We start from the raw sequence: 58535 nt of genomic DNA on the forward strand, positions 1-58535 counted from the left end.
CTGTTAATAATGCTCACAAGACAGAGGGTGTGAACAGCACCCTGATTTGTCAGTGATGCCATGAGGCTCACGAAGGAGCAGTCACCTACCCAGGACACAGGAAGGAAGAGGCAGAGCTGGGATCCGTGCCCCCGTCTGCCTCGCCCCAGAGCGCCTGCTGATCCACTGACTGACAGTCCTCAATCACCTGCCACAGGTCGAGCTTCGTGACATAGCGTGAACAAGTCACTGCCCTCTTCTTTCAAAAAAAAATATGTTTTATGTTTTAAAAAGGCAGAATTACAGAGAGAGAGAGAGAGAGAATCCTCCATCTGTTGATTCACCCCCAAATGCTCCCAACAGCTGGGGCTGGGTCAGGCTGAAACCAGGACCCTGGAACTCCATCCAGGTCTCCCACATGGGTGGCAGGAGTCCAAGCACTTGGGCCATCGTCCGCTGCTTACCCAGGAGCATTAGCAGGGAGCTGGATCGGATGGAAGTGGAGCAGCCAGGACTGGAACCAGCGTTCATACAGCATCATAGGTGGCAGCTTTACCTGCTGCGCCAAAGCGCCGGCCCCAAGTCCTGATGCAACTCCTTTGAAGGAACAGAGCTGTGCCCTTTGGTCTCCCCTCCCTCCTCCGACACCTAGAGCCGGGTTCCCAGCGTGGGCTGGCGCTGTCCAGGTACCAGGTTCTGAAAAAGGCGCTTGCTGAGTGTTCCGAGAAGCCTGGGGCCCTGAGGAGTCCCTTCTATGGGTGGTGGGAGGCGAGGTGAGGTCGGAGCCAGGACCCATCTTCCCAAAGTGTGGCTGCTGCTGCTTGGCCGCCAGCCTTGTGTGCTCAGAAAGCGCGTCCAGGAAAATCGGCTCATTCGTCTATGCAGCGAGGGTACATGAAGCAAACCGCCAGCAGGCCCAGCACTGCACCTGTTGTCAGGGCTGCAGCCTTCTCGCGGCGGTGCTCGCCAAAGGCAGAAGCGTTTCCTGTCCCGGTTGCCCCTCTTCCAGGCCAGCTCTCTGCTGTGGCCAGGGAGTGCAGTGGAGGATGGCCCAGGTGCTTGGGCCCTGCACCCCATGGGAGACCAGGAGAAGCACCTGGCTCCTGCCATCGGATCAGCACGGTGCGCCGGCTGCGGCGGCCATTGGAGGGTGAACCAACAGAAAAAGGAAGACCTTTCTCTCTGTCTCTCTCTCTCACTGTCCACTCTGCCTGTCAAAAAAAAAAAAAAAAAAAAAAAAAAAAAAAAAGCTTTTCCTGTGCAAACCGCCATTTAGTCCCGCTCTCCACCCGGTGCTTCTGCCCCGCTCGGCCATCGCTCCCTCCCACCCTGGACCCTATGATTCGTCCCCCCACCACGCCTCTCCGGCAGCAGGAAATCCTGCAGGCAGACCACAGGAAGGACAAGCCCTCTGGAAAGTTCTGTGCTTACTGGACAGGCTACCGTCTGCCATTTCTTGGGTCAGCAAACACGTTCCAGGGAACAGCAACGAGGTGGGGTGCCTGTGAGTCCACGCGCTTCAGCCCCCAGTGCCGCACTGGCAGGGCTGCTGGCGGGTTCTGTCCAAATCCACAGAACGGGGGGCAGCGGTTCCGATGGTGAGTACCTGGGTCCAGTTTCCAGCTCCTGACTCCAGCTTCCCATGGATGCAGACCCTGGGAGGCAGCAGGGGACGCCTCAGATGGTTGAATCCCTACCCCTCACACCATGACCCGGACTGACTTCCTGGCTTCCAGCTTCACCCTGGCCCAGTTTTGGCATTTGGGGGGAGTGAACCAGTAGGAGGGAGTGGTCTCTCTCTCTCTTTCTCTCTCCTCCTCCTTCTCCTCCTCCTCCTCCTCCTCTCCCTTCCTCTTCTTGTCTCTGTTTCTGCCTCTGCCTCTCAAATAAATTTTTTTTTCAAAAAACGCAAAGAAGGGTTAGTGTTTGACACAGCACTTAAGACACCACTTGGGATGCCCGCACTCTACATCGGAGGCCTGGGTTCAAGACCCTGCTCTGCTTCCAGCCCAGCCTCCTGCTAAGGCTCATCCTGGGAGGCAGCAGGTGATGCCTCAAGTGCTTTGGTCCTTGACACCCGTGTGGGAGACCCCGAATGAGTTCCAGGCTCCCGGACTCAGCCTGGCCCAGCCCCAGCCCCAGCTGTTACATGCATTTGGAGGTGAACCAGCAGATGGAAGATAGCTTGCTCGCTCTCTACCTCACTTTTTTTTAAAAAATATTTTTATTTATTTATTTGAAAGTCAAAGTTACACAGAGAGAGAGAGAGAGAGAAGTCTTCCATCCGTTGGTTCACTCCCTAATTGGCCCCAGTGGCTGGAGCTGGGCCAATTCTAAGCCAGGAGCCAGGAGCTTCCTCCAGGTCTTCCCACGTGGGTGCAGGGGCCCAAGGACTTGGACCATCTTCTACTGCTTTCTCAGGCCATAGCAGAGAGCTAGATTGGAGGCAGAGCAGCCGGGACTCGAACCAGTGCCCATATGGGACGCCGGTACTGCAGGCGGCGACTTTACTCTCTACCCCACAGCACTGGCCCTTCTCACTTTCAAATGAGGAAATAAATAAAACTTTTTAAAGAAACAAGCCCCCAAACTGAATGTTACTGCATGTAATTTTTTAAAATGCACCTGGTATGGGGGAACCCAAAAGTGAACATGAATTGTGACAACTGAACCTGTGCCACCAATGTAGTCACACTGAAAAGCATGGGGTGACAGGAGCTGACTGAAGTGACTTTGGAAACAATTTGATGTGCTTGTGTATCTAAAGACCAAAAGAGGGAGCCGGTGCTGTGGCACCATAGACTAAGTCTCCACCTGCAGTGCCAGCATCCCATATGGGTGCTTGTTCGAGTCCTGGCTGCTTCAGTTCTGATCCAGCTCTCTGCCTATGGCCTGGGAAAGCAGAAGAAGATGGCCTAAGTGTTTTGGGACCCTGCCCTCATGTGGGAGACCCGGAAGAAGCTCTTGGCTCCTGGCTTTGGATCGACCCAGCTCCAGCCACTGCAGCCATCTGGGGAGTGAACCATCAGTTGAAAGACCTCTCTCTCTCTCTCTCTCTGTCTCTCCCTCTCTCTTTCTGTAATTCTACTTCTCAAATAAATAAATAAAATTTAAAAAAAGACTAAAGGGGCCAGCACTTTGACATAGCGAGTAAAGCCACTGCCTGCAGTACCAGCATCACATATGAGCGCCAGTTCGAGTCCCAGCTGCTCCACTTCTTTTTTTTTTTTTTTTTTTTTGACAGGCAGAGTGGACAGTGAGAGAGAGAGAGAGACAGAGAGAAAGGTCTTCCTTTGCCGTTGGTTCACCCTCCAATGGCCGCCGCGGCTGGCGCGCTACAGCCGGCACACCGCGCTGATCCGATGACAGGAGCCAGGAGCCAGGTGCTTTTCCTGGTCTCCCATGGGGTGCAGGGCCCAAGCACCTGGGCCATCCTCCACTGCACTCCCGGGCCACAGCAGAGAGCTGGCCTGGAAGAGGGGCAACCGGGACAGAATCCGGCGCCCCGACCGGGACTAGAACCCGGTGTGCCGGCGCCGCTAGGCGGAGGATTAGCCTAGTGAGCCGCGGCGCCGGCCCAGCTGCTCCACTTCTGACCCAGCTCTCTGCTATGGCCTGGGAAAGCAGTAGAAGATGGTCCAAGTGCTTGGGCCCCAGCACCCGCGTGGGAGACCCGGAAGAAGCTCCTGGTCCTGGCTTTGGTTGTCCTGGCCCAGCCCCAATCATTGTGGCTATCTGGGGAGTGAACCAGAGGATAGAAGACCTCTCTGCCTCTGCCTCTCTGTAGCTCTGCCTCTCAGATAAATAAATAAATAAATAAAGACTAAAATAATGACAAAAACATGGCACTCTTTTTAATAAGATTTATTTCTCAGAAGGATGTGGTTACCAATGCTGAAACTATCCTATGTATATGTACTAGACTTGAACACATCAATAAATATGTTGTGCATAATGAGAGCCAAGTTCTTACTACCAGAGAAAGAATTTACAAGTAAGGAAAGAGGGGAGGTTAGAAGAGCCCCAGTGTGGTAGACTGAAGTCAGAGACGTTCGCATGAGCTCATGGTTTGTGACAGACAGACTTGTGATAAAGACAGTTCCACACCACTTCACATCGGGGAGATGGCCCCAGAAGTATGCTGTTGGGTACTTGCCTTGTCGTGTATCTACACAACCTGACACGGCTACAGCATCAACAGGTGACAGAATCTCAGCAGCTCACTGCTATATGTGAGGTATTGTTACACTGCACAAGACTGAGGGTAGATGATAGATGTAGGTGGTGATGCTGACAGAGACAGCGGATGATTGATAGGTAGATGTTAGAATGGGTGGACGATGGGCGGGTGGGTGGATAGGTAGACAGTGGATAGACAGATAGAATAGAGATAACTTGTAGATAGTTTAGTATATATTCCCAAGCCCTGTCAGCTGAGAGGGGAAAGAAACAAAAATATCCCAGTACTAATCGGCACATCTAACACCCAGATGTTGGTTCCTAAAAACCATTCTCCCAAAAATAGGAATCACAACTCCTTAAAGAAGTGGTTGGTTCCAGGGTAGGGGAAAAAATCAAGATGACCCAGGAACACCTGTGGTTCAAGAAAGAAACGAAGTGATTAAAAACTGGGGGTGGCGGGGCTGGTGATGTGGCGTAGTAGGTAAAACCACCACCTGCAGTGGTGGCCAGCATTAGGTGCCGGTTCTGTCCCGGCTGATCTACTTGTGATCCAGCTCCCTGCTAATGCGCCTGGGAAAGCAGTGGGAGGTGGCCCAAGTGCTTAGGCCCCTGCATCCACATGGGAGACCTGGAAGAAACTCCTGGCTCCTGGCTTGGGCTCAACCCAGCTCCAGCCATTATGGCCATCTAGGGAGTGAACCAGCAGATGGAAGACCTCTCTCTCTCTCTCTCTCTCTCTCTCTCTCTCTGTCTCTCCCTCTCTATCTGTAACTCTGACTTTCAAATAAATAAATATTTTTTTTTTGACAGGCAGAGTGGACAGTGAGAGAGAGACAGAGAGAAAGGTCTTCCTTTTTGCCGTTGGCTTACCCTCTAATGGCCGCCGCGGCCGGCGCGCTGCGGCTGGCGCATCGTGCTGATCCGAAGGCAGGAGCCAGGTGCTTCTCCTGGTCTCCCATGGGGTGCAGGGCCCAAGCACCTGGGCCATCCTCCACTACACTCCCTGGCCACAGCAGAGAGCTGGCCTGGAAGAGGGGCAACCGGGACAGAATCTGGCGCCCCGACTGAGACTAGAACCCGGTGTGCCAGCGCCGCAAGGCGGAGGATTAGCCTATTGAGCCGCAGTGCCGGCCATAAATAAATAAATATTTTTTAAATGGGGGTGGAGGTGGCACAGTGGTTAAGATGCCACAGGGGGTGGGGGGGCTGGCTCTGTGGCATGGTAGGCTGAGCCTCTGCCTGTGTCCCCAGTAGGTGTCCAGTAGCTCCAGGGTGCTAAGCTCTGTCCTGGGCTTTCCACAGAGCGGTATAGACCTCGGCTTCCGTGGGTGAACTGCAAAGTCCTTGGGCACTGCCCCTGGCTCCATCTAGCAAGCCCAGCTCGGGGGGGCGGGGGAAGGGGCAGGGCTGCTCTTGGTGGGATGGGGGATGGGGTGCTGATCGGCTGACTCTGCACCTCTGGGAGGCCTGCTGACACGCAGGAGGGGGAAGCCCTCCAGAGCTTGGTCTCTGCAGCTTCAGTGAACGCCCAGCATGGCTCGGAGGCCTTGAGCTTTGAAGTGGCCACAGGGAGGAACGTGGTCCCACAAAACCGAGGGCTCTAATTTTCTTAGCTTCTCTTATTAAAAAAAAAAAATGACAGATAAAGTTACACAGATGGATAGAGGTAGAGATATACAGATAGGTAGATGATAGCTAGATAGTTGACAGAGATCTTCCATCCACTGGTCCACTCCCCAAATGGCCACAACAGCTGCCAGGAGCCAAGAGCTCCATCTGTGTCTCCCACGTGGGTGCAGGGCCCAGGTGTTGGGCCATCCTCCTCCGCCTTCCCAGGCGCATTCACAGGGAGCTGGATGAGAAGCAGAGCAGCCAGGGTTCAAACTAGCTCTAGGAGATGGGATGCTGGTGTCGGTGGGCAGGAGGCAGCTTAACCCGCTTGTGCCACAACGCCGGCCCTGGCTCCAGACAGGCCAGCTTTGTGCCGGGGGAGGCAGTGACTGTTGGGAAGCTAACCGACGTCCTTTGTGGACAAACAGTGGGGGCTAACTGACCACGTGGGGAGTGACTCCCGGTGGTCTGTGCTGAAGCCGTCCGTGGTGTTGGGGGTGAGGTTTGTGGTGGAAGCTCTTCGAGAAAGCCTTTTAGGATTCTGAGTTTAGGTGGTAACCTGCACCACACTTGCTGCTGTGTAGGTGTGGAGCACCAGGAACGCCGCCCTTTCCTGAGGGCTCAGGGACCCGCTGGGCGAGGCGGGAAATGTGAGGCTGTAGGAGCTGTTTGGGGGTGGGGGCTGCAGGCTCCCCCAGGGGCCCCAGTGTTTTCCCTGTGTCCTGATGGAAAATCACAGACAGCCTTGACCACCCTGAGGCTCAGCCGGCGTGTGCTTGCCCTACGGGCCTGGCCCCAAACCAGAGCCTAGAACGTTCCCAGGCACTGATAAGGGTATCTGGGCTGTTGCCCAAAACCCCGAGAGAAACCAGACCTGGCCCTGAGCCGGATTCCTTGAGCCCACATGGAGACTGCGTCCCGGAAGCCAGTCGCTTTGGACGTGGATGGGTAGAACGCGGCTCCGCCTTGCTGCCCACCCAGGGGGTCCCTAATAAGCATTTTGGGCAGATCAGCATGAGCTGAGTGCTTCTCTCTTTGAACCCCAGCTGGCCCCGTGCTGCGATGATTTGGAGTACTCTCCTGAGGAGCTCCCCAGCCCCCACTTTTGGGGTGACTCCAGTGGCGGGTGTTGCCAAGAGGAGACATAGGCCAAACAGCTCAAAATGGATGACCAATTCCCAGTCCCTGGAGAGCAGCCCAAGAACACCACGCCCTCTGTACTGTTCACTCCCCAAATGCCAGGAGCCAGGAACTCCACCCAGGTCTCCTCCATGGATGGAAGGGACCCAAGTACCTGAACCATCACCTGTTGCCTCCCAGGCTGGGACAGAGAGCAGCCTGTGTCCACAGGTGTGACAGTGGCTGGCGCTGGGCAGCTGGAAGGCACCCCGGCCACCTGGTGTTCTTTACTTACCCGGATTTGCACAGAGATCTCAACTTCCGCCAGGAATGGCTCAGTCCCCCGCCCCTCCTCCCCAGGGAGTGCCCCCCCTCCCTGTGGCTGCTCAGGGCAGAAGACCACATGCTCAGCTGTGGGATGGGCCAGGCCAAGAAGTTGCTCCCCGTGGATGTCTGGTGGGGGATGACGCAACAGCTCAAACCAACAGAGAGATGTTTTATTAGGAACACATTGGCGGGCGGGGGGGGGGTGTTCCTGGCACTCTTGTGGAATAAAACTCCCCTTAACCCTCCCCACACCGCCACAGTCCTCTCGGTGGCCATGGGGACAATCCCAGAATGTAGACCTCTGTCCCCGGGAGTGGGAAGAGCTGTAGACCCCACAGGGCTGGGGGCTGAGGGCTGGGAGGAAGCTGCTGTGTTGTATGCGGCACTGCCCACCATTGCTGCGTGCCTCCCATGTCCCAGGTGCCTCTGCGGGCCTTCACCAATGAGGAAGGTGGGAGTGGTGCCTCAGGGGCAGGGGGGCTGCAGTCCAGCCTGGTGGCACTCGTCACCTCCAGACGCCCTCTCAGGGATCCTGACCCAGGCAGTACCGGGCAAAAGGACCACAGACCAGGGCATCCCATGTAAAACTGAGGCCCAGGCTTGAGGCAGTGTCTTTTCCACACCCGCACGGATGGTGCCCGGCTCTTGATGTCCACCAGACCCTTGTAAGCTGACTCTCCTCCACCATGGGGACCTCCATCAAGGCACAGACAGCTTGCATTAGAACGCCAGCCACCTGCGACGCTGGCGTCCCAGATGGGCACCAGTTCGAGTCCCGGCTGCTCCACTTCTGATCCAGCTCCCTGCTAATGACCTGGGAAAGCAGTGGAAGATGGCCCGAGTCCTCAGGCCCCTGCACCCACGCAGGAGACCTGGATGAAACTCCTGGCTCCTGGCTTTGGTTGGCCTGGCCCAGCCCTGATTGTTGTGGCTATTTGGGGAGTAAACCAGCAGAAGGAAGATTGATCTCTCTCTCTCTCTCTCTGTACCTCTGCCTTTCAAAGAAAAATTTTTTAAAAGAAAAAAAAAAGACACAATCAGGGTGGGCGTTGTGATGCAGCCAGTAAAGCCACGTCCCAACCCTGGCCAACACCAGCACCTTTTGAACCCCAGCCATTCCACTTCCGGTCCAGTTTCCTGCTAATGCACCTGGGAGGCAGTAGATGATGACCCAAGTGCTTGTGTTCCTGCCACTCATGTGGGAAGCCTGGACGGAGCTCCTGGCTCCTGGCTTCAGCCTGGCTGAGCCCTGGCTGTTGAGGGCATTTGATGAGTGAACCAGCAGATGGAAGATCTGTGTGTGTGTGTATGTGTGTGTGTGTGTCCCTCTCTGTCATTCTGCCTTTCCAAATAAATAAACAAACAGACGCACCCACACCGCAGCTTTTCAGTGAGGGGAATCCTTTCGGGAGCTCAGTTCCGCCCGGTAAGATGTAAATCCTGCTCCCCTGTAGCAGAGCCGGTGCACTTGCCATATGATGCCTTCCTTTCTTGCCCAGCATGGGATTAGGGAGGCTGTGAAATACGTTCCTCGATCAGCTGCAAGGTTCTTCAGGCACCACATGAAGGTATTCCAATAAGTCTGTGGGAAAAAAAAATTGAATTGAAAGATAAGTTTAAGCTGGCGCCGCGGCTCAAAAGGTTAATCCTCCACCTAGCGGCGCCGGCACACCGGGTTCTAGTCCCGGTCGGGGCGCCGGATTCTGTCCCGGTTGCCCCTCTTCCAGGCCAGCTCTCTGCTGTGGCCCGGGAGTGCAGTGGAGGATGGCCCAAGTGCTTGGGCCCTGCACCTGCATGGGAGACCAGGAGAAGCACCTGGCTCCTGCCATCAGATCAACGCAGTGCGCCAGGCGGTTGGCGGCCATTGGAGGGTGAACCAACGGCAAAGGAAGACCTTTCTCTCACTGTCCACTCTGCCTGTCAAAAAAAAAAAAAAAAGATAAGTTTAAAATGTTGCAAAAGATTCTGAAATCTGGAGCCAGTGCTGTGGTGTAGTAGGCTAAGCCTCCCCCTGCGGCGCCAGCATCCCATATGGGTGCTAGCTAGTTCACATCTGGCTGCTCCCCTTCCGATCCAGCTTATGGCCTGGGAAAGCAGTGGAAGACGGCCCGAGGGCTTGGGCCCCTGCACCTACGTGAGAGACCCAGAAGAAGCTCCTGGCTCCTGGCTTGAGATCAGCCCAGCTCTGACCGTTGTCTGGCCATTTGGGCAGTGAACCAGCGGATGGAAGAACTTTCCATCCCTCCCTCTCTCTGCCTGTAACTCTCTTTGCCTCTCAAATAAATAAATATTAAAAGAAAAGATTGTGAAATCCATGCATTTGGAAGGGATCTTCAAAAAGTGCATGGAGGAGCCAGTGCTGTGGCGTAGCAGGTAAAGCTGCTGCCTGCAGTGCCGGCATCCCATATGGGCACTGGTTCAAGTCCCGGCTGCTCCACTTCTGATCCAGCTCTCGGCTATGGCCTGGGAAAGCAGTGGAGTATGATCTAAGTGCTTGGGCCCCTGCACCCGCGTGGAAGCCTGGAAGAAGTTCCTGGCTCCTGGCTTCGGGTCAGCCCAGCTGTGGCCGTTGTGGCCAATTGGAGTGTGAACCAGCAAATGAAAGACCTCTCTGTCTCTCTCTGTCTCCCCTTCTCATCTGTGTAACTCTGACTTTCAAATAAATAAATAAATAAATATTTTTAAAATTGCATGGAAAATACAGGTGATGAAAAAACTATGCATGGATTTCAAATAATTTTGCACCAAAATAGACTCATCTTTTAGTTCCATTTGTCAGGGCCAGTGTTGTGGCACAGTATATTAAGCTGCCACCTGCAATCACATGTAGGCACTGGTTCAAGTCCCTGCTGCTCCACTTCTGATCCAGCTGTCTAACGTTCCTGGGAAAGCAGAAGAAGATGGCCCAAGTGCTTGGGCCCCTGCACCTACATGGGAGACCTGGATGGAGTTCCAGGCTACCGGCTTCAGCCTGGCCCAGTCCCAGCCATTGCAGCCATTTGGGGAGTGAACCAGCAGATGGAAGATCTCCCTGTAACTGTCTTTCAAATAAATAAGTAATATGTTTTAAAAAGTAATAATTCTGTTTGCCCATAAACCCTTTTCTTATGGGTTCATATTTATTTCACAAAAGACAGGCAGACTGAGGAATCAAATATGCCTCTTATATATAAGGCTTATTTTCAAGTATGAGGATTTTTTTGATGCAATGAGAAATCAAAATCCTTGATAAACAATGTGTTAGTAAGTACACAGCAGAAATCCATGAAAGGTTCATTATCCTTTTATTTTTATTTTTTTTTTTAAAAGTCTCAGGTCTGGCATTGTGACATAGCATCCCTATGCATGTCAGTTTGAGTCCTGGCTGCTCCACTTCTGCTCCAGCCACTGCTGTGGCCTGGGAAAGCAGTAGAAGACGGCCCAAGTGCTTGAGCCCCTGCACCCACGTGGGAGACCCGGATGGAGCTCCTGGCTCCTGGCTTCGGTCTGGCCCAGCCCTGGCCATTGCACACATCTGGGGAGTGAACCAGTGGATAGAAGATTTGTCTCTGTCTCTCTGTAACTCTTGACTTCCAAAATCAATCTTTTAAAATCTTGGTGCTGGGCCGGCGCCGCAGCTCACTAGGCTAATCCTCCGCCTCGCAGCACCGGCACACCGGGTTCTAGTCCCAGTCCGGGCGCCAGATTCTGTCCCGGTTGCCCCTCTTCCAGGCCAGCTCTCTGCTGTGGTCAGGGAGTGCAGTGGAGGATGGCCCAAGTGCTTGGGCCCTGCACCCCATGGGAGACCAGGAGAAGCACCTGGCTCCTGCCATTGGATCAGCGCGGTGCACCGGCCGCAGCGGCCATTGGAGGGTGAACCAACGGCAAAGGAAGACCTTTCTCTCTGTCTCTCTCTCTCACTGTCCACTCTGCCTGTCAAAAAATTAAAAATAAATTAAAAAAAAAATCTTGGTGCTGGACAGCCAGAGAGAGAGGTCCTCCGTGGCCGCATCCCCAGTGACCAGGCCGGGGTCTAGAGTTTATCTGAACAAGGTTTTAGGAATGTGGCTCACTGTCTGGGCAAGTTTCTTTCAGTGTAGTTGCCCGAAGCTTATCAGTGCCTCGGAAAGGTCAAGGCCCCGGCTCGGGTTCAAACCTGTGGGAGACGCAGCTGGCTGAGTCACAGAGCTGTCCCACTCTGTGATTTTCCATCAGGACACAGAAACGGGGAGGCGTGACTGGGGGACGGGGCACAGCAGCGGCCGGGCTGAGACACACACCGTCCTCTCACCCAATCTTTCCACGGCTGTGCCCAATACAACAGAGTGGACAGATCACAAAAAGACGTGCGCAGGAGCATCCAGAGTGGGGCCGGCGCTGTGACACAATGGGTTAAAGCACCGGCCTGCAGCGCCGGCATCCCATATGGGCGCCGGTTCTAGTCCCGGCTGCTCCACTTCTGATCCAGCTCTCTGCTGAGGCCTGGGATAGCAGTGGAAGATGGCCCAGTGCTTGGGCCCCTGCACCCATGTAGGAGACCTGGATGGAGTTCCTGGCCCAGCCCTGGATGTTGTGACTGATCAGGAAATGAACCAGTAGATGGAAGATTCTCTCTCTCTCCTCTTTCTCTCTCTCTCTCCCTTTCTGTCATTTTGCCTTTCAAATAAATAAATAAATCTTTTTGAAAAAGTGATCTTGGGTTTCATTCTCCGTGAACTTTCTGAAGACCTCGACAGAAAGAAGAGTGTATACACCACACCCACGAGCCGATGCTGGAAGCCATCCCGCGGCCACCTAAGCAAGGTGCATGGTTCTCAGACACAGTGAAACGCCACACTCAGCACGAAACGCAACGAGCCGCTGCTTCGTGTAACACGTGGCCGCGTCTCCAAAGTATGGAATGCACCTGCCGCGAGCAGAAGACAAGCCATGCTGTAGGATTTCGGTTCTATGAAATATTGATCGATGGTGGGAAGAAAAGCCCAGGACAATGCTCGCCTAGGAGTGCTGCAGCACAGTCGACTGGGAAGGGATTGCAAGAACTTTTTGGGGTGGGGATTTGGACTACATGGGTGCATGCATTCAAAAGTCAATGCTTACTTAAGATTTGTATGTTTCATCATATGGATATTTTGCCTAGAAAAACATTTGCACGTGGAAAACTCCATCTACACATGCCCACACCAACCATGACTCAGCAAAAAGAAGGGAGTCCGCTGGCTGGTCCCAGAAATGGCATTGGACGACCACCCCCCCAACCCCCCGCCGCCGCCACCGCCCTGGTCCAATCCTGTTCAGGGCCAGGGAAAAGTTGCTCACAGGGCTGGGGTGGATCCAGGGCTTCACCTGCCCCCAGAAGCAGAGTGGACGCCCAGGGAAACTGGAGGTGCCTACTCCCACGGGCAAGCCCCTCCCCCGCTCCCAGGGCCTGCCCTAACTTGGCCTGTTCGGGACCTGGGCAACAGCCTGGGCCCCACCCCCACCCCACTGCCCTCCTGGCCTGGGGCGGGGGGTGTCAAGTTCCCCAAGACCTCCAGCACTTCCTACTCCCCCCCCCACCGTGGGAACAGCAAACTCAGCTCACACCTCTGACCCTGGGGACATCGCCACCCCCACCCAGACCCTGGGCTCAGCACCTCCCTCTGCCACCCTGCCCAGGACAGGGGTTGGGTCCTCAGCTTCTGAGGAAGGAGGGCTTGGAGGGGGGGGAGTAGGCATCATTCCTATCTGGGGTCCGCTAGTCCTCCGTCCCCGTGGTTGGCAGCTACCCTGACCCCCTCCCAAGTCATCCTTCACCTCAGCCTGGCTCAGCCCTGCCTGCTGGATCTGACTCAGGGGACGCGAGAGACAGCAAGGACAGAGCCCCAGAGAGCGACAGGGAGAAGGCGAGAGCAGGAGGCGTGAGCAAGCAGGACCTGGAGGACACGAGGGAAGCAGAGACAGGCCCTGAGACGCGGAGGCCGAGAGCATTGGCATGCAGGACAGACAGCCACAGACACCACAGAGGCAGGAGCCGGGTAAGACGCAGCCTGGGCAGCCCGGAGAGAAACGGGGCCCGCCTGGGTCGCGAAGCCGCTCAGCGTCAGCCGGGGACTTGAACACAGAGCAGCAGGACCCAGTGCCCAAGGCTCATCTCTGGCTCATCGCTCTGCCTCGCCCCCGCCCCCGCAACCAGACCCCCAGAAAACACCTCTGCCCCATCCCCAGGGCCAGCCACGACTGCTGGACAGGGACCAGGACTGAGCTCCGCCCGCAGAGCCCAGCTTCCCCCAAGAGGAGGGGGACAGCAGGTTCCCCAGGTGCAGCCCCCACCCAGGGGGCCTTTCCAGGCAGCTGTGAAGATGGGAGGGGGTTAAAGATCGCCTGAAGGAGGGGAGGGGCGGAGTAAAGGCGGGGTGTGGAGGCAGGATTTAAGAGCGGGTGCTGTTGCCCGCAAGCACATCACAGTGGCCGGGCACAGCCCACAGCTCTGGGGCACACCTAGCTGCCCCCACGGCGAGGCAGGTAAAGGGTCCGGGATGGGGACACAGAGGAGCAGGGGGGCTCCCCTGAGAGGGGGGCCTCTGGCTCCATCTCTGTCTTAAGACTGAATGGGCATCTCTTCTTCCGGCTCCTCTGATGGCTTTTGGGGTCTCGGGGTCCCCGGCGTGTTGGCTAGGCCCAGGTGCCTGCACAGGTGCCTCGCCCAGCAGGTGCAACGCCCTCTGGAATGGGACCCTGCGTTCTGAACACGTGCTTCTCTTTCATTTCCTCTGCTTCTACCATCCCTGTCCACCTCAGCCTCTTGCTCGCTCGCTCGCTCCCACCCTCTCTTTCTCCCCATCTCTGTCTGTAAGAGGGCACTTCAAAAGGTCTGTGCAAATGGAACTGGAAAAAGTGGCTTTGGGATAAAATAAAGTTTGTTGAGAGCCTCTCTGCCTCTCTGATTCCGTCTCTGTGCCCTTCTCGCCCTCCTCCCTCTCTCATCCCCTGGACTCTCTCTGTTTCTCTACCCTGTTTCTTCTTCCACCTGCGCCCATTTCTGGGGCCCGGGAAAAGCAAGGTCTAGAAGGAGGTGAGGGGCAGAAGGACCCAGCTCTGCTCTCCCGGTGCCTGCAGCTGCGTCACCATGGACAGCACAAACACGGCCATCCTGCTGCTGCTCCTGGCTCTCGTCTACCTGCTCCTGACCCTCGGCTCATGGGGCAAGGGCCGGCTGCCCCCGGGACCCAGGCCCCTCCCATTGCTGGGGAACCTGCTGCAGCTTCGCTCCCAGGACATGCTGACCTCTCTCACCAAGGTGCAGGGGCCTGGGCTCGGGAGACGGGGCAGTGGGGAGGGAGAGGGTTCCCACAGCCCACGCCCACCTGTGGCCTCTGTCCATCCCTCAGCTGAGTAAGGAATACGGCTCGGTCTACACGGTGCACCTGGGGCCCAGGCCCGTGGTGGTGCTCAGCGGGTACCAAACTGTGAAGGAGGCCCTCGTGGACCAGGGGGACGAGTTCAGCGGCCGCGGCAGCTACCCTGTCTTCTTCAACTTCACCAAGGGCAACGGTGAGCCCGCTCCCCGTCCCCACCCCCACCCACAACCTCCCCACACTGGAGGAGGGCTGAGGATGGGAGACCGTCCTCCCTCTCTTGACAACACTCAGGCCTCTGAAGTTGACACCAAATGGGAGGAGCCAGGCAGCTGTGTCCCACCTTCCACCCCAAAACCCCACCACCACCTTTCCTTATGTTTTAATTTTTTTTTATTTGAAAGAGACACAGGGAGAGAGAGGGAGAGACAGAGACAGAGACAGAACTCGTCCACCTGCTGGCTCAATCCCCAAATATTTGCAACAGCCAAGGCTGGGCTATGCCAAAGCCAGGAGGCAAAACTCCATCCAGGCCTCCCCCATGGGTGGCAGGGATCCTAGTACTTGAGGGATCACCTGCGCCCCCCTAAGGTGTGCAGCAGCAGGCAGACAGGATTGGAAGCAGAGCTGGGGCGTGAAGGCGGGCACTGTGGTATGGTAGGCGGGCATCCCCAGCAGTAAGCACCTGCTCCCTCCACCGTCCGGAACTGCATCCCAACCCCTATCTCTGTCCAGCTCCAACCCCATTCTCATCCGGTCTCTTGTTCCATCCCCGCCATATCATCAAAGTCCCAACCAAGTTATCTGGCCTCAGTCCTCATTGTCCCCCTCAACCCAATCTCAATCCCCACCAACCCTGCCAGCCCCCCCCCTTAGCCCCTTCTCCACCCCCACCTACGATGCCACCTCCCCCAACCTGCAGTCCCGGATCAACCCCATTACCAACCCCCATCCTGATCCCTGCAGTGGAAAACTGAACTCTGCTGTCCTTCCCCTCCCCAGCCCCAGCCTCGCATTGCCCCCCCTATCGTCTACGGAAGGTGCCAGTCCCCAGGCCACATCTGCAGCATTGACCTCGCTGCCACCAAAACCAACTGCATCACACACCTACCCGACCCCAAGCTCTCACTCAACCCTTCTCCTGCCACCCTACTCCGTCCCCATCTCCAGCCTCAAACCCAACTCACCCAAAAGGCACATCGCCTCTCTGGCCCCACTGGCATCCCCAGCCACTCCCACCACTCACCTACGCCATCTCGAGATCCTGTCCCCTTGGCTTGGAAAACACCTGGTCTTGTCGCTTTCAAGCTTGTTTTTGGTTTTGTTGTGTTTTTTGTTTGTTTGTTTTTTGGTGTTTTTTTTTTTTTTTTTTTGACAGGCAGAGAGTTAGACGGTGAGAGAGAGACAGAGAGAAAGGTCTTCCTTCTGTTGGTTCACCCCCCAAATGGCTGTCATGGCCAGCGCACAGCGCCGATCCGAAGCCAGGAGCCAGGTGCTTCCTCCTGGTCTTCCATGTGGGTGCAGGGCCAAGCACTTGGGCCATCCTCCACTGCACTCCTGGGCCACAGCAGAGAGCTGGCCTGGAAGAGGAGCAGCCAGGACAGACTCCGGCGCCCCGACTGGGACTAGAACCCGGGGTGCCGGGGCTGCAGGCAGAGGATTAGCCTAGTGAGCCACAGTGCCGGCCCAAGCTTGTTTTAAATACAGATCTCTTATGCAAGGAAGTCAAGTGGCCAGGCCCAACAAATAACAGGAAAGAAAGAAGATGGCGGGGGTGGTGGGGGACGGGGTGAGGGGGTATGCTCTGATTGAAAATGGGTCTGGGGGCTGGCACCGTGGCTCACTAGGCTAATCCTCCGCCTTGTGGCGCCGGCACACCGGGTTCTAGTCCCGGTCAGGACGCCGGATTCTGTCCCGGTTGCCCCTCTTCCAGGCCAGCTCTCTGCTGTGGCCAGGGAGTGCAGTGGAGGATGGCCTAAGTGCTTGGGCCCTGCACCCCATGGGAGACCAGGAAAAGCACCTGGCTCCTGGCTTCAGATCAGCGCGGTGCACCAGCCACAGCGCACTGGCTGCGGCGGCCATTGGAGGGTGAACCAACGGCAAAAAGGAAGACCTTTCTCTCTGTCTCTCTCTCACACTGTCCACTCTGCCTGTCAAAAAAAAAAAATGGGTCTGGAAGATCCACACCCTGCACCGTTCTCCCCTCAAGGAGCGCCCAGGGCTCCCCTGGCCCTCATTAGGCAGGTCCCGGCTACCCTGGATTTGGAATCAGTGAAACACCTCCCACTGTACACCTGCCACCTTTCATGGCCCCTGCCCCCTGTGCCCTCATGACCCTGTCCATCCTGGTACACAGGATGCAAAGAGGTGGCGCCAGGGCTCTTGGGAAAAATCCCCGTGCTACTTTTGCATAGAAGCCTCTGCACACACACACCATTCATTACTCAGTTTGCAACACAGGGGAACAGCAAGGTTCCCTTGCTTTCTGCCCATGTGCCTGCTCTGACGCCCCATCTGCCACCACGAGGCGTCGCTGAGTCGATGCCTGCAAAGCCAGGCAAGCCAATACCCCACCGTCTGTTTTTCCCTTCTCTGGCATCTCATGGTCTGCGAGGGACCGAGGAACCACAAACGCATCCTTGGGGCAAGCATCTGTGCGCATTCCGTATGGGAGTGGCTGGGTCCAAGCCCTGGCTCTGCTTCCGGTCCCGGCTTCTTGCTAACGCACACCCTGAGAGGCAGCGGGAGATGGTTTAGTCCCCACCACCCTCGAGTTGCACGGCAGGCTCCTGGCTTTGGGCTGGCCCCAGCTCTTACGGATGCATTTGGGGAGTAAACCAAAAGATGGGAGCTGTCGCTCTCTCTCCTCCCTTCAAGTAACTGGAAGTTAAATTAAAAAGAGAAAAAGCAGCACATCCAGGATCCTATCCTGTTGATGTCCAGCAGGAAGCATAGGCCATTCCCAGACTGTGACAGCCCTGTGTGGTCAAGGCGGGGATGGGAGAAGCCTGGGAGGGCAGAGCCAGGGCAGCCCCCCACCCACCCACCCAGGGGAGACCTCTGAGCTGAGCCTGGGAGATGGAAACGACAAGTCCAGAGAAGACAAGGGGTAGAGAGTGTCCCGGAGAGGACAGAGCAGGGTCTGGCGGAGTCCCCAGTGTCCTGCGCTTGCTCCTCTTGATTACCTGCATTTATGCCCCCCGCCATCAATCAGCCATCCCAGGAGCGGCACCTCCTGTGTGACAAGCCCCGCCGAATGCTGAGGACACTCGGGACAGGCCCGGCCGTGCCGGTCTTGGGGGAGGGGACACAGGCGGGGCGACGGGGACCGCGGTGAGGGAAGCCCGGGGACCCAGGGGCCGCGGGCTGGGGGTGAGCAGAGGGTCGAGCCAGCTCCTCCGCTGTCCGCAGGCATCGCCTTCTCCAACGGGGACCGCTGGAGGGCGCTGCGGAGGTTTTCCGTGCAGATCCTGCGCAACTTCGGCATGGGGAAGAGGAGCATCGAGGAGCGCATCCTGGAGGAAGGCGGCTTCCTGCTGGCGGAGCTGCGCAAAACGGAAGGTCAGGGCCAGGTCAGGCGCGGCTCCGAGGGGCGCCGGGCGCGGCTCCTCCTCGAAGGCTGGGCTCGTGGGACGGGGTAGGCGCTGGCGGCCGTGCCCGCTCTCCCAGCCCAGCCTCTGTCCTGGTGGAGGACGAGGAGGACGCGGCGGCATCCCCAGGGCCCTGTGCTGAGCACGCGGCTGTGCGGAAGTCCTTGCAGCCTGACACCAATCCGTCGCGCAGATGAGAATTAGAGGCACAGAGAGCTTAGGCAACCGGCTTGACGTAACAGAGCTGGTAAGCTGGAGGAACCAGGATTCAAACCCACGTCTGCCACCCCAGGCCTCGCGCAGGGCACTGCTGCCGTTTGTTGAGTGCTCACGGGCACTGGCTAAACTGTGGTTACTCTTCCCACTCCCGCAACCCTTGAGAGTGGGTGTGGCCACAGGTGAGCAAGCCGACGCCCAGGGAGGGAAAGCGGGGTGCCCAGGGTGTGGCAGAGCTGGGATTTGAACCCAGGTCAAAGCTGCTGAGCTCTGAAAAAAACTGAAAACGACCAGCAGGGACACGATGCCTTGGACACGCCCGTGCCTGTCTTAGAGCGTCGTGTGTCACCTCCCCGGAACGCTCTCACCTCCTGGGAAGCAGGTCATGGTGTGAGCCCCATGTTACCTCCAAATCTCGCTGGCTTTGGGCACAAACACACTGTGCCAGGCAAGCCGCTGGAGCGATGTGATGTCAGTGAGACCGTCCCAGCTGCCCGTGCTGGCTTCTCACGGCCGAGGTGATACACTGTCACAAACACGGTGGCCTCAGACATCATGTTCCTACAGCTCAAACATGAGAGCTGTGGGTGAGACCCTGCCCCGGCCTCTCTAGCCCAGAGGCCACCTGTGTTCCTCAGCTCACGCCACTTCCTCCATCTTCCCAGCCAGGAACAGCCTCCCCCAGTCTGCTTCGCTGGCTCTTCTCCCATCAGCTCGGTGTCTTTGTACTCAGACCCATGCACCCCCCTCCCATAAGGACCCGGGTGCTCCTAGGCTGGGCCCACTGAGTGATCTCCCCGTCGGGGTCCCTCACTTAATCGCGTCCTCAAGGGTCCTTTCGCCACATGAGGTCCCAGGATGTGGACTTGGTCTCGCTGGCGGCACAGGAGGGGCGCCACGGCGGGAGCCAGCCTCAGCACAGGTTGGCTGAGCCCTTCCCCACCGTGCATTCTCTGACTGCTATGGACAGCCCCGTAGGAGAGGCAGCCATCGAGCCCACTTTACAGATGAGGAAACTGAGGCTCCCAGACCGGAGGTCAGCTGGGCCAGGCTAAGAGGTCAAGCCAGGATTCAAACTACGACCATCTCAGCCCAGGCTGCGCTACTGCGCCTCCTGTGCGGTCTGGACACTGTCGGCCGAGGTCTCCTGGGCGGCTGCCTCACCGGGTGTTAGGGGCCGTGTCGCTGCGGGTTTCCGTCTGGGTGAGGCTGGACATGATCATGCAACGCGCTAGACGCAGTCTTGCGGCCCGTGCCGCCTGCTGTTGCCCTGGGCTGATACGGTGTCAGCGTGCTGCGGTCACGGCCAGTGGGCGTGCGGTGGCCCCGTGATGCCACAGGTTCTGTCGCAGCCCGGACGTCCCCCGAGCTGCACCCTCTGACCCACTGCACCCCTCGCCCACAGGCGAGCCCTTCGACCCCACGTTTGTGCTGAGCCGCTCGGTGTCCAACATCATCTGCTCCGTGATCTTCGGCAGCCGCTTCGACTACGACGACGAGCGCCTGCACACCATCATCAGCCTCATCAACGACAACTTTCAGATCATGAGCAGCCCCTGGGGCGAGGTCAGGGGCCCGGGTCCAGCGCGGGGATCGGCCGCTCCTGGCCCCGCCCCTCCCTGCAGGCCCCGCCCCCGAGTCAGGGCAGGAGTCCGGGTCCAGCCTGGGGATTGGCTGCTCCTGGCCCCGCCCCTCCCTGCAGGCCCCGCCCCCGAGCCGGGGGGGAGGAGCCAGGGTCTAGTGCGTGGATTGGCCGCTTCTTGGCCCCGCCCCTCCCTGCAGGCCCGCCCCTCCCACCCCAGCCCCGCCTCCCCGGCCGCCCCACACACACACCCCACCCGCTGCTCCCAGCGCCTCGGCCCCACGCGCCTGCCCCGTCCACAGTGGTACAACATCTTCCCCAGCCTGCTGGACTGGGTGCCCGGGCCGCACCGACGCCTCTTCCGCAACTTCGGCTGCATGAAAGCCCTCATCGCCCGCAGCGTCCGCGACCACCAGGCCTCCCTGGACCCCGACTCTCCGCGGGACTTCATCGATTGCTTCCTCACCAAGATGGCCCAGGCAAAGCCCTAGCTGGAAGCCCCACCCTGGTCCGGCCTGCACGCAGACCCCAACAGGGGACTCCGAATTGGGCGGGGGGCCGGGGACCGGGCGTCACAGCCCCGCCCAGAAAAGGCAGCCCCAGGCCCCGGCTCACGCATGTCCCCATCCCGCGCGCCCGGCAGGAGCAGCAGGACCCGCTGAGCCACTTCCACATGGACACACTGCTGATGACCACACACAACCTGCTCTTCGGCGGCACCGAGACCGTGGGCACCACGCTGCGCCACGCCTTCCTCGCGCTCATGAAGTTCCCTAAAGTGCAAGGTGCGGGGCGCTCTGGGCCCCTCGGAAGAACGCACGGGCCCACGCGCAGGGCTGCAGACAGCGCGGCCTGCACCCGGGGCCTGCCTCGCGGGCCCTGGGGACTCTGAGCCCGCACGCGGCGCTGCCCGCGGCCTCACCGCACCTGCTCCCGCCCGCAGCCCGCGTCCAGGAGGAGATAGACCGCGTGGTGGGGCGCGCGCGGCTGCCGTCGCTGGAGGACCGCGCGGCCATGCCCTACACAGACGCCGTGATCCACGAGGTGCAGCGCTTCGCAGACATCATCCCCATGAACCTGCCGCACCGCGTCACGCGCGACACGGACTTCCACGGCTTCCTGATACCCAAGGTGCGAGGGGCGCCCAGCCCTAGCTTCGGGAGAACCAGCGTGGGCCGGACGCTGCCCGCAACCCCAGACCCCTCCCCAACCCTGGATCAAGTCCCAAGACCCTGAGCCCCGCAGAGGGGAAGCCCTGGCTGGGGACCCCCAGCCCCTCCTCCACCGCTCACCCCGCCTCCAACCGCACAGGGCACCGACGTCATCACCCTCCTGAACACGGTCCACCACGACCCCAGCCAGTTCCCCGCGCCCCAGGAGTTCAACCCCGGGCACTTCCTGGATGACAACGAGGCCTTCAAGAAGAGCCCCGCCTTCATGCCCTTCTCAGCCGGTGAGAGCGCCGTCCCGGCTCCCAGAGCCCGCCTCTCCTCTCCACTCTCACCCCTGTGTGTGGGTGTGCAGAAGCAGCGATTGCCCCCCAGCCCTTCTGCTGGGACCCCGACACCGACTGACCAGGGCAGCCTGTGCCCTGGGAGCGGCCACTGCCGGATTCTCCGCCAGGTGGCGCTGTGAAATCAGATCCGGCTTCCCTGCCTTTTGTTTGGGAGATGCCACTGCTGGCCTCTCCACCAGGTGGCGCTGTGGACGCGGATTCGGCTTCCCCGCCTTTTGTGTTTGGGAGAGGCCACTGTTGGCCTCTCCACCAGGTGGCGCTGTGGACGCGGATTCGGCTTCCCCGCCTTTTGTGTTTGGGAGAGGCCACTGTTGGCCTCTCCACCAGGTGGCGCTGTGGACGCGGATTCGGCTTCCCCGCCTTTTGTGTTTGGGAGAGGCCACTGCCGGCCTCTCCACCAGGTGGCGCTGTGGAAGCGGATCCGGCTTCCCCGCCTTTTGTGTTTGGGAGATGCCACTGGTGGCCTCTCCACCAGGTGGCGCTGTGGAAGCGGATCCGGCTTCCCTGCCTTTTGTGTTTGGGAGATGCCACTGGTGGCCTCTCCACCAGGTGGCGCTGTGGAAGCGGATCTGGCTGCCCTGCCTTTTGTGTTTGGGAGAGGCCACTGCTGGCCTCTCCACCAGGTGGCGCTGTGGACGCGGATCCGGCTTCCCCGCCTTTTGTGTTTGGGAGAGGCCACTGCCGGCCTCCACCAGGTGGCGCTGTGGAAGCGGATCCGGCTTCCCTGCCTTTTGTGTTTGGGAGAGGCCACTGCCGGCCTCCACCAGGTGGCGCCGTGGAAGCGGATCCAGCTTCCCCGCCTTTTGTCTGCACCCTGCTGGGAGCTCTCTTCCCTGGTTACCAAGTAGCAGGTGGAGGAAGGAGGAACGGAATACTAGAGAACTCACTGCGTGCCACGTGCCACCTCTGGGAAGAGCTGGAGCTGTGAGGGGCAGCTGCTAAGGGCTGGGCTCTGTGGCAGGCTTGGGGGAGAGAGGTCGCACCCCGCACCCCAGCTGTGTGCCCCTCACCACGTCTCGGCACCTCCATTCTCGCACCTACAAAGCGCAGATCATCTCTTGGGGTGGCTGGGGAATGAATGATAGCAGCTGTGGCGCTTTGCACGAAGCGAGAGCGCCTGAAGGGCGTACCTGGATGGCATACCCAGCAACTGCAGGAGGCACGGCTGGCCTCTCCGTTTTAAACATCTGGGCACTGTGCCCTGCCCAAGGTCACAGACCTGCTCGTGACAGAGCCAGGATTCAAACCCGGGCGGCGGGTGGTGGACCTCTAGGTGGGCGGTCTGTGCGTCTTCCTCTGGGAACCAGGAGGCTCGCCGCCACCCCACCCTCCGTCTCCTCCCTCCCCACCGCAGGGCGCCGGCTGTGCCTGGGCGAGTCGCTGGCGCGCATGGAACTCTTCCTCTTCCTCACCGCCATCCTGCAGAGTTTCTCGCTGCAGCCGCTGGTGGCCCCCGAGGACATCGACCTGACCCCGCTCAGCTCGGGTCTCGGGCACGTGCCGCGGCCGTTCCAGCTGTGTGCGCGCGCGCGCTGAGCGCGGCCGCCGCCTCTCCTGCCCCCGAGCGGCTCGGTCGCGCTGTGATGTCTCGCCTGCACCTGTCACCTGCATGGCCCCCTTCCTCCCACCTCTGCCTGGTCTGACACGTCTTCTTGTACCCACAGAACGCGGCCCCTGCCCTGATGCGGCCTTTTAGGGGCCTTTTGTATCGTTTCCTAGTAAAGTATCTTTATAATAAGATTCAAATCTGTCTTGGCTGAATGAGCCGGAGGGGAGGGGCCGGCATTCCGTGTGAGCGCCGGTTCGCCCGTCAGCCACTCCGCTCCAATCCGACCCAGCTCCCTGCTGGCGGCCTGGGAAAGCAGCTGAGGCCCCAGTGCCTGGGCCCCTGCACCCACGTGAGGACCTGGGTGGAGTTCTGGGCTCCTGGCTTCCACCTAGACCAGCCCTGGCCACTGTGGCCTTTTAGAGAATGAACCAGCTTATGGGAGATCTCTCTCTCCCTCTAACTCTTTCAAATAAATAAATATTTTTTGAAAACCTAAGTTCGGGGAGAGGGGAGCGCCGAGAGAGACAGGAGAGATGGGAGGTGCAGGGCGCTGGGCAGGGGCGCGGGCAGGGAGACACCAGATACTGACCCCGGCGCCTCCTGCTCACTGCTCTACATGCCCCATCCAGCATCCTTTATCCAGAGCCAAAACGCCTGCTCCTGGAAGTATTGTGGATCCCAGGTTTGTCCAGATTCTGGACTATTTGCATACATATAATGAGGCATCTTGGGAGCTGAAGCCAAGTCTAAACATGAAATTAGTTTGTTTCATGCACACCTTGTGCACAGCCTGAAGGGAACATTACACAATATGGTTAGTGCACCTGCTTTCTGACTGCAATCCATCCTGTGAGGTTAGGGTGCGGGATTTTCCACCGTGGCATCACGCCCATCCTCAGAAAGTTCCAATTTTGGAACATCTCGAATTCTGAATTAGATGTGTTGAGCCTGTATAAGCCCACTTCACAGATGAGCAGACTGAGGCTCAGGGAGGCGAGGTGACACACAAAGAGGCAGAGCTGGGATCTGGCTCCCAGCTCTGAGCTGGGCACCACCGGCTTTCAGTCACACAAGTCAGAGACCCCAGGAGCCCAAAGACAGGAAAAGCAAGAGCTGCTGGGCTGAGAAGTGGGGTGCAGGGGGGGGATAGAAACCACCAGAAAAAGGACAAGCGGGGGGGGGGGGGAGGGATGCCCACCCCACCCCCACCCTCTCAGTCAGTGCACTATTCCTTTGTGCTGTAGCCCCTGCCTTTGGGGTGGGGACAGCAGACCCTGGCATGGGGTCTCCCAGCCTGCGACTGCCCCCAGCATCCTGATAGCCTGCCAGCAGGGCAGGCGCCCATGCCCATCCAGGCTGCGCCTCCCTCGTGCAGCCCAGCTGACGGGGCCCTCCCAGGACCACCCCCTGGCTGGGCTTACAGGCCGTCCAGGCCCAGTCTGCCCCAGGGCCCAGCCAGGGATGCAGAGGGGAAGGAGAGAGCGGGAGGCAAAGACGGAGGCATTGAGAAGGAGACAAAGAGGACAGCGGAGGGACATGAAGAACAAAGACCGCGAGAGGAGGAGGAGGAAGAGGCGCTGAGATACAGATGCAAGGCAAGGACAGGCGCTTCCCCGGGAGCCAGGAATCCGACCTGGTGGCTAAGGCCCCGCCCTCCACAGCAGGGCTCCCAGGGTTCCTCCCTGTCTCTGGCTCCTGAGTCCAGCTTCCTGCCAGCCCTGGGAGGGTCCTGGGGGGGGATCCAGATTAAGGCCCCAGCTCCCAGCTTAGCTGCCCCGCCACTGAGCCACTGGGGAATGAACCAGCAGATGAGAGTGTTCTCCCTCTCGCTCACTCAAATTCTCTGCCTCGCAAATTTTTCAGAAAATAAGAAATGAAGAGAGGAAGAGAGATGAAGAGAGACGAGAGAGAAAGAAACAGGGAGGTAGAGGGACTGAGAGTAACCAAATCAGAGTCAGAGACAGAAATCTGAGGGAGAACTGTGCGGTCACTCCACAGACACGTCCTTGTGCACCTGCTGTGTGCCACGCACTATCCTAGGCGCTGGAAATAGATGTAAACAAGACAAAATCTGCTCTTAAAGAGCTGGCATTCCAGAAGGGCACCCCGCTGCACCCCTGCCGCCCCGAGTCAGCTCCTCTGACCTCGGGCCCTGAGCCCCGGCCCTGCCAGTCACCAGGATCCTGGACACAGAAAGGTAAGGAAGACCTGCCGCCAGAAAGAGGCAGAGAGAACTAGAGAGAGACAGAAAACAGAGGGGTGGGCATTTGGCGGAGCCATTAAGATGCCACTTGGAGGGGCCGGCGCTGTGGTGTAGTGGGTAAAGCCGCCGCCTGCAGTGCCGGCATCCCCTATGGGCACCAGTTCAAGTCCCAGCTGCTCCACTTCCAATCTAGCTCTCTGCTATGGCCTGGGAAAGCAGCAGAAGACGGGCCAAGTCCTTGGGCCTCTGCACCCATGTGGGAGACCTGGAAGAAGCTCCTGGCTCCTGGCTTTGGATTGGCCCAACCCTGGTCATTGCAGCCATTCGGGGAGTGAACCAGCAGATGGAAGGACCTCTGTCTTCTATGTCTGTCTTTCTCTGTCTTGCTGCCTTTCAAATAAAATGAAAATTCATTAACAAATAAGTCAGTGCTTGAAAAAAAGAGACATGAACAGAGGCAAAGACAGCGAAGTGGAGTCCGGAGAGCAGCAGCTGGGACGCAGTGCGGGGGCGGAGGAGCAGGATCAGAGGAGGGAAGCGCCGAGAGAGGAGACGCAGACGCTGCCTGACCAAGCTCCTCCTCAGGCCCCGCGTGGCCCCCACTTCTCCCCAGGCTGGGCCCAGAGCCAGGCACCTGGAGGAACACTGGCGCTGGCAAGGCAGGGAGGGCGGGCTGCATTCCATAACAATCTACATCCCGCTCAGCCCCACCTCCACCCCGGGTCCGGCCTGGGCCTCTAGGGTCTGGGCTACCCGAGGCCTGAGCCTGCCTGCCCTCGGCTAGGGGTGCCCACTGTGGGGCTTTGAGACCAGGGGTGCAGAGGCATGGACGTGGGACATCCGGGGCTCAACTGGGAGCAGAGATGGCAGGAGTCAAGGCCGGGTCTGAAGGCACAGGGGCCAACCTAGGGGAAGGCATCCAGCAGTCCTAAGGCCAGAAACGAAGTCCCAGGCTGATGGCACCAAGAGGCTGGTGGGTTTGCGCAGGCCCTGCAGGGCAGGTGCAGCACACAGGGTTCCCAGGGCAACAAGCGGCACGGGCTCAGGTGTGAGGCCCCGGGAGTCCCGGGCCTGGGGCGGAGTGGGGGGGTTCTAGAGGGTGCCGAGGCGTCAGGAGGCAGAGGTGGGCAGCCTACTGCGCGTACAGGCCCACGGGCCAGCCAGATGGGCTAGGGCTCAAGAGGGCACCCCTACCAGCCAGCCGTATGCATGTGCTCCAATTGCCAGGCACACACGGGCAAGCTGAGGCAGGCATGGGCAAGCCAGGGGGAGCCAGGCCTTAAGAGCAGCATGGCTTGAGGGGTGGGGTGGAGCTGGGAACCCACCACTCCCGCGTGGGCTCTCCGCCCCTGCTCCGCCCAAGACCCCGTGGAAATCAAATAGGCATGAAGGGATGCACACAGGGTCACAGGCAGCATGCTCACCTGTGTCACAGCACTGCTGCTCCTGGCGCTGGTGCTGGCGCTGGCATGGTGGGGCTGCGGTACGCGCCGCGCTCGGACGCCGGGGCCCCTACCTCCGGGGCCCACACCTCTCCCACTGCTGGGAAACTTGCTGCAGCTGGAGTCTGGGCGCCTGGACCGTGCACTCATGGAGGTAGCCCGGACAGATTCCTGGGGTGCTGGAAGTGGGGCCAGGAGCTAGGACTGCTGGTGCCCTGAACTAAGTTGAGGGCTCCGACCCCGTTCTTCCTGGAGACTGGGGTGGGGGGTGCAGCTGGTGGGCCTGAACACCTGGGCTGTGATGGACAAGGAGCCCGGGGTGGTTAATTCAGGTGGAGAAAGAAAGCGAGGTGGGGGGGCAAAGGCTGAGGGCCCGGTTCTGCGGGTGCAGGGTGTTGGGGGCCTGACTTCAAGGTTCAGAAGAAGAGGGGTCGGGGAGCTGGGATCAGGAGCCGCTGAGCCCTGGTTCCCTGTAGCTCTCCGGCCGCTGGGGCCCGGTGTTCACAGTGTGGCTGGGCCCGCGCCCTGCAGTAGTGCTGTGCAGCTACGCGGCACTGCGGGACGCGCTGGTGCTGCAGGCGGACACCTTCTCCGGCCGCGGGGCCATGGCCGTCTTTGAACGCTTCACTCGCAGAAACGGTGAGGCCACTGCGGTGCAAGGTGGAAGGGCGGGCCCATAAAGGGTGGAGTCAGGCAGACGCGGAGGGGCCTAAGAGAGCGCGGGTGGCGATCAGCCTAGGACGGAACCCAGCTTCCTCGTGCAGCCAGTAAGAGCCTAAGAGAGAGCCCGCACCAGGCAGGGATCAAAGTAGCAAAGGCGTGGTCAAGGCGGAGAAAGCCGCCAACCAAGCCGGGCGAGGGAGCAGAGCAAAGGATCCCAGAGCCGGCTCCGGGAGGTGGGGCCCAGGGGCGTGGCCAACGCAGGCCCGCCCCCTCCTGCCGCCCCGCCCCGCAGGTATCCTGTTCTCCAATGGGCAGCGCTGGCGGACCCTGCGCAATTTTACCCTCGGGGCCCTGAAGGAGTTCGGGGTGGGGACGCGGACCATCGAGGAGCGCGTCCTGGAGGAAGCAGTTTGTCTGCTTGATGAATTTCAAGCCACCGCAGGTGCAGCAGGGAAAACAAAACAAAGGGCCTGGGGTGGGCGGGCCCTAGGGTGGAACAAAGCTGGAAAGCACACGGAGGCTGGGTTCCGACCCCCCGCCCCGCCCTGTTCCCACCTTCCAGGGGCCCCGCTCAACCCCCGGCAGCTACTGGACAACGCTGTAGCCAACGTTATCTGTTCCGTGGTCTTCGGGCACCGCTATGGCTACACGGACCCGGAGTTCCGGCGGCTCCTGGACCTCTTCCATGACAACTTTCGCATCATGAGTTCCCGATGGGGCGAGGTGAGGGGGCTGGCCCCAAGCTCTCCCGCCAGTACCCACCGGAATGGGGCCTAGATTCTTTGATGAGCTCTAGAACCTGCAAAATCAAAGTCAAGGTCCATTCTCCAAGGTCATATTGGGATCCGCATCTGCCCAGATATACAATATCTTCCCCTCCCTGCTGGACTGGATCCCAGGCCCGCACCACCGAATCTTCGGAAACTTCACGGAGCTGCGGGTCTTCATCTCCGAGCAAATCCAGCGGCACCGGCAGACGCGGCAGCCCGAAGTCGCCCGCGATTTTATCGATTGCTTTCTCGCCCAGATGGATAAGGTTCAGGTCCCTGCTACCCTAAACCCTATTCATGCCGCCCACCAGCAGGTGTCTGGCCCAAGGCAGCGCCAGTTTCTTCTGCCCGCAGGAACAGCAGGATCCGGAGAGCCATTTTCAGAGAGAGACGCTGGTGATGACGACACATAACCTTTTCTTCGGCGGCACCGAGACCACCAGCACCACCCTGCGCTATGGGCTTCTCATTCTCGTCAAGTATCCAGAGGTGGCAGGTCTGCCAGCTAAGGCACTGGGGGGAAGACAGGGTGGAGGCGTGGGTCCGGGGCGTGCGCGGCTCACCACCTCAGCTGGCCCCAGCCAAGGTGCAGGCGGAGCTGGACGCCGTGGTAGGTCGGGCGCACGCCCCGCGCCTGGAGGACCGCGCGCGCCTTCCCTACACTAACGCCGTGCTGCACGAGATCCAGCGCTTCATCAGCGTGCTCCCGCTGGGGCTGCCTCGCGCCCTCACCCGCGACGCCCACCTGCACGGCCACTTCCTGCCCAAGGTTCCCACGAGCCCCGGGATCTGCGGGGTCGCCTTAGGCAGGGAATGGGCGCGCAGGGCACTGACGCACAATCCTGCTCCAGGAGCAGGAAGAGAGCCTTTGAAGAGGGTCCCAGCACCAGGAGGGGCGCCAGATCGCCAACTCTGCGAGTAACCCCATTGTGCACACCCCGCCAGGGCACGTTCGTGATTCCTCTGCTTGCGTCATCGCACAGAGACCCCACCCAATTCAAGGACCCGGACTGCTTCAACCCCACCAACTTCCTGGATGACAAGGGAGAGTTCCAAAGCAACGATGCCTTCATGCCCTTTGCCCTGGGTATGCGCCTGGAGGGAGAGGACCGGCCTGGCCTGTCCCAAGTGCATGGCAGGGAGGAGGGGGAGGGCCTCACTGTGCTCCTGCACCCCCAGGAAAGCGGATGTGCCTGGGCGCAGGCCTGGCGCGCTCGGAGATCTTCCTCTTCCTTACCGCCATCCTGCAAAGGTTCCACCTGCTCCCTGTGGGGAGCCCGGCCAATATCGACCTCACCCCGCAGTGCACTGGCCTGGGCAACGTGCCCCCAGTATTCCAGCTCCGCCTGGTGGCCCGCGGAGGCCTGTCCCCCGCCACACACACTCAATAAAAGCCCCTAACTGCATCCGGAGGTCTCCTGACCCAGGGCGAGGCAGACGTGTGCAGCTCTGAGGTAAACTTTATTTCTTGGCTGACAGGACTTCCACACCCATGCACCCCCAGGCACCTTCCCCTGCCCCAGCAGCCCAGTCCGAGGTGCCATGGCCAAAGGTATTGGGGAGTCACTTCACATTCCAGGCTGGAGGAGTGGGGGGAGGGGACTAGGGGATACCCCCCCCCAAAGCTCTGCCAGCAAGAGGCCATGACTCACTCCAACCCCAAATCCCGCGTCCTGGTGCAAGGTGGCAATGTCTCATCCTAGCTCTCACACCTAATGGGGACACAACCAGGCCCCAGCTTTCAACAGCGGCAGCTCCCAATGCTGGCCTCTGCCCAGGTCGCAACCCCAGCCCCCATGATGGGGCAGCAGAGGCCTCTCCTCCTTGGTCCACGACATCGGACAGAGCCAAGTCAGAAGCAGCAGTGGCGGGGAAGGAGCAGGCACCGAGGCTGGTGGGCTGCAGCAGGACCCAGGGCTCTCCAGAAGTCAGGGCAAGCTGTCCATGCAGCTTCGGGGCTGGTCCTAGGTGGGTGTGGGCGGCTGTGACACAGGAACCTGGACGCCTTTCTGTCCTGCCGCTGAGGGTGAGAAGGAACAAGACAGTGAATCGTCAGGAAAGGGACAGAGGGCAAGGATGTGGAGCCACGGAGCACACAGGCTCCATCCAGGGAGAGCGAAGAACGGAGCAGTGGGAGGCAGTAAGACACCGACGAGGCGCACACGTAACGGGAAGGGCACGAGGGAGGGGAGCAGGTACCTAGCTGATACTTGTCTTTGGCTGCTGCCCGTTCCTTGGCATCGAAATACCAGACAGTGATGGCGTACCTGGGAACCAATGCAGGTGATCAGTTTTCCGCGATTCCAGCCCCGTATGTGATGGCTCTCAACCTGCCCTTCTGAGCCACTGGGTTCAGCTCCCACCCAGGGCTCCCCCCAGCCCTTCACCTGTCCCAGTCACCCTGGGGGTCTGAGAAGACTCTGTTGGCACAAGGAACACCTGGGCACTGCCACAGAGTGTGACTCATACCTGGTGGCATAGGCTGGCTTCACCTCGTGGGGGTTTCGCCGGTCAGACCAGAAAATGAGCAAGCGGTCAAAGAGCGGCTCGATGTTGGCTACCACAGGGCGACCCTCAGGGAAAATCTGCAGCAGACCGCCATGCACCTGGGGGCAGGCCACAGGTTGAGGTGCCAGTCCTGCCCGGAGCCCACCCGGGTGCACAGCCTCCGCACACTGCCGTCCCACCCACCACGCAGGCTCTTACAGTGAATGACAGCCCAGAGTCTGCCTCACTATGGAGATGGACAGGAAGCTACTAAAGACAGGAAAAGGGGGAGCGTGCTCATTACAAGATCGGGTGGGGCTAGGCAGACAGCACCATTCCCGGAAAGGAAGGGGGGGTTCCCACCACAGTCTGCTAGAGGAGGAGGAGCCACATCCCAGGAAGCCTGCACACAGCACCGCCCCCCTGCGGATCGAGCAGAGGCACAGAACGCTCCAGTGTGAGCAGGAGTGGAGACGGAGTGGGTGTACGCCACCCACACACCCTACCTTAACGTCCCAATTCTGATTCAGGTAATAGATACAGGTGATGCAGCGCCCATCGCCGTGGGGATTGTCAACGTGCCTCACGTACCCCAGCCCATTGCCTGGGTAACACGCCACCATGGCCTGGCAGGGATGGAAGGAGGTGGGTTTACTGAGGCCAGGCACGGACATCTCCAGGAAGCAGCCATTGCCTCCTGGCTCACCCCTCCCTGCCCGGCTTCTGGAGTCCAAGGGTCCAGCCCCAAGAGCCCTACCCACAAGTCTGCCTCAAGAGCCCATGTCCCCAGTAGATCCCCAGGGCCAGTGAATACATACACACCCAGGTTGGGCTCTGTGAACAACTAAGGGTTTAAGTTTTTCGATACCTCAACCCCACCTCAGACATTTTAGTAAAGTAAAACCAGTTTCCGAGTGTTCAGGTGTGCAGCGACGTGGCCCCACAGCCCTAGAACACCGTGGCATCCCCTGGCTGCAGACAGGAATCCCCTGGGGATCTGAGACCCTGATGCCCAGGTCTGCTCACCCTCAGAAGGGCTACTAGCCTTGTCTAAAGGAGAGCCTGGATTTTTTTAAAGGTTCCCCAGCTAATTCCAATGGGCAGCAATGCTAAGAACCACTTCCTCTGACTACAAAGAATCCCATGAAATCATTTATCTGTCCCATCACCTTTGAAAAGGAACTGAAACCTAGAGTATGACTATAAAGTGAGATCTAACCCCAACTCCAAGGACAACCTGCTGGGTAACTCTGGATAATCCCATCACCTCATGGGCCTCAACTGCCTCACCTGTAAAATGGAGCTTAGAAAATACCTGTTTACAGCACTAGCATTATCGCCTGAGGACAAGCACCCAGCTAACTGCTAGCACGCACTCCGGCCTTGCTCCTGTGTGCACAGGTCTGGCTGCAGGGTTTTTGGCTCTGCAACCATAATCCCTGCCCATGCTGCAGCCAGGGCCCGGGGAAGTTTGCTAATACTGGGAAGCTGACAAAAAGGTGGCAGGTGTTAAAAAGGGGCACTTCTGCACACCCAGTTCCCAGGTTCGCGTCTCTGCTGTCATGACCTCAGGCAGATGACTCCACATCCTGTCTCGGGGTTCTCATCCCTGAAGCAGAGCTCGCAGCTCCTTCCCAAGTGGACAACAAACGTCTGGGAAGGAACTCAGCAAAGCACTGCCCCGTGCAGAACCTCAGCACAGGCTGAAACGCCATGAGAGAGGGAGGGAGAATGCGCGAGCCCCACCCATCTCAGCCCTCGCCCAAGGCCTCTAGGAGGGCTGGATGAGGCGGAATGCCAGTAAGGGGACTGGCAGGAAGACCCTGAGTGTCTTGCTAGCCAGAGACCACCTGCCTTGACCCCTCCCCACCAAGCTACACCTATGGACCAGGCCCAGCAAGACAGTCCCAAGATGAACATTCACCAGGGGACAGACCAGCGTCGGCCAGCAGACATGAGGCCTGTGAAGCACTTCAGGGCCGACAGGTTGACTCAGGATGGCTGACCCAGCGTGTTTTAAACTTTTCTGCATTAAACATGTGCACTTGAGGGGCTGGCGCCGTGGCATGCAGGTAAAGCCGCCTCCTGCGGTGCCGGCATCCCATATGTACGCTGGTTTGAGTCCCAGCTGCTCCACTTCCGAGCAGGCTCTCTGCTATGGCTTGGGAAAGAAGAAGAAGATGGCCCAGGTCCTTGGGCCCCTGCACCTGTATGGGAGACCCAGAAGAAGCTCCAGGCTCCTGGCTTCCGATTGGCACAGCTCTAGCTGTTGTGGCCATCTGGGGAGTGAACCACAGGATGGAAGATCGATCTCTCTCTCTCTGCCTCTCTGTAACTCTGCCTTTTAAATAAATAAATCTTTAAAAATACATAAATACTACCTTTTAAAAAAATGTGCACTTGATTCACCACGGAACCAACGCTGGGTTCTCCAGGCAGACTTCAGGAAGCCTGTGGCCATCGAAGGCCTTCTCTGGCACTAACGGGGTGCCGAGAAGGCCCCAGGACAAAGCCTGCCGCCCACACCTGCAGGAGGGAGGGCTCTGCAGATGGGTAAGCACTCTCAGCAAACATCTCCCTGGAAGGAGAGGCTGTGGCTGTGGCCACGGTGGCCTGGAATCAGTAAGTCACTGATTCTAGATGGGCAAGGTATCCCCAGTTAGGAATCCAACTAGAGACTATGCCCAGTACTGTACCCTCTTCCCCACAATCTACCCCCACACTACAGCTAAAGACCTTGGTTCCCAGCTCTCCACTGCATCCTGAGAAAATGCAAATGCCAGATCACAGTCTCCAGGGCCACCAACCTCACGCTGTCCCCACCACGGTGCCCGGAGCCTCAGCAGGCCGAGCTACGCCCACCTCAAGGCCTTTGCACCTGCCTGCCGCATTCTTCCCCACGCTCCTTGCTGTTCAGGACACAGGTCAAGGCTGCCTGGAGTACTTGTTGTCTGCTCTACTCCTCTCAATGTGAAATCAGCAGCGGTACCCTGTTTACCCGGTGTTGGTCTGAAAGCCAGCCCCGTGAAGTCCCTGGGGTCAGGTCTGTCTCCCCAGCGCCCCTCCGGTTCCCTCCTTCCCAGCAGCCCCAGGGAGCCTCACACGAAGCTTCACACAGGCAGGATCACGCATGAAGGCTGGGCACAGAAACAGGAACCTGCCCTTCCCCCAACAGACACACCTAGAGGGATAAGCACTCCCTGGGCCCAGGGAGTCATCTACTTCCTCCCTTCAGGAGGGAAAGCTTCAGTCCCCAGGGACAACAGAAGTGACGGGAAAACCTGCTCTCCACCCCTTCCATCTCAGGGAGAAAGCAGGTGGGATCAGAGCCAGGAGACGACACAGGCCATGGGTGACAACCTGCCCAGAGCCCTATCACCCACACACACCCCTGCAGGTGACAAGCAGATTCCGAGCCAATGTTGGCAAGGCCCACCACCAAGCTGCCCTTAAATGGGCCAATTAAGCCCTCCCTGGGGTCCCCTGGTGGCCCTTCCTGCCAGCACAATCAGCTCTCTCCCACATGTGGGTCAAGCGAGCAGGCAGAAGCAGCAGGACTCAGGGACGCTGAGCCTGTCCCCACTGCCACTGCCACTACCTCAGCAGCTCCCAGCCTTGCCCCAGGGCACAGGGAGGGAATGCAAAAGCTGCCCTCTGGGGTTGCTGTCTCGAGAGGAACTGCAGTGACCGGGCTGAATCCACAGCCCGGCTGTTCTCAGCTCGCCAGGGCAATAAATGTCACCTAGGGCTTGAAGAAGTCCCAACAACTCCCTCTGCTCAATCCTAGCAAGGGTTCAGTCCCCAAGGAGATCCAGGTCAGAGCCGGGGGCACCACAGGGGGAGCAATCCTCAACCTCGTCCCCTCCCAACCTGCCACAGACTAGCTGGGTACTTGACTTGGTTTTCCTATTCTGTGGGTGAGCAAATGCCCAGAGCAGTGCCCTGCCCTGGGCTACTCGGTTCTTCAAGACCCCTTCCCTGGCCCCCAGCCCGGGGCCCCAACCTCCTTCCTGCAAGGGGTGAAGGTGCCGAGCCAAGGAGGCCACGCTGATCTCGCCTACACAGGAGCCAAGCCCAGGGAGGGGCGGCGCTGGCTCCGGAGTGATCCAGTAACGGGAGGCACAGGGAAGTAGGACCCGTTCCAGCTGGGGCGGGGCGGAAACAGGCCGTGGCCCCGGGGGAGCCCTGCTCCCCAAGCCAGCTCCAGCCTGAGAGGAAAGGCACACAGTGGCAGAACCAAGGTGGGATCTGACAGAGGGAGGAGGGATCAGCCGTGCAGGCTGCTGACGGTGGGCAGAGGACAGCCCCTGGGGCCTGGGCCTCAAGCCCGGGGCCCTCACCCTCTTCCATGAAGAGAGGTGCAAACCCCATCAGGGTAACTGTCTTGTGCAGGGCTCCTGACCTCAGGCTCTTGAATGGGCAACCAGAAGCCTGTGAGGCCCTGACACCTGCCCATGAACTCCAACCAAATGAGCGCTTTTTCCAAGGAGAGTCGCTTTTGGCAGAGTCCCAAAAAACCCAGGTTCCAAAAAAAGACTAACAACTACTACTCGATATGGAAAAGAGGGAAGGGGACCAAGCAGAGACACAGAGGGGCAGGAGACCAGAGAGGGCCTGGGTGAGCGAGGGCAGGACAGAGGACTCCAGCACACGAAGCAGGGCACAGAGGCGAGGGAAAGGCTACCGGGCCCAGACACCTCAGTAAACACACGAGGCGGCCCAGGCCCAGGTGCTCAGCCAGGCCCCCTCAAGGCTCACTCCTCACTGTCATCTTCCTCTCCTGCTTCTGCCTGGGGGACAGGATGGACCGGACAGGCCAGCCAGACGGAAGGACAGGAGGACAGGAAAGACGACAGCCAAGTGCAGGAGGACAGAGGAAGAAGCGGGTGCCTGTCTGTGCTGCCCATTCTCCCTGACAGACAAAACACAGTCCACCCGCGGTGCGGGGCTGAGAGAATGTCAGCAGCTCTCATCAGATTCTTCAACAGAATCCTGGGAAGGGCAGGGGGGAAAATCACTGGGGCTCCAGGCCAAAGCCCCAGCTTACCGGTGCACAAAGCAAGGCCCACAAGACAGACCCCAGCGTCCACACAAGCGAGTGCACGCGCGTTGTCAAAGCTGCCCACACCTCTGAGCCCAGAAGCCCATCTCCCGCCCCACCGCGCCCAGCGCCCTAAGCACCCAACCACCACAGCTCGGCGAAGCCCCTCTACGAACGCGCCCGCTGGCCTTACCTTGGTGCGCCCATTGATGACGTAGCTGCCCAGCCGCCCGGCGCAGTGGCGGATGACGGCGTCCACGTGCGCCATGAGGGCCCCGATGCTTCGGCAGCCCGGCTCGTGGCCTTCCACCCAGGCGATCTGGTCCCCGCGGATGCTGCGCGGCGGGATAGCTCGCTGGCTCACCAGCTGCCCATCCCGCAGGCGCCCGCCGCGCTTCAGGGCCTCCACCTCGGCCAGCACGAGGCCCCCCAGCGCCGCCCCCAGGAAGCTGTCTTTCACGCAGATGCCGTAGTACCGCATGCAGGGCACAATGTAGTCCAGGGCCAGGCGCTCGGGCGCAGAGGGCAGAGCCTCCTCCCTCCGCCGGGCGCTTGGCTCCCCGCCGCCGCCGCTGCAGCCCACGCCACCCTCCCCCTCTGCCTCCTGGTTCTCTTGCCGGGCCCACGGCCGCTTGCCGGGCGAGGGGGCATCCCCCCCATCCTCTGCCCATTTCCGTTTGGGGGCCTCAGGTCGGGCACCCTGGGCTGCCAGCCGCTGGCACCCCTTGGTGACCAGCGCGGCGGCACCCTCACTCCGCAGCGGCCACAGCTCGCCACCATCCTGCGCGCCCAAGCCCTCCCGTAGCGGGCTGGCAGTGGTGGAGGTGGCGGTGGCTCTGGGGGTCCCACTCCCCACCGAGGCCTCCCCAGGCGCTCCTGGGCAATGGTAGGAGGGTAGCAGGGGGCAGGACAGGTAACTCTCCACTCCCATCCTGGCGCGGCCAGGCTCCGATGGCTCTGACACAGGCCCTGGCAACTGAGGGAGAGCCTGACTCAGGGGCTGCGGCTGGCACGGGCTGTCCATGGCAGCAGCGTCTTCATCCCCCGGGCATGGAGGGCACGGCCCGGGCCCATGGTGCCACCCTCCTCCACCTCCTCCGCCTCCTCCACTTGACGCAGCCGGAGGCCGCTGGGCCTGGCGTGGGGCAGGGCGAGGCAGCACAGGCAGCGGGGGTTCTTCTTAGGCCCTGGAGGTGCACGCTGGTCCCCAGGTCCACGGTTGTCCCTAGGGGCTTGGGAAGGGGCCCGTCAGGATGGCTGGAGAGAGACATAGAGAGATGAGACGGGAGCTGGAGAGGCGGCGAGACAGGTGCGGCCAAGTAGAAACCGTAGGGCGGAAGATGGGGCTCCGGGACCCCCACAGCCTGAGAGCGAGTTGGGGGGCAGCGGGGGAGGCTGGGTGGCGACAAGTGAGTATCCAGACAGGCCAAGAGGGACGGGGCCTGACACAGAACAGGAGTGGGAGGGGGAGGGACCGGCCTGGCGGCTCGGGAGAGATGCGGGGGTCTGCGGACAAGACAGAAGGGGAGCCAGAAAGTCCGAGCTGGGAGGAGGGGGGCCACAGGCAGAGGAAACCGGGGAGTCCAGAGACAAAGAGAACTGGGGGCCCAGGGGCAGAAATCAGACCGGAGGGAAGCTGGGAGGAAGGGCCCGAGGCGGCCGGACGGGACGCGCGGTGGGGTCGGCCGGGGCCGGGCCGGAGGAAGCCTGCTGGGGGCCGGCACACACCCAGACGGAAGGGAGGTCCCGAGACTGGGGGAAGGCGGACGCGGGAGCGGGGTCCGCCGCGACAGGACGCAGGCCCCCGGCTACGGGACCAAGGGAAAGGCGCCCCCTCACAAACCCCCTTGGTGCGGGCCCTGGCCCCCGGGAGCGTCAGAGCCGAGGCCCAGGGGCCGCTCGGACCCCGCGCCGCCCGCGCCCGGCCTCTCCCCCACGGCGCGCGCGCCCAGCGCCCACCCCGCCCCCCAACGGCCGGCACCCAACGTGCCCCGCGCGCGTTTCCTCCCCCACCCCACCCCCACCGCCTCCCCTCCCCCTCCCCGGGCGCCGCGGGCCGCCGCAGCGTTTCCCGGCTCGCGCCCCCACACGCGACCGGCCCGCGCCCGCGTCCCGACCCGGGCCCCCTTCTCCTCTCCACCCCCTCATCTCCCCGCGACCTCCTCACCGAGCTTTTTCCTCCGGCCTCGGCGCCGCCGTTTGTGCCAGCCGCCCTGCGCCGCACAGCGCGCCATACCCCGCCCCCACCCCCCGCGACGCTCCGCCCCCGCCTCGCCCGGAGGGCACGTGACCACGGGGCGAGCGGAGGAGACGGCGCGTGCGCAAGCGCGAGCCGCAGGGGGCGGGGCGAGGAAACTCAGAACGCCCGTGTCCAGAAAGGCGAAGCGGGTCCGCGGCCCTTACGAGCTCATTTGCATCCTAAGCTCCGCCCCTCCAGGTAGGCGGAGACACAGAGCTGGACGGGGAGGGGGCGTTTCTGAGCCTGTTAAAACGACTATGTGGGAGGAGCATGTAAATGAGGTAATCTACATGGACCAGCCCACTCCCTCGGAGCCGCAAGCGCTGCGGGTGACGAGTAGGCGGGTGGGGAGCGGCATGCAAATGACTTATTTACGTGGGAGACTCCTCGCAACTCCAGGAGCGGGATGAGATACTGGGAAATGGCTGCGCCCTGGGAAACGTATGTAAATTTGCACGTCAGTAATTTACACAAGTGCTTTTTATAACGGAGGGAGATGAGTGCGCGCCGTGCTAGAGACTGGAAGGGATGCGTCACGTTGGCTTTGACCCCGCGGGACAATTGCAGGAGTCACAGTAAAGCAGCCTGGGAAGGCTCCGCAGAGAAGACATTTGCATGGCCAGCCTCGCCTCTCTGAATATTCAAAGACCTGCCTGGGAGGGCTTTGCAAATCAGGCTATTTGAATGCCCCGCCCCCTGGGCCATCGCCCCGGGCTCCGCGAAGGCTCAGGCCTCTGAGGGGTCCGGAGGGCAGTGTGCAGCCCAGTTGTACCCTCTGGGGGATGCACCTATGGCTATCGGGTTTCCTGGAGGTGTCAGGCATTCACCTGGCACAAGGAGATACCACTGGTATCAAGAACGCATGAGTCAGGGTTGGACAAAGGCCCACAGTGTTCAGGAGCACACACAGGTGTATGGGGAGGAGCCAAACATACACCACACACGGAGCTGCAGCAGCACACGTGCACAAGTGCACACACAGTAATGAGTCACTGCCTTGGACTTCCCGGCATCCATCACGCCTGGGTGAAAACAAGCACAGCCCCGGGGCCACCCATAGGTCCACATTCCCCTTCCTTGGCCTTGGTGTCCCAAACAACTCCACCACAAGGACATGCAGCAGTCACGTGCGACAGCGTCACACTCACCAGCAGCACTCTGCTCCACATGTTCCTCCACACAGGTACTGGGAACACCCATACACAGGCCACAACACAGGGACTTGCAGTGTTGCACACATGGTCACACTTAGTGTCTGAAGCACCCCAGTCGTGGTGTGCCCTGGTGTACCCCTCACCCTGTCCAACCCAGAAACACGGATCCCAAACACCACGACACACCACTCTTTCACCGGCCAGCTCTTCTGTCTCCCCACCGTCCCCAAATGATGGAGGCCAAGGCACAGGTGTAAACAATGCTTTATGGGGGTCGGGAGAGGAAGGGACAGGCCTCCAGGTAATAAATAACACGTACTCGCAACAGCAGGGCCAGGCGGGGACTGGGGGCCGAATGGCCCTGGTCTCAGGCTTTGGGAGCTCTTGGGGTGTGGTTAGGGATCCGGGGGGGACAGAGGTTAGCCAAGACAGAGGAAGCAGCAGCAGGTACAGGTTCCCCCTTCCCCCGTGGCTCAGTCTTGCCCCAAAGCCAGGCCCCACCAGGCCAGGGAAGGGGGACAGGTGGCGGGGCAGCTTCTCTGGGGCCAGGGCAGCTGGGACACGGCTTCCTAGGGCCCGGACGTGGGCCCCAGCCAGAAGGACAGGGCTGGTCCTGGAGAACAGGTGAGCTGAAAGAGAAAGGCGTCGTGACCTGGAGGGGGCTGGGTCAGCCCAGCTGTGTTCTCTCTCGCTCTCATTTCTGGGTATCCTTCCCCCCGATCTAGGTCCAGCTGTCCAAGCCCTTCTCTTTCTTCCAGAATTTCTACAGTTTGTCTGCCTTCCGGTTTCTCCTCTGCAGGTAATGTTGCATCTCCCTGTTTGCCTGCCTCGCAGAGCTGTCTGTCAAGGCACATTTCAATGTCTAAACACGTTCCCACCTTTGCATCACTGTGCCCCCCTCCATGTCCTGGCTCTGAGGCTCACTGCAGTGTTTTCCAAGCTAGAGAGACCCAATGGTCTGTGGCTCTTGCTTTGGCTGAATAGAGCAGTACCTGGCAGCTTCTAGAAAGCCCCAGATGCTCTTGGAATCTCAGGGGTGAGTTTCCGGGGCGTCTGTACCCTCTACAGCTCCCCATGGGATTGCAGCATGCAGCCCTGTGTGCAGCGGGGGGTGATGGTTGGACAGGCCTCGGCCAGTTTTCATTCAAACAGAATGAAATAGAAAAGGCCTGAGTGTGTCGTGTGTAATAACAGACACAGAAGGCAGGCTGATGGCTGCCAGGGGCTGGGGAGATGAGGAGGGCCTGCTTGGTGGGCATGGAGTTTTTGGAAATGTTCCAGAACCAGACAGAGGTGGTGGTGATACAACCCTTGAATGTACTCAATTGTACGCTTCGCAGTCACGACATTCATGTTATGTGAATTATGTTGTGTGAATTTCAATTTAAAAAAAAGAATGCTGCTAAGAGAAAAACATGCTTTATATGTGGGTGCGACTATAGAAACTGACTTCCTCCTGCAGGCTGCAGTCAGTGAGACCTGTAAAAGCACTGCCTTACCATGCGTGATCCACCGTGGGCAAACACTAACGCGGACCATGTCGGCCCTGGTGGTGTGGGGAACCCCCGCCCATGCATCTCTGTGTAGTCCAGAGTCAGAAGAAAAACGGCAGAGATCCCTCATTCAAATTGGGCCAGTGGGGCCGGCGCCGCGGCTCACTAGGCTAATCCTCCGCCTAGCGGCGCCGGCACACCGGGTTCTAGTCCCGGTCGGGGCGCCGGATTCTGTCCCGGTTGCCCCTCTTCCAGGCCAGCTCTCTGCTGTGGCCAGGGAGTGCAGTGGAGGATGGCCCAGGTGCTTGGGCCCTGCACCCCATGGGAGACCAGGAAAAGCACCTGGCTCCTGGCTCCTGCCATCAGATCAGCGCGGTGCGCCGGCCGCAGCGCGCTGGCCGCGGCGGCCATTAGAGGGTGAACCAACGGCAAAGGAAGACCTTTCTCTCTGTCTCTCTCTCTCACTGTCCACTCTGCCTGTCAAAAAAAAAAAAAAAAAAAAAAAAAAAAAAAAACAAATTGGGCCAGTGGGCCTACTCTAAGCACTTCACGTGAATGAACTTCTTTAATCTCAACACATAGTTGGCAGCTACTACTACGACCCTCAGGTTACAGAGGAAAGGGAGGCGCAGGCACAGCAGGTGCAAAGGATAATGCGGCACTGTCCAAATGCCTCATCTGTGACCCCTCCAGCTCTCTCAAGTATCACACCTATTCCATTGGGAAACCTGGACCACTTTCCCCAACGGCCCCAGAGCTGCCAGTGGCTGGGAGAGGGCTGGGCACGAAGTAAACCTGGGAGAAGTGACAGGAAGCACACCTACACCTGAGGAGGTGAACACAGGAAACACACCTACACCTGGAGAGGTGAACAAAGGAAATACACCTACACCTAGGGAAGTGAACACAGGAAACACACCTACACCTGGAGGGGTGAACACAGGAAACACAACTATACCTGGAGAGGTGATGGCAGGAAAAACACCTATACCTGTAGGGGTGAACACAGGAAACACACCTATACCTGGAGGGGTGAGGGCAGGAAACACACCTATACCTGGAGAGGTGAGGGCAGGAAACACACCTATACCTGGAGGGGTGAACACAGGAATCACACCTACACCTGGGGAGGTGAACACAGGAAACACACCTACACCTGGGGGGGTGAACACAGGAAACACACCTACACCTGGAGGGGTGAGGACAGGAAACACACCTACACCTGGAGAGGTGAACAAAGGAAATACACCTACACCTAGGGAAGTGAACACAGGAAACACACCTACACCTGGAGGGGTGAACACAGGAAACACACCTATACCTGGAGGGGTGAGGGCAGGAAACACACCTATACCTGGAGAGGTGAGGGCAGGAAACACACCTATACCTGGAGGGGTGAACATAGGAATCACACCTACACCTGGGGAGGTGAACACAGGAAACACACCTACACCTGAGGAGGTGAACACAGGAAACACACCTACACCTGGGGAGGTGAGGGCAGGAAACACACCTACACCTGGAGGGGTGAGGACAGGAAACACACCTACACCTGGAGGGGTGAGGACAGGAAACACACCTACACCTGGAGAGGTGAACAAAGGATATACACCTACACCTAGGGAAGTGAACACAGGAAACACACCTACACCTGGAGGGGTGAACGCAGGAAACACACCTACACCTGGGGAGGTGAACACAGGAAACACACCTACACCTGGAGGGGTGAACACAGGAAACACACCTACACCTGGAGGGGTGAACACAGGAAACACAACTACACCTGGAGAGGTGAACACAGGAAACACACCTACACCTGGAGGGGTGAACACAGGAAACACAACTACACCTGGAGAGGTGAGGGCAGGAAACACACCTACACCTGGGGAGGTGAACACAGGAAACACAACTACACCTGGGGAGGTGAACACAGGACACACACCTACACCTGGGGAGGTGAGGACAGGAAACACACCTACACCTGGGGAGGTGAGGACAGGAAACACACCTACACCTGGGGAGGTGAACACAGGAAACACACCTACACCTGGGGAGGTGAGGGCAGAAAACACACCTACACCTGGAGTTGAGGGCAGGAAACACCTACATCTGGAGGGGTGAATGCAGAAAACACACCTACACCTGGAGGGGTGAGGGCAGGAAACACAACTACACCTGGAGAGGCGAGGGCAGGGCCCAAGCCTGTGCGTTTCACATGCCTGTCAAGGAGTTTGGAGAGGGGGCGGTGTTGGGACATGGTGGGTGAAGCCACCACCTGCTATCTCGGTATCACATGAGTGCCAGTTCAAGTCCCGGCCCGCTCCACTTCTGATCCAGCTCCCTGCTGATGTGCCTGGCAAGGCAGCAGAAGATGGCTGAAGTGCTTGGGCTCCTGCCACCCACTTGGGAGACCCGGATGGAGTTCCAGGCATTTGAGGACCAGTGACCCAGAAGGTGGAAGGTCTCTGTGTCTCTCCCTATTACTGTCCTTTTCAAATAAATAAATAAATCTAAGCACATAAAGCGGTAAGTAAATCTAAATGAACAAATAAAGGAGGCTGCAGAACAAACGAGGCTTGCGCAGAGGAGGTGCTGCCCCAGGAAGAGGGGAGGAACAGTGCCCTAGGCAGAGGGCTCAGCATGGGCGAGCGAGGGCCCGGGGACAGGAACTTCTATGTGGCTACAGTGACCCACGAGGTGGGGAGAGTGCAAGGGGTGGAAGGGGCGCAAACTGAGGCTGGGGCAGTCCCTTCAGGGGGTCAGACACCAGGCTAAAGAGCTGCGGCTGTGACCCCAGGACCCCAGGAGCCGTGGGTGGTTTTAAAAGGGAGGGAAGGAACCGGTGCTGTGGCATAGTAGGCTAAACCTCTGCCTGCGGCACCAGCATCCCATATGGGTGCCAAGTTCGGGTCCCAGCTGCTCCACTTCCAATCCAGCTCTCTGCTATGGCCTGGAAAAGCAGTAGAACACAGCCCAAGTCCTTGGGCCCCTGCACCCATGAGGGAGACCCCGAGGAAGCTCCTGGCTCCTGGCTTCGGATCGGCCCAACACTGGCCATTGCAGGCATCTGGGGAGCAAACCAGAGGATAGAAGGCCTCTCTCTCTCTCTCTCTCTCTCTGTCCCCCTCTGTAACTCTGCCTTTCAAATAATAAACAAATATTTAAAAGGAAAAAAAAAAAAAAAAAAAAGGAGGGGCAGTGTTTTAGAAAGACCCAAGAGATGAGGCTGGAGACGGAGGTCAGGAAGGATACCCGGCCCTCCTCTGCCCCTCATGTCCCCATCCTGTCCGCTGTCGCATGCTGTCACTTTGCAGCAGCCCCTTCACTGGTATGCTGGCAACCACAGCCCCTCATGGTCTCCTCCATGTGCCATCTCAAGGACCCAGTGGACACCGAAGGCAACCCCCATCCCTCGGCTATACTCAGAAGCCTCCCGGGGGACCGGTGCTGTAACGTAGTAAGTTAAGCCACTGCCTGCAAAACCAGCATCCCATATGGGCACAGGTTCAAGTCCCTGCTTGCTGCTCCACTTCCAATCTAGCCAGCTCCCTGCTAATGCAGGGAAAGCAGTGGAAGATGGCCCAAGTCCTTGGACCCCTGCACCCATGTAGGAGACCTGGATGAAGCTCCTGGCTCCTGGCTTCAGCCTGGCCCCTCCTTCGCCATTGTGACTATTTGAAGAGTCAATCAGTGGATGGAAGAGTGCTCTCTATCTCTCCCTTTCTCTCCTCTGTAACTCTGCCTTTCAAATAAATAAAATAAATCTTTAAAAAAAGCCACCTCCCATGACCTCATGACTCCCATCGCATACAGGGTTTAGGTCAGAGCCCTCCCCATGGCCTCAGGCCCTGACTGATCCTGCTTCTCACTACCCTCAACCTCACCTCCTGCTACACCCCTGCCCCCTAACACACCATGGCCACACTGGCCGCCTTGGCCTTCCTCATTTGTGCCAGGCACGTCCCACCTCAGGGCCTTTGCACTTGCTGTTCTCACTGCCGGACACTCTTGCCCCCAGAGCCCACAGGGCTCCTGCCCTCCCTCCTTCAGGTCTTTGCTCCAACGGCACCTTCCCAGTGAGGCTCCCCTCAGCGTCCTGTCTGCGACCGGCCTCGTCCAGCTGCCAGACCCCTCGGCCTGACGGGACGGAATACCCTAACTGCTACCTGGCACACTTACACGCCTGTGTATTGTCCGTCTCCTCCCAAGACTTTGGACTCCACGGGGCAGGGAGGGTTGTTTTTGTCCCATCCACTGCTGTGTTCCATGCCTTGGGAATACAGAACTGCGCCTGCGCCTGCGCCTGCGCCTGGGACTGGTGAGGGGGCCCATCCAGGGCAGAGCCGGCAGTGGCCCGGGGCTGGCAGATATTCCTCTGCCACGTGTGGTTTTGCGTCGTTCTGTTTCTCTGTTCTGGCTCCCTCTTCCCAGGAAGCCCCCGGCCCCTGCCTCCACGAGCCCCCAGCATCCCACCTGGCTCCGCAGGTCTCAGCAGCCACAGGGCTGAGGGGTCACGGCCTGGGCGCTCCGTGGCTGCCGCAGCTGGCGAAGTGAGGCGTCGCCATACTGGATGCCTGAGCCCATCCTCTCGGGGTCCAGCTCGCCTGCGAGAGCGGAGAGATCGCAATGGGTCCCCTGAGGCCCGGGTCCTGGCCACCACGCCTGCGGGAGTCCACCGGGGCCTCACCTGAGTCGATCTTGTTGAGGATGGTGCGGGCGCACTTCAGGAAGGCCTCCTCCACGTTCTCGCCCGTGAGTGCGCTCGTTTCCAAGAACATCAGCTCTGTGGGGCGGACGCTGCCGGTCAGGGCCTCGGCCCTCCACCCCAGATCTGCACATGCGGTCCCCCCTGCCAGGAAGGTATCCTCCCCATCCCCGTCACCCCCTCCCCGCCAGAGCTCAACTCCTACAGCCCCGCTCCCAAAAGCCTTCCTGGCATCCCAGGCTGGGTCAGGTGCACCTCCTCTGAGCCCCCATAGTCCCCTGTGTGTCTCCCAGCCCAGCCCCAAGACCCCATCCAACCCTGACCTCGTGGGCTGTCACTGTCTGGAAAAGGGTCTGTCTCCCCTCCCCCTTCACCCATTGGACAGAGCGCCCCCTGAGGGCAGGGGCCAGGGCTGTGTTCATGGCTGTGTCCCCAGCAGCACCTAGCAGGGGCCCAGGTCCATCAGAGGCCACCCGTCAGCCCCGTGACAAGGCTTCCCAGTGAAGGAAGGTACGGCCAGGATCTAAAGCCAGGTCTCGCTGGTGGCAAAGCTGCTCCTAAACCTGGAGGCTGCAAGCTGGGGCCACGGGCAGATGCCACGCCTGCAGACACGCATGGTTTGCCCATGCAGGATCTTCAAGCCACTTCCCACCAACTCACTAGCCCCAGCACGGCTGCCTTTTCCCCTGTCCACGCCCTGCCCCATCTCCCTTCTTCGCTAAGTGGGCCTGTCACCAGGGCCATCACCCAGGCCCACTGCTGAAACCTGGGCAGCCAACATCCATCAGGGACCCACCTGTGCCACCCGTGAACGCCCCCCTTAGCCAGCACAACAGTCACAGTGTGACCCCACTTTCCGGAGGGGGAAGCCTGAGGACCAGAGCACTCACACAGCCCACATGTGGCAACACCGGGATCGGAACCCGGACCTCTGACTTCTACGTTCCCAGGCTGGGCACAGCCACGCCACTGCCTGCCTTCTGCCTGGCCCTCACCGTTCTCCTGGGCAAAGCGGGAGGCCTCCAGGAAAGTGACCTCACGCTCAGGGTCCAGGTCTTTCTTGTTCCCACAGAGGATGACCACGATATTGGGGCTGGCCAGAGTGCGGGCGTCGGTCAGCCAGGCGGCCAGCGAGTTGTACGTCTCCCGGCTGTGGAGAAGCAGCAGAGGAGGGAGTAGCGTGGGAAAGGGGCTGCCTGGGCCCCCCCGGCCCCGCCCACTCCGTGCACCCACCTGGTGATGTCATACACCAGCAGGGCTCCCGCCGCCCCTCGGTAGTAACTCCGGGTCACCGACCTGTGGGGCCAGGGGGACCCAGTCACCCCCAAGGCTGGGGTCTGCCCCGACACTGCCCCCCTCTGCAGAGAAAGACTGGTGGTTCAGAGGCCCCCCCCTTCACTGCTGGCCATCCCTAACGCCTGGCCTTGGGCTGGCGACCACACAGCGTCTCTTATTTAGCTGTCCATCTGCCTGCCTCTGTCTGAGCTCTCCCTGTCTCTGAGTCCCGTCTTTCTATATCTCCCCAAAGGGTCTGTTCCTCTCTCTGTCTTTTGGGTGTGTCTTTGTCTCTCTCGCTCTGGTCCTCCAATCCTCACCCCTGCCTTCCCATCCATTTGTTCATTCATTCAGCATCTTCCCTCCCCCGGCCCCAGCCAAGTGCAAAGCAACACCCCCTGTCCCTCTCTCCTGCTGAGTCTGGTGGAGCCCCCTTCCCAGGGTGGCCAACTCTGCCTTCTCCTGTCTCACCAGCCTGGGGCCCTCTGGGAGCCACACCGTCACCCCACAAACAGGTATGGAGCCTTCCGCGTCACCCACCCGTCTCCTCCACCGCACCCCCGAGTGTTGAACTAGCAGCTGCTGAGTGTCACCCCGAGACCACACTGATCCAGGGAGTGGCCAGCCCTGCCCTCCGTCTCTGCGTCTATCAGCACGCAGGCTCTGCCTGAGGACCGACCTGTGCTGAACGCTCTGCGCCCCTCTCTCCCATTACCCAGCCATCTCCATCTCTCCCACCACACCCATCCAGTTTCCCCATCTCTTCCCTCCTTGGACTCTCTCTGGGTCGCCACCCCTCACTCCCACCCCCAGGGCTCCCTCTCCCTTGGCTGCTAACCCCAGCCTGTCCACTGCTCTCTCCCTGCCTGCTCAGGGCCCTGCTTCCGTGCTCCCCCAGTCTCTACCCCCTCACACACTCCCGAGAGCCCCGCCCACCTACCGAAACCGCTCCTGGCCGGCCGTGTCCCAGATCTGTAGCTTCACTGTCTTCCCACCCACATTGACCACCCGGGATCCAAACTCCACGCCGATCGTGTGGTTGGAGTCCTGTTTGACTGGAGGCGGGAGGGAGAGAGGAGGCAGTGCAGAAGCTCAGAGGACCCCCATCTTCCAAGCCCCCCCCCCCCGACTCCACCAAGCCATTCTCATTGCTGGGGTGACACAGTCTAGCAAAGTACATCCACCATGGCAGGGACCAGGAAGCCAGCATTTGGGAGCGTCCTTGTGGCCAGCCCTGCCCACCCGCCCACGCCAGGCCCACGTTCAGTGCTCCCAGGACCACTGCCAGAAACTCACACTTATTCTCGATGAACTGATGAAGGAGACATGATTTGCCAGTTCCCGCACTGCCGATCACCAGGAATTTGAAGAGGAAGTCTGAGCAGATGGAGAGAAAACCGAGGATGTCCACAGGGAAAAGGACGGAAACCAAAAGACCATCGCAGTTAGGGGCAGAGACAGAGCCACAGACGCCAACAGTAACAGGTCCCTCTTATGCTTCCCTGGGCCCGGCACAAGTCTAAAGGCCTTTACTTGTATGAACATCGCGCTGAATCCCTCAGGAAAACTCAAAGAGGGAGGGATACTTATACCCATTTCCCAGATGAGGAAGCTAAGGCCAGAGAGGCTAACTGGTATGCCAGCATCCATTGGCAGAGCTGAGATCAAACCCGGGCCAAAGGGCTCTGGAGTCCAGGATCTTAGCTCTCCCATCGCAGAAGCCTCGGGCTCAGTTCCTGCCCCTCTTGACTCTTGACTTCCCTTCCGGCCACTTCTGACCCATGTACTGCTCCACAGCCCCAGGCCTTCATTCTACTCCCGAAGAACGGCAAGGGGCCCTGCCTCGGGATCTCTGCCCTTGTTCCCTGCTTTCCTGCACCTGTGGAATGCACAGGGCTTCCTCGGAGTCCCGGACCAGAGCTCTGCAAGGTCTGTAAGCCCTGCTCCCCCCACCCACACACACGCTGCTTCGACTTCCCGGCCCGGAACCCTGCCCTACTGTCCAGCTTAAGCCCCGCTCCTACCTCGAAGATAACCCATCCCCAACCCCTCATTTCTGACCTCTCAACCCAGATCAGCCCCAGGGGACAGAGCTTCTCCTCGGGGTTGTCTCTCAGACCCCTGCCATTCAGTCAGCCCCGCCCCATCCACTCAGGCTCCACCCCGACACCTCAAGGCCCGCCTCTCCCCCCACAGCCTTCCCCGAACCCGTCAACCCCGGCTCCCTCCAATCCCGCCCCAACCCCTGTAATCCACACATCAGACCCAAGGCTCCACCCGAACCTATGAAGCTCAGCCCCAATCCACTAAACCCCTCCCAGTCTCCGCTTAGGCCCTGCCCCCACAGCACCTGACCCCGCCCCCTGACATGTAAAGCCCCGCCCCATTCCCACAGGCCGCATCCTCTCTGGGCCCAGACCCCGACCCCTGCTTCAACCCACCGCCCTCACCGTAGGTCTCGGCCATGACTCGGTCGCGGCCGCTGAGGGCCGCAATATGGCGCCGCGGCCGCGCCTGCTCCTCGGCTGGCAGCGGCTCCGCTCCGGCTGCAGCCCCGGCTCCTTCCTACTCCCGGGGCCCGGCGCCGCCACTTCCGCCTCCCCCCCTCCGGCGCGACCCGCTAGGGCTGCGGGATACCAGACCTCGCTTCCCAAAGGGAGCGATTGGTGGACTCGGCGAGCAAGGGGCGGGACGAGAGGCACAGATTGGTAGCGTGAGAGGGGCTGAGTCGGGAGGGGCGGGACCAAGGCGAGCGATTGGCGGAGCAAGTGGGAAGGGGCGGTGCCGAGGGGGCTTGGCCGACGGGAGGAACGGATTTGGTCAGGAGTCGAGGGGCAGAGTCGAGACTTCGGATTGGGTCAAAGCGGGCTTGGAGGCGGGGTTAGGGACGCCAAGAGGGGGCCGCGGCGGCAGTGACGGAGCCTGGGAGAAGAGCGGATCTTGAGCCGGCAGGTGCGATTTCTGACCTCAAAAGCAGGAAGGAGGAACATTGGGAGGACACGCTCAGGTTATCTCCCACGGCGCTTTGCAAATACTCTTCCACAAACACCTCTGCTCTGCGAGGTGTGTCCTCCCCATGGTCCGACTGGCTCACCCTAAAGCAGCACTCCCCGCGTTGGTCTAGAGGGGACATCGCATTTCCCTACTCCCCGTCTTCTCCCTGGCGTGTGTCCCAGATCGAAGTTTAGGGGTCTGTCTCTGCCCAGCTGCGGGCCCAGAAAGCGTTCGTCTGTGAGATTTCTCCCTAGCAACCCCTGACGTGCCCGTTCTCCGCGAGCTGATTGGCTGGACCCAGGAACCTGGGCAGATTTTGCCTTTGTACTGCCCCAGCCCAAGGACCACAGAGACGCGGCGGTTTGCGCTCGGCCGATGTATTTGCACACAAGCCAAGGAGGGAAGACAGCGGGCATCGCGGCGGGCTGCACTCACGGGCAGTAGAAATCCCATTTCTGAAAAAGAGGAAGCAGAAACGGTGGAGAGCAAACCCAGTGAGCACCGCAGTGGGTCTAGCGGTTGGCCACATAAATGCTATGCAAATCAGCCCCAGTCCTCTAATCTCTGCTGAACCGAGAGTGAGAAATCACTGCCCATTTTAGCGGGGAGCGAACTGAGCCAGGCTGCTGGGGATCCAAGGGTAGGAGGGGTTCTGCCCATCTTCACCACCCAAAGGGCCTCCCTCGGCAAGCCAGGACACTCACATCTGTCTTTACATCAATTTTCCCGGGTTTCAGAGTCCGGTCCTCGCGAACGATGCTACTGGGGAAATAGCCTAGGCGAGCAGCCAGGTCTCCGTAGTAATCTCCCTGAACCTGAGGAAGAGGGAGCGACAGCCGGGCGCTGGGACCATGGCGAGCTCCGTCCTGCTGGGGGGCTTGGCTCCCGCTCCTCTCCCCAGCCTTGTCACTCAAATCTCAGCCTGTCACCTGCGCAGATGGCCAAGCAGCCACCCGGTCCCTCTGTATTAATTCTCACTTGTCTCCTTCTATCAAAAGATAAGAGCTGTTCATGGGTCTATCTTCCGTGTCTAGAAAAGATCTTGGCATCGCAGGAGGTGCCGTGGGGGAAGGTGTCCCTTCCCCCAAATGTGTTTCCCTTCATGTGGAAAGCCGGGGTTCACTCCCCTCCGACCTCACCCCCCCACACACACACACTCACACTGCCTCCCCAGAAGAGGCGTCCGCGGCCCTTTAGCTTGGAGAAGACATATACCACCTGGCCCCGGTATATGGTCAGGAAGCGGCAGTCGGGGGCCACGTAGTCCTGAAGAGCCACAGCCATGGAGATGGGGTCTAGGGCAGCAACAGAAGGAAGTGACAGTGACAGCACCTCTGCCCCCGACCCAGCACACACACAGGCCAGGAACCCACACTCCCCCCCTCCTTCTTCCCACTCTCACGGCTGCATTCCTCATCGGCACACAGCTTCCGCTCGGCCAGCTTGGGCATGGGGCGGTCCCCCGCACTAGGCCCTGGGGTGGCAGACAGCACGACGATGACACCGAGGAGCACCGGGGACAGGGACCGAGCCATCACGGCCATGAGCGAGAGCAACCAAGGGGAGAAGTGGTCTCTGGTGTGCTCTTGCTCTCCCTCTGGCCAGCAACACAAGGAGACCTGTGTTCTCTGTGTTGACCCCGCCTTAAACCAGACCCAATTTTACCCATACCACCTAGAGGCCGCCACCCAGCCAGAACCATTTCAAAGACGGGGTGAGGGCTGCTGGCTCACGGAAAGGCCCAGATAGGCCCTCAGCTGCCCAGGTCAGTCCAGGTGACAGCGTCCCCCTCAGCTTGGACTCAATCCCATCCTCCCAGGAATCTCGCTTAGGGTACCCAGGCCCCTCTGCTGCTCCCTCCAGGGACAGAACCAGAGAAGCCAGTTTGGAAAACCACTTGGAATTTCCCGTGCTGGGGGCAGAACAAGGCAGCCCTTTGAGGACAAGGGCCGCAGCTCCCAGCACTGAGTGACAACTCCATGGGGCCTCAGGGCCGCTGGCAGCCCAGCCAGCTCACTATTCACCCTGCCTGGGCCAACCCCTGCCCCTCTCAGAGCCCCGCCTTCCTCCTCTGCAAAATGGGGAAGACAGTGAAAGTGAACCGTGACAGTGTTCACCACATACATCTTATTAACGCAAGTGGAGGAGGGGCTACTACTCCCCTTTTCATATGGCAAAGGGACCGAGGGGGTGGGGACACCCAGCACCTTGCTCTCTGACCTCATGGAGCTCCTGAAGGGGTTAAATAAGAGCCCATTCAAGGGATCTGCAGGGGACCTGGAGGACAAAGCACTCCCAGGGATGGTCTGGACACAAGATCAGATTATTGCAACTAGATAAGCAGTAAGCTGCCGGAGAGAGGGAACAAGAAGTCCTCTAGACTTGAAAAGACCAGAGAGGGACTGGCGCTGCGGAGCAGGGGTTGAGCTGCTGCCCACAAGGCCAGCTTCCCATATCGACGCTGGTTCAAGTCCTGGCCGCTCCACGCTAGTAACAGCAGATGGCGGCCCAGTTCTTGGGCCCTGTGACTGTCAAAATCAATAAATGAACCTTAAAGAGAATCTGAGGAGCAGGTGCTGTGGCCCAGTGAGCTGAGTCACTGCTGAGGACGCCTGCACCCCACACACGACTGCAGTTTGAGCCCAGGCTGCCCTGCTCACAACCTAACGCATCCTGAGAGGCACAGTACCTGGGTCCCTGCCACCCATGAGAGTTCCAGGGTCCGGCCTCAGTTTGAACTTCCCATTACGTTTTTCCTTTATCCATCTGAGAGGCAGACAGGGCCCCCGCCCACTGGTTCACTCCCAAAATGCCTGCAACAGCAGAGGGCAGCCCCGGCTGATACCAGGAGCTAGGGACCAATCCAGGTCTCGCATGTGGAGGGCAGAGACCCAAGCACTCCAGTCATCACCACGGTGCACATTAGCAGGAAGCTAGAATTGGGAGCAGAGCTGAGACGGGTCTGAACCCAGGCAATCTGCTATGGAATGAAGGCATCCCAAACACTTGTCCCAGAACCCTCCACTTTAGAAAATTTTTAGAAATTATTCCTTTAATCAATAAATATTTAATGAGTGTGTACAAGGTGCTAGATCCTGATCCAGAAACTGTAGATTCCTCAAGGAATGAGAGACCAAGGCCTCTGGTGGGGAGAAAAGAGCCAGCAAACAAAACTTTTTAATAACTTCTTATTTATTTTCATTTTATTTGAAAGACAGAGAAGAGAGAGATCTTCCAGCTGCTGAAACATTAAGGGCTGGGCGAGGCTGAAGCCAGGAGCACAGCAGGTAAAGCTGCTGCCTGTGGTGCCAGCATCCAATAAGGGCTCCGGTTTGAGTCCCGGCTGCTCCACTTCTAATCCAACTCCCTGCTAAGGCCTGGAAAAGCAGTGGAGGGTGGCCCAAGTGCTTGGGCCCCTGCACCTGTGTGGGAGTCCTGGAACCCGCCCAGCTCTGGCACTTGCAGCCATTTGGCGAGTGAACCAGCAGATGCAAGAACTTACTGTCTCTCCCTCTCTAAAACTGCCTTGCAAGTAAATACATAGTTAAAAAGAAAGTCAATCCAGGTCTCCCCAGTGGGTGGCAGAGACCCAAGTACTTAAGCCATCACTTGCTACCTCCCAAGTGTGCATTAGTAAGAATGCAGGATTCAAAAAAGCAAAGCTGGAAATGCAACCCAGGCATTCTGAGGTGGGTGTGGGCAACCCAAGCAGTGCCCTAACCACTGCACCAAACACCTGCCCCACAGATATGTGTATTTTTTTTGAAATGCAGAGTTACAGATAGAGAGGGAGAGTCTTATCTGCTGGTTTACTTCCCAAATGGCCACAATGGCTGGGGCTGGGCCAAGCCAGGAGCTTCTTCCAGGTCTCCCATGTCGGTGCAGTGGCCCAAGAACTTGGGCCATCTGCTGCTTTTCCAGGCACATTAGCAGGGAGCTAGATCAGAAGCTTAACAGCCGGGACTTGAACCAGCGCCCACATGGGATGCTGGCGCTGCAGGTAGCAGCTTAGTCCAATAAGCCACATCATTGACTTCACCCCAGGGTATTTTTTTAGATTCACTTACTGGGGCCAGAGTTGTGGCACAGCAGATTAAGCTACCACCTGCAACACCAGCCTCCCATATGGGCGCCGGTTAATGTCCCAGCTGCTCTACTTCTAACTCAGCTCCCTGCTCACGCACTTGGGGAAGCAGCCAAAGATGGTCCAAGTGCTTGCCACCCATGTAGGAGACTCAGAATGAAGCTCCTGGCTTCAGCATGGCCCAGCCCGAGCTACTGCAGCCATTAGAATGAACCAGCAGATCAAAGAACTCTCTCTAACTCTGCCTTCCAAATAAACATTTATCTTCTTAATTTATTTAAAGAGAAGAGTGATGAGAAACAGATACAGGAGCCAGGAACTCAATCCAGGTCTCCTACAGGGCTGGCAGGGGCCCAACTACTTGAGCCACCTTTCACTGCTTTCCTGGGCACATTAGCAGAGCTGGATTGGAAGCAGAGCAGCTGGGAGCTGGGGTGTGGGTGCTGCAGATGGCAACTGCACCACAATGCACCCCACCCCTCCGCGCGCGCACCTGCCGGATATTTAGAAAGAACAAAATAATTAGCTGTGGGGACTATGGCCCCTAATGTTGATGAAATCACAAAGGGGTAGAAGTGGCTTCACTTCCCAGAGTCAATGCATTTATCTACTGCTGCATTAGTCATCCCACAATGTAGTAACTTAAAACCAACATTACCCTCTTTCCTGTGGGCCAGAAATCCCGGTGTAGCTTAGCTGGATGCCTGTGCCCAGTGTCCCCACAGGGCTGCAGCCTCACTTGAAGGCTGGACCGGGGAAGGATCCAGTCCCAAAGTCATTCGGGCAAGTGCTGGAAGGGCTCAGTCGCCTGTGGGAACTGGACTGAGGACCTCTGTCCGCAATGACTGTTGGTGGGAAGCTTCCTTGGCTCCTTGCCACACACGTCTTCAGAAAGCACACGACACGGTGGCTGGCTTCCCACCAAGCAGGACAGAAGCATCTTTGTAATCTTTTTTGGTTTTTTTGACAGGCAGAGTTAGACAGAGAGACAGGTCTTCCTTCCATTGGTTCACCCCCCAAATGGCCACTACGGCTGGCACGCTGCACCGATCCAAAGCCAGGAGCCAGGTGCTTCCTCCTGGTCTCCCATGTGGGTACAGGGCCCAAGCACTTGAGCCATCCTCCATTGCCTTCCCAGGCCACAGCAGAGAGCTGGACTGGAAGAGGAGCAACCGAGACAGAATCCAGTGCCCCAACCGGGACTAGAACCCGGGGTGCTGGCGCCACAGGCGGAGGATTATTCTGGAGAGCGGCGGCACCGGCTGCATCTTTGTAATCTTATCCTAGAAAGGACATCCCACCATTTTTGCTACCCAGTAGTCCCCCCCACCACACACCTTTATCTGCAGCCTTCACTTACCTGTGGTCTGAGAATATGAGATGGAAAACTCCAGAACTAAATACTTCCTAAGTTTTAAGTTGCATGCCATTCTGAATAGCATGAAATCTCAAGTCATCCTGTCCCACCCTGCCCAGAAAGTGAGGCATCCCCTGGTGCAGTGGACCTGAGCCATGTGTGCTATGGTGCTTGTGTTCCTGGGACTCCATAAAACCATGGCCCCAAGTACAACAGCCGCAAAGCTGGCAACTCGGATACGCAGGAGAGCAGCTGTCAAGGGCTTCACTTAACGGAAGGTCAAGTTCTCAGTAAGAGCATTGCTCGCGAGGTTGCTGTGATCCCGGGCAGAACAAACCCACCTGTGAGAGTGAGAAGGGGGCAAGCCATGCTAACTTCGCTGCTGCACCCCAGAGCGCCAGTCCCAGCCAAAATTAGAAGGCGCCCCACCAGGACCCGGGGCTGTCTGGTTCCAGGTGTGTGTGTGGGGGGGGGTCCATGGGAGGTATCCCCTTGCAGGTAAGGGGGAACCCTGCATTCACGAGGCAGGTCACTGGGTCCAGCTCACACTTGAAGACACCCCAGGTGTGGACAGTGCAGAGTGGAGACCAGCAGCACCCACCCTGGAGGCCACCTGTCCATATCCAAACTTCATACGGGACCAAGGCAGCCATGGCAACCCCCACACCCCCTTTCTGTACTCCGGCCACACAAGCAGGACACGGAACGGCACACTTCTCTTGAGCCCCAGCACTGGCACCCGGGGCTTTCATCCCGGCCCTCACAGCCTTCGCCCACCCCAGGACCCTGGCGCTTTTCCCACCCCTCCCCGGGCGGGCTGCTCTGCAGCACCTCCGCTCCAGGTGCTTGCCAGTCGCTCTCTGGGATGCTTCCCCTTCAGCTTTCAGGCTGAGGAGAAAAGCAAGCCACGGCCCAAGGTCAGGAGGAGGAAGCGGTGTCGCATGGTACTCACCTCTCACCTCCACACTGTGCTGCAAGCCCAGTTTCCAGAGCCCCCGCCTTCCCCTCAGGCCTTGCCCCGGGCCTGGCCAGCCCATGCTTGTTTCAAAGGCTGGACACGCAGGCCTGGGGCCAGGGAGGAGTCTGAGGAGACAGGCCCTGAGCAACGCCCAGCTAAGCACGCAGACATCAAAAGCAAAACAGCTCTGCTCCAGGGACCCTTCTCAGAGGCTTTTCTTTTTGAAGATACATTTATTTGTTAGAAAGAGTTAGAGCCATAGGGAGAGACAGATCTTCCACCTGTTAGTTCACTCCCCAAATGCCTGCCACAGCTGGACTGAAGCCAGGAGCCAGGAGCTCCATCTGGGTCTCCCACCTAGGTGCAGGGGCCCAAACACTTGGGCCATCTTCTGTTGCTTTCACAGGTGCATTAGCAGGGAGCTGGATGGGAAGCAGAGCAGTTGGGACTCCAACATGGGCTGTCGGCAGGACAGCGGCCTACTGGGCTCTCCTTGATCACCGCCTCTCCCTCATCAGAATACAGTATCTGAAGCTGGCTTTTCGGTTTTGCCATTGTACACCGTCTCTGGAACAGCGTTTAGCATCTTACGTGTACATGTGTGTTAGATTCACATGCCAGTACTCAGTAAATCCCTGCTGACGTGACTCTTGGGAAGTGCCTGGTGGTGGCTGTACTGAGTACAGGTTGAGCACCGCTAACCCTGAAATCTGGAATCTAGAGGCCAGCACTGGGACCTAGTGGGTAAAGCCACCACCTGTGATGCTGGCACTCATACGGGGGCTGGTTCGAGTCCCAGCTGCTCCACTTCTGATCCAGCTCCCTGCTAATGGCCTGGAAAAGCAGTAGAGGATGGCCCAAGTGCTTAGACTCCTGCACCCATGTGGGAGACCCAGAATAAGCTCCCGGCTTCAGCCCGCCCAGGCCTGGCTGCTGCAGCCATTTGGGGAGGGAACCAGTGGATGGAAGATCTGTCTCTCCCTCTCTCTTTAACTGTGCCTTTCAGATAAATAATTTAAAAAAAAAAATCTGGAAGCTAAAATCCAATACTTTTTTGAATACAAATGTTGACAGCCACAAGTGAGAAATTCCACACTGAACCTCCTGTGACAGGTCACATTCCAAACACAGATGCACTAAAAATATTGTATATTTAAAAATCTGCATAAAATCCCCTTCAGGCTCTGTGTATGAGGTGTACACCAAAAAATAATGAGTCTTGCGTTTAGATCTGGATCCCAAGACAACACAGGTCCACGCAAATATTCCAAAACCCGGAACACTGCCAGCTCCAAGCACTCTGGGTCGGTTCTACTCACCCTGCACAAACACAGAGGGGTTCCTTTTTACTCAGCAAGAAAATGACGCTCTGAGTGGGGACATCACCTGTTTGCAGGGTGACAGCTAGGAGTCCCCAGAGTAGAAGCCAGAATCGGCTGACACAGAACCCACCAGGCCCACCCACAGGTGCTGGTGTGGTGTACAAGGTGCCTTTGCTCACCCGTCTGCACCAAGGCTGCGCCACTCAGCAAAGATGGCAATTCCGTTCTTCCAGTCCCTCAGACCACACAGGCATGAAAAATCTCGATCGGCTGTTCCTCCTTCCTCATTTCTAACAATTCCTCATCAACAGAGGCGGCGAGGCTCAGAGCAGTGCCAGGGAATTACATCCAGAAAGAATCAGTGTCTCAGTCTAGTTGTGGCCAATTTTTTACCTCTGCCAAATGATCTCACTTTTCTATTTAAAAATTTTTTAAATGATCTATTTATTATTGGAAAGGCAAAGTGAGATATCTTCCATCTGCTGGCTCACTCCCCAGATGGCTGCAACAGGCCAAACCCAGGAGCTCCACCTGATCTCCCACATGGGTAGCAGAGGCCCATGTACTTGGGTCATCTTCCATTGCCTTCCCAGATACACGAGCAGGGAGCTCGACAGAAGGCAGAAAGACTCACACTGACACGGACAGGAGATGCTGGTGTCGCAAGAGGCAGCTTAACCTGCTGAACTACAAAACTGGTCCTAAATTATACAGGTTTTGAGCTGATTTTTCCAAAAAAAATTATTTACTTATTTTTAAAGTCAAAGCTACAGAGAGCAATCTTCCATCTGCTGGTTCATGTCACAGATGGCAGCAACAGCCAGCATGGAGCCTGCCTGAAATCAGGGGCCAGGAGCCAGGGGCTTTTCCCAGCTCTCCCACATGGGTGGCAGGGGCCCAGGTAGCTGGGCCATCATCTGCTGCTTTCCCAGGCCATTTACAGGAAGCTGGATTGAAAGAGGAACAGCCAGGACTTGAACCGGCGCCCACATGGGATGCTGGAGTTGCAGTTGGTGGCTTTACCAGCTATGCCACAGCCCTGACCCGATTTTAATCAACTTAAAAGTTCCCAGGTCAGTGGAAAACAGCCCAAGTGCTTGAGCTCCTGCCACCCATGTAGGAGACCCAGATGAAGTTCCTGTCTCCTGGCTTCAGCCTGGCCCAGCTCGGGCAGTGGTGGGCATTTGGGGAATGAATCAGTAAATGAAAGATCTCTGTCTCTCCCGCTCCAACTCTGCCTTTGAGATAAAACAAACACACACACACACACCCTCCAGGTCAGGTGATAGCCAGCTGAGCATCCCTGCTGTTGACCCTCCCTTGGTTCCCACAGCTCAGCTGCTCACACGGCTGCCTGCCAG

The 58535-nt window shown here is 58.9% G+C and overlaps 5 protein-coding genes and 1 long non-coding RNA gene across 12 annotated transcripts; 3 read left to right on the top strand and 3 right to left on the bottom strand.

The window, feature by feature from the left end:
• The first annotated feature begins 13075 nt into the window (after positions 1 to 13075).
• LOC100353821 (cytochrome P450 2F5) lies at positions 13076 to 23184 on the top strand. Of its 2 annotated transcripts, none has more exons than XM_051836450.3 (10): positions 13076 to 13214; positions 14296 to 14476; positions 14568 to 14730; positions 17946 to 18095; positions 19746 to 19906; positions 20225 to 20401; positions 20566 to 20707; positions 20866 to 21053; positions 21234 to 21375; positions 22793 to 23184. In XM_051836450.3, exons 2-10 carry the CDS (start codon positions 14306 to 14308, stop codon positions 22972 to 22974), a joined length of 1476 nt encoding a protein of 491 aa, XP_051692410.3. In that variant the 5' UTR covers positions 13076 to 13214; positions 14296 to 14305; the 3' UTR covers positions 22975 to 23184. The 2 variants fall into 2 exon arrangements, with proteins under 2 accessions (XP_051692410.3, XP_008247933.4); XM_008249711.5 differs by lacking the exon at positions 13076 to 13214 and adding an exon at positions 13471 to 13701.
• Positions 23185 to 26593: 3409 nt separating this feature from the next.
• Positions 26594 to 29531, top strand: LOC100354078 (cytochrome P450 2F3). Of its 4 annotated transcripts, none has more exons than XM_070062193.2 (9): positions 26594 to 26786; positions 27109 to 27271; positions 27588 to 27737; positions 27858 to 28018; positions 28128 to 28331; positions 28420 to 28561; positions 28647 to 28834; positions 29011 to 29152; positions 29245 to 29531. In XM_070062193.2, the coding sequence occupies exons 1-9, from the start codon at positions 26607 to 26609 to the stop codon at positions 29454 to 29456; spliced, it is 1542 nt and encodes a 513-aa protein (XP_069918294.1). In that variant the 5' UTR covers positions 26594 to 26606; the 3' UTR covers positions 29457 to 29531. The 4 variants fall into 4 exon arrangements, with proteins under 4 accessions (XP_069918294.1, XP_002722343.2, XP_089174932.1 ...); XM_002722297.6 differs by having other exon boundaries at positions 28155 to 28331; XM_089318806.1 differs by lacking the exon at positions 27109 to 27271.
• Positions 29508 to 37900, bottom strand: EGLN2 (egl-9 family hypoxia inducible factor 2). Of its 2 annotated transcripts, XM_051836421.3 has the most exons (6): positions 37761 to 37900; positions 35787 to 36850; positions 31059 to 31178; positions 30535 to 30671; positions 30265 to 30332; positions 29508 to 30085 (listed from the first exon to the last, which is right to left on the bottom strand). In XM_051836421.3, exons 2-6 carry the CDS (start codon positions 36615 to 36617, stop codon positions 30030 to 30032), a joined length of 1212 nt encoding a protein of 403 aa, XP_051692381.1. In that variant the 5' UTR covers positions 36618 to 36850; positions 37761 to 37900; the 3' UTR covers positions 29508 to 30029. The 2 variants fall into 2 exon arrangements, with proteins under 2 accessions (XP_051692381.1, XP_051692384.1); XM_051836424.3 differs by lacking the exon at positions 31059 to 31178.
• A 242-nt stretch (positions 37901 to 38142) lies between these two features.
• Positions 38143 to 43002, top strand: LOC149120793 (uncharacterized). Its single transcript, XR_016224539.1, has 3 exons — positions 38143 to 38273; positions 39712 to 39785; positions 42817 to 43002. It is a non-coding gene; the product is annotated as an uncharacterized LOC149120793 (long non-coding RNA).
• Positions 39234 to 49097, bottom strand: RAB4B (RAB4B, member RAS oncogene family). 2 transcript variants are annotated; one of them, XM_002722316.6, is made up of 8 exons: positions 48910 to 49097; positions 47756 to 47836; positions 47400 to 47514; positions 46418 to 46480; positions 46180 to 46334; positions 45167 to 45262; positions 44953 to 45083; positions 39234 to 39615 (listed from the first exon to the last, which is right to left on the bottom strand). In XM_002722316.6, exons 1-7 carry the CDS (start codon positions 48923 to 48925, stop codon positions 44968 to 44970), a joined length of 642 nt encoding a protein of 213 aa, XP_002722362.1. In that variant the 5' UTR covers positions 48926 to 49097; the 3' UTR covers positions 39234 to 39615; positions 44953 to 44967. The 2 variants fall into 2 exon arrangements, with proteins under 2 accessions (XP_002722362.1, XP_017193731.1); XM_017338242.4 differs by having other exon boundaries at positions 39234 to 39638; positions 48910 to 49087.
• A 717-nt stretch (positions 49098 to 49814) lies between these two features.
• MIA (MIA SH3 domain containing) lies at positions 49815 to 51141 on the bottom strand. Its single transcript, XM_002722298.6, has 4 exons — positions 50856 to 51141; positions 50615 to 50748; positions 50158 to 50268; positions 49815 to 49908 (listed from the first exon to the last, which is right to left on the bottom strand). The coding sequence occupies exons 1-4, from the start codon at positions 50995 to 50997 to the stop codon at positions 49885 to 49887; spliced, it is 411 nt and encodes a 136-aa protein (XP_002722344.2). The 5' UTR covers positions 50998 to 51141; the 3' UTR covers positions 49815 to 49884.
• Between the last annotated feature and the right edge of the window lie 7394 nt (positions 51142 to 58535).

This window comes from Oryctolagus cuniculus, chromosome 18, assembly GCF_051225735.1.
Source record: "Oryctolagus cuniculus isolate XC-2025 breed Fujian yellow rabbit chromosome 18, ASM5122573v1, whole genome shotgun sequence".
Lineage (NCBI taxonomy): Eukaryota > Metazoa > Chordata > Mammalia > Lagomorpha > Leporidae > Oryctolagus > Oryctolagus cuniculus.

Bases quoted from the DNA above. Each gene is read 5' to 3' on its own strand.
- LOC100354078 (XM_070062193.2), top strand. From the start codon at position 26,607: ATGCTCACCTGTGTCACAGCACTGCTGCTCCTGGCGCTGGTGCTGGCG. The intron at 28,019-28,127 runs GTGAGGGGGCTG...CCATTCTCCAAG, and splicing joins TGAGTTCCCGATGGGGCGAG to GTCATATTGGGATCCGCATC. The intron at 28,332-28,419 runs GTTCAGGTCCCT...TTCTGCCCGCAG, and splicing joins TTCTCGCCCAGATGGATAAG to GAACAGCAGGATCCGGAGAG.
- MIA (XM_002722298.6), bottom strand. From the start codon at position 50,997: ATGGCCGTGATGGCTCGGTCCCTGTCCCCGGTGCTCCTCGGTGTCATC. The intron at 50,749-50,855 runs GTGAGAGTGGGA...TTGCTGCCCTAG, and splicing joins TGCCGATGAGGAATGCAGCC to ACCCCATCTCCATGGCTGTG. The intron at 49,909-50,157 runs GTGAGTGTCCTG...CCTCTTTTTCAG, and splicing joins AAATTGATGTAAAGACAGAT to AAATGGGATTTCTACTGCCC.
- RAB4B (XM_002722316.6), bottom strand. The intron at 46,335-46,417 runs GTGGGTGCACGG...GCTTCTCCACAG, and splicing joins CTGGTGTATGACATCACCAG to CCGGGAGACGTACAACTCGC. The intron at 45,084-45,166 runs GTGAGGCCCCGG...CCGCTCTCGCAG, and splicing joins CCTCAACAAGATCGACTCAG to GCGAGCTGGACCCCGAGAGG.
- LOC100353821 (XM_051836450.3), top strand. From the start codon at position 14,306: ATGGACAGCACAAACACGGCCATCCTGCTGCTGCTCCTGGCTCTCGTC. The intron at 18,096-19,745 runs GTCAGGGCCAGG...CCTCGCCCACAG, and splicing joins GGAGCTGCGCAAAACGGAAG to GCGAGCCCTTCGACCCCACG. The intron at 21,376-22,792 runs GTGAGAGCGCCG...TCCCCACCGCAG, and splicing joins CTTCATGCCCTTCTCAGCCG to GGCGCCGGCTGTGCCTGGGC.
- EGLN2 (XM_051836421.3), bottom strand. From the start codon at position 36,617: ATGGACAGCCCGTGCCAGCCGCAGCCCCTGAGTCAGGCTCTCCCTCAG. The intron at 31,179-35,786 runs GTAAGGCCAGCG...CATCCCTGCCAG, and splicing joins TCATCAATGGGCGCACCAAG to GCCATGGTGGCGTGTTACCC. The intron at 30,086-30,264 runs GTACCTGCTCCC...TCTCACCCTCAG, and splicing joins CAAAGACAAGTATCAGCTAG to CGGCAGGACAGAAAGGCGTC.